The following is a 72,089-nucleotide window of genomic DNA, read 5'->3' on the forward strand; positions in this document are numbered from 1 at the left end:
ATGGAATGATCAATTGAGGGGGAGAAATAAAATTTCAGAAGGAGAGATCTTATGGAACTTAATCGCATAAATCTATAACTAAAGGAGAAAGAAAGAATACTAAATGAAAAGTGATCCTAATACTCTCCAATATATATCATCTGAAATCTAAATTTGAAAATCTTTATGATACACCTTGAGGCTTGTTATTTGGTTAATATATCTTATGCATAAATCATGAACCAAATTTCAATTCAACAGTTCATCTTAAGAGTCTCTAACTTAATGAAAAAGGGGGAGAATAATGTGTTGAATTTTCTTGAGTATCTCTTAGAAAACCTATTTTTGGAATTCACTAATGAGTTCTTATTGGCTTATTCTTTAGAACTTCAATTTTGTGCCAATTCATTATTATATGTACCAAAATGTGCTTCTTTTTAAAGGAATAAAGTCTTTAAAAGAGCTTTAAAAGAACCTTCAAAGCTTTGAATTTTATGTATACTCTAAGATACATCATAAATTGCATGAATTCATGTTTTGGTATTTATGCCACAATATTTTTACACCATAAAAGAACTTTGCAATCATACTTAATATATTGCTCTTATACTCTGAAAATTAGTTAAATTGCTCTCATGTTGCTAAAATACTTAATATATTGGGCAAAAGATCTTAAATGAACAAGCTTTCATACTTATTATTGAAGAGAGGTTAGATTTCCATTCGTGCTTTCCTTGAATATCATTTGTGGTACTTCTTGAATTAACTTAAGAAAGATTCCACTTACACTTGAGTTGAAAACTATCCTTGGAATCACATTCGATGTGCTCTCATCATAATTTGCTCTGAAATCATCTTAATTGGCTCTGATCTATGCTAATTAATCTTATTCTGACATTATTGCCTTGAGTTATATGATTCATATTCTTGCAATAATTTGACATGCATTAACTGAAAATCAGAATACTATAAAAAATATATTTGAGTACCATTATCTTTGTGCTTAATGTTTCATTATCTTACAACCTTTTTGATGTTGTCAAAAAGGGGGAGAAATATCTGAGTATATGCTCATAATGCTTTATGTGTTGATTATGTTAAGATTAAATCTAAAGCATTATCATGAAGTATATTTTAAAGATATATATTTTCTACTTCAAACAACTTAGCTATGCATTACTTCTAGAACACAATATATTTTATATTGCATATACTCCAAGTTTTGTCATCATCAAAAAGGGGGAGACTGATGATCCAAAGATTGATTTAAAGATTGATTTTGATGATCACAAAACTTTGAAGTATAATTACTAATGTTTGTGTTGCAAGGAGAAAGATATTTATTTTGCAAGGAACATAGTAAGTTGGAAGAATACAAGAAGGCCTTCAAAAGCTCTCAAAAAAAGTTGGAAGAAAGCTTCACTTCATTGGTCCAAGTTTCAAGTTCAAAGGATTCAAGTTGAAAGAGCAAATTTAAAGAAAAATTCAAAAGAATAGTCCTCGAGTCGACTCCGGAAAGTTTAGAGTCGACTCTAGCACTCTAGAGTTTCAAGAAACAGTGCTCGAGTCGACTCCGATACTCTACGAGTCGACTCCGACTGAGAACAAACAGAAAGACAGAGAGTTGATTTTCAGCGCTACAGTGATCTCGAGTCGACTCCAACTTCAGTGCTACAGTGCGGAGTCGACTCCCAGCTACAGTGCCGGCAGACTACTATTCACAGGTCGACTCCTGTTTTAGCCGAGTCGACTCCTACTTCAGCCGAGTTGACTCGAGCACGCTGGAAGGCATAACGGCTAGTTTTTTCTTGATTCCAACGACTCTATTTTTGTCTCTAATGGCTAGATTTTTGTTTCCACTCCCTCAAAAGCTATAAAATCAAGAGGAGAGCTAGGAAAGAGTGTATGGAAGTGGGAGAGAACATTTAGGGAAGAGTTCTTTCAAAGAGATTACAAGGGAAATCTCCCATAAGCACAAAAGGGCCATCCAAAGCGAAATAGAGAGAAGAAGAGCATCCAAGTGAATCCCAAAGCTTCCTCTCCATCCGTGTGCTGCCTCAATGATCCTCTACCTCGTGCCAAATCAGAAGAGGGTCAAGTAAAGAAGAAGCCGAGTTCCTTCATCTTCAAAATTCGTTTGAGAGCTTCTCTTTACTCCATTTGTTTATATTTGATATATTTGCTCAGTTAAGAAGCTTGTATTTGCTTTAAATTCTTTATCTAATATCTTGTAACTTGATTCAATCAAGGGATTGAATCAAGGGGTTAAGGTTTGTTGGTGAGCCAAAGGAAAAACCAACGGTGTTAAGGTTTGTTGGTGAGCCAAAGGAAAAACCAACGGTGTTAAGGTTTGTTGGTGAGCCAAAGGGAAAACCAACGTTGTAAGGTTGTGGTTGGTGAGCCTTTGGGGGAAAACCAACTGGGTTTATTGTGAACCCGGAAAACAATCGTTGTAAGGTTGTGGTTGGTGAGCCTTTGGGAAAACCAACTGGGTTGGATTGTGAGCCCGTGAAAACAATCGGTAGGTTCTAGTCGGTGAGCCTGTGAAAACCGACCGAGTTCGTTGTGATCTCGCAAAACAACAAGTTGGGTTGTGAGCTTGTAAAACAACCGGCTGTAATCTGAGGGATTATAGTGAAATTCCCAAGAGGTCTTGGGGAGTGGATGTAGGTGCTGGGATGCACCGAACCACTATACTTTTGTTGTGTTTGTGATGCTCTTTGTTGTCTGACTTCCTCACTCACTTACTTACTTAGATACTATGCTTGCTTAACTCTTCTCCGTGCATCCTTTAGTTGCAAGCATATTCAATTTACTTAATCAAGTCTCATTCAATTGAATTGCATACTTGGGCAAACTTAGACTAATCTTTTATTGAGTCTGCTGCTTAATAGTTGATTAGATTAGAATCATACTCTTGCTAAGTTTAAATTCCACTAAGCATCCATACAACTTAGCTTAATTAACTCTAAAAGATTAGAAGTAGTTGAAAAGTTTTTAAAAGACCTAATTCACCCCCCCCCCCTCTTGGGTTGTCACCTTGGGCAACAACCGGGATGTGACTTTCTAAATTTTTTACTAGGTCAGTTTCAAGGACTACAAAATTCACAGGGTAGTAAAACTCATTGACTTTTACAATCACATCCTCTACAATTCCTTTGGGATACTTTACAGTCCTATCTGCCAACAAAAGAGTGATATTGGTGGGTTTTAATTTTCCCAAATCCAACTCTGTGTACGCAGAATAGGGTAACAAGTTTACACTAGCTCCTAAATCTAGGAAGGCTCTCCGAATGATGGTTTCTCCTATTTTAATTTCAACGGTGGGGCAACCAGAGTCCTTGTATTTTGGGGCAATCTGTTGTTGAATGAGAGATGAGGCTTATGCCGCCATCACTTTTTGCCTACGAATACTGATTTTCCTTTTCACCGTGGTGAGGTTGTTTAAAAATTTTGTATAGGAGGGGATCTGTTTGATGGCATCTAGAAAGGGTAAATTTATTTGGACATTTTTAAAAACCTCCATGATTTCATCATACTGAGATTTTTTCTTGGAGTCTTGCAGTCTACTAGGAAAAGGAGCTTTGGGTGTGTATATCTCTATTGGTTTCTTCTCTATTCCTTGTGTTCCCTGTTCTTGTCCTTTTTTTCGAGTGGGGTTCGGTTCATGCTTTTCTTCTTTTTCTTGTACAGAAAGTTGGACTTTGTTGTCCACTTGCTTGCCATACCATAAAGTAGTAATTGCCTGGACTTCATGGGTTGGGTTTTCATTTGAGTCAATCTAAAACTGGCCTCTCGGCCCTTGATTCTGTTACCTACTAGGTTTAGGCAATGGCTGACTGGGTAATTCACCTCTCTTCCTATCCCATAGAGAGTTAGCTATTTGGCTTAGACTAACCTCAAGTTTTGCAATTGCTTGTGCATGGAATTGGTTAGTTTGGGTTTGAGCCATATTGGTTTGTTGTTGCTGTTGGATGAAGTCTTGTTGTTGCTTCATCATGTTAGCCATTATGGCTTCCAATGATGTATATTGCTGAGGGATAGGGGCACTATAAGGAGGAATAGGTGGAGCCAATGGTTGGTTCATCTGTGATGGACCTATCTTATAAAAGTTCTTCTGAAAACCTGGTGGACCACCCTGATGCTGAATAGGTTCAGTCCGCCTGTATGAGAAGTTCGGGTAAAACCTATTATCAGGGTGATAAACTGGGCTGAATGAGTTGGGAGTGGGTTTCTTAAAGACATTATATGAATTTAGAGCATTTGTCTACTCGGCCTTAGTATTGGGTAAACTAGAACAACACTCCACTAGATGCTCAGAACTGTTACATAAGATACATAAGCTCTGTGGCTCATGTTCCACTTTCATGATGGGATTTAACTCTTTTTGTAAGTTCGAATTAGTGGAAACAGTGAAAGCATCCAAATTTTTGCTCAAGTTGTTCACCCCATTCACCAGATTGGACATGACATTCTTGAGTTCTGGGTTTGTTTTTATTCCGTAGGTACTTGGTTCTCTAGACCCATAATCATCTCTATCTACCTCCTAACCATAGCTACTCCAATTTTGGGCATTTTCAGCTAAGTCCATAAGAAGCTCATAGGCTTGATTCGGGGTTTGGTTCATGAATCTACCCTTATGCATGGATTCAATCATGTTCCTGTGTGCTGGAGGTAATCCTTTGTAAAAAAAAAGTACTAGATCAGCCTTGTCAAGCCCATGGTGCGGGCACTTGACCAAAAAATCATGGAATCTTTTTCAAAGTTGGAAAAATTTCTCCTCATATTTTTCTCTAAAAGTTCTGATGACATCCTTAATTTTTTCAGTCTTTACCATGGGATAGAACTTAGCCATGAACTTCCTAGATAGTTGTTCCCATGATGTGATGGAATTTGAAGCAAGAGAATACAACCATGCAGCAGCACGATCCTTTAAAGTCATGGGAAACAACTTTAATTTAATACCCTCTTCATGTAAGTTTTGATTTCTAAACGTTTGACAGATTGTCAAAGATTTGTTTAGATGAATATACGGTTGTTCACTCTCAAACCCATGAAATTTGGGCAACATGTTTATTGTTGCAGCCCGAATCTCGAATTGGGCTGCATTATTAATTGGTAACACTATGCAAGTAGGGGGACTAGCGGATGCGGGTGCGAACAACTCATTCAAAGTTCTAATATGTTCACCCATTATAGAGATTGACGGTTCGCTTATAGTTCGCTGGTTGTGATGAAAAGTTCTGTCAATCTCAGGATCAAAATGGTGTTAACTTACCCCTTAATGACCTTCTACCATGCATACACTATCAACAATTCATTAGATTTGACTCCTAAAATGAACGAGATCCTAAGAGAAAAGAAGGGCTAGATATAGATGACCACAACCAACACCGCACAACAAATTGACTCTATTAGTCATAGAATTAAGTGACGTTTAGTAGCTTCTTAAATCTAGTTGCGTGGAGAATTACTAGGTAAAAATTTCTAAAATTCTCTCCTAAATTAGACAGCTCCTAATCTCCCTTTCAGATTAAACTTGAGCATACCAGTTAAGAAGATCTAGTAACTAGTGACCAGGTAAGTCCCAGGGTGTGTGGTAGTGCATGAGGCTCACTTAAGTACCACAATTTTCGTAACAGTTTTCACTGTTATAAAACTTGCCTAGACATCACCAATTACTAAAGTTCTCACTGGAGTGGCCTTCAGTCGCTTCTTTTCAAGAGCCTATTGAGCTCGAAAACCCTATGACCAATATCTAATTATTTTTAATATGATTAGGCTTAGGATATTTATGCACTATGATGGTTTTTGGGCTAAGGACGAGTGATGAAATTCCGATCTTATCTTTTTAGTGGATGTCAGGATCAAGCGCTACCATTATACCAAAACCAACCGGTGTTAGTGAAGGCGCAACTCTATTTCCTTAAACCCCACCAAAGGCAGCGCCACGAGTCGACTCCGACCAAGGCCTCGCCCAACCCCGGACTCCGACCTGGCCTCGCCATGGGTTCAGGGACCCTCGGTATGACCCACCTACTAACCAGGCCATCGCCGTTGGCAGGCGGCAGGACATGCTGACAGTGACCCTCCCTGTGCTGCTCAGGGACCCCGCGGGTATGGCCCGCACAGCGGCCGAGTATGTCCAACATTCCCTCCCCCCCCAACGCGATGCCTGGGTTTCGAACTCGAGACCTCTGGCTCTGATACCAATTGTCAGGATCAAGCGCTACCATTACACCAAAACCGGCCGGTGTTAGTGAAGGCGCAACTCTATTTCCTTAAACCCCACCAAAGGCAGCGCCACGAGTCGACTCCGACCAAGGCCTCGCCCAACCCCGGACTCCGACCTGGCCTCGCCATGGGTTCAGGGACCCTCGGTATGACCCACCTACTAACCAGGCCATCGCCGTTGGCAGGCGGCAGGACATGCTGATAGTGACCCTCCCTGTGCTGCTCAGGGACCCCGCGGGTATGGCCCGCACAGCGGCCGAGTATGTCCAACAGTGGATTCTGTCCTTAGAATATTTTTTGCAAATGCTTTACACTACATGCAACAATCATAAATTTTTTTTTTAAAGTTTTATGGCATGACATTAAATTTCTTTAATTAAATAATCAAGCAAATTATATATATATTATTTTTTAATTTTATATTTTTTTGGTTTATTTAAATTTTTATATAGGAATAACTTGAATGTAAACTAAAAACTAATCCTTATGCGTCAGTCAATCTCCGAATGCCCGTTGAATAAGCTCTAGAGATTACTCTATGAGGAGCCCCAATAGAGGTATGATAACCTCGGAGGATTGCACCCTATCAATTACTAGCAATTTTTTTATTAATTTTTTAACTTTTTTTAACTTTAATCTAGGAAGAATTAAATAAGGCAAGATTAAAATAATCTAAGAAAATAAATCAAGGCTAGAATTGAAAATTTCACACCTGATCTTAGTGGCGTTTGTTGGATCTTCCTTGTGACTCGCCTTGCCTCCCCGACAACGGCGCCAAAATTTGTTATCGGCTTTCTTTTGGTAGACCTGAGGATGACTTAAAAAGAATGTCATTGTCAAAATCATAACCAACAAACAATTTTTTTTTTATTACTCTTACCATCCTCTATTCGATGAATAGTGGTTGTAGGAGGTCGATCCACAAAAAGGCAATTGGAGCACACAAATAAAAAATATAAATTCCATTAAGACTCATGGCAATATATATATATATATATATAGAACAATTTCTTGAGAATATTTGATTAATCTCTAACCAACCAGAGCTAGTTTTCTATTCAAAAATAAACATAAGGGAAGAAAGAAACTTTGCAATTAAAATAAGAATTTCAGAATGCATAAAATAAATTGTAGAATATTAAATTAAAACTTAGACACGGATTGCATAAAAGAAAAATTAATAGATTGCATAAAAAAATAGAAATTAAACAAAACTTATAACACGGATTGCATAAAAGAAAATACACAGATTGCATAAAAGAAAATGATTACAAAAGTAAAAAATGGAGATCGGAAGCCTAATGCTTCTTTTCTTCTACAAATAAAATAAAAAAAAGGGAAAGAAGAAAACAAAGCATTTTTTTCTCATGGTGGAACTCTCTCTCTCTCTTCATTTTCTTTTGTTTCCTTCTTTCAAAAAAAACAGAGCATGACTCTGTTTTCTTTCTTCGGATCTCAGCTCCCTCTTTTCCTTTCAGCCTATGGCCTCTCCTCCTTTTATATGGATCTCCCCTACCCCTTCAAGCCGGTGATGGATCCCCTGATGGACGTGTAACGGATGCGCATGGGGGAGGTGATTCACGGATGGCTGAATCATGGGTGATTGCAGACGAGATTGCTGGAGGAGACGATCCGGAGGAGCTGGGATCACGGGATGCTGATGGAATCTTGGGCTGCTGGGAGGCGAACTCGGGAACGGATGCGGGAGGTTGAAGAGTGCTGTGGGATCGCTGGGAATGTTAATCACGGAAGAGGGAGCGCTGGATGTGAAACAGGAGGCTTGATTGCATGGCTGGGATTACGCATGATTCCACAGGATGAGAGACGCGGAGGCTGAAACAGAAGGAGATGGTTGGATCACGGGATCGCTGGGACTCCGAGAGCTTCATGGAATTCCTTCTTTGGACCATGAAAGGGTGGGAGTGCTGGGTCAGAGGACATCTCAAATCCGGAAGAGGGGGATGCGATGCAGCTTGGAACGGACGTGTGAGGCTGGGAGGTGAATCACGGATGCGGGGAGATGGACGCATGATCGATGGATCGGATCTCCGAGAGCTGGCTGTGGGGCTGGGAGGAAGGCGTGGATCCGGATGAAGTCGAAACGAAAGGAGTGGTTGGATCACGGGCTCGTTGGGTGGATCGCGGAGGGGAAAGATGGACGGCTGCGATGTCAAGAAACAGACATCACGCGGCTTGATGGGGAGCGTTGGGATTGAAGGCTGAAGAAGAAGATGCTGATTTGGAAGATGATCCGATGGACGGCACGGATGCTGGGATGCTGTGTCAAGATGGGCTTCGTGGAAGATAGATGGCTCGGCTTGGGTTGGCATCCTTCTGAAGTCAATTTGTACTCAATGTGCATTTTATCTCTAATGATAATCTGTGCCAAACATAAATATAATATTAATCCAGTGAATTTATCATTACATGTTAGCAGTAATACTAATTTAAGCAGCATGTGGATTGCACTTTTGTGCTCTCATCATCTAACACTAGTAAAGTTCCTCCTTTTAGGAATATCATTCAATGATTGCTTCAAAATTCTCCTTGTATCATGCTTAGTAGGAGAGAGGCCAGTAATCTCTTCTTTTCTATTCATGATATCTATATCATATGGTAGTTATTCTTTTTGAAGAAGATAAAGTTCGGAGGATGTATTGAAGCCTTCTTAGATTTTTGACCCTCTATGCTTCCAAATCAGATTTGCCATGAATTCTTTGCCCATTGCGAATCACAATATCATCTAAATTAGGTTCGTGGTCCACAAAAGCTCGAATCTGAAGACTTTGCATCCCTAGACTTGAAACTGCCATGAACTTGGTTTGCTAATTTCCACATCAAAAGCCCTTTCGAGGTTAGGTTGCTTGTAACCTATTAGGACCTATGGATATAAGACATAGTCAATGAACTACTCAAGGAAAGATTGAGAAGTAGATTGCTCTTTATAAAAAAAGAAATTAACTAGTCGATTGCTCACTATGAAGGAAAAGATTGAGCAGGGGACTGCTCTTTTTGAAATAGATTGTCTTGCAAGCAACCTTTGTAGGCTGCATGATGAAGCGACAATGAAGGCCGGATGTTGATCCTTTGATTTATGAGACTAGGGCTATGCTATATATAAGATTTTCACACATATTTATGGAGACTTGATTAACAGATCTACCATGAATCTCAACCACGACGGCACCTCGACATCGAGCAAGAAAACACCTTGGCCCTAGATTGTCAGCATTGTAGCAATGAGATGGGGCTTTTCACTTTGCATAGTTGGTTTGGATCTTTATTTATAGGAGAGGGGAGAGAGAGAGCAATCAAGGCCGATGTTCCTATGAATCTATCAGGCTACATGTTTGTTTTTGGTGATTGAGGACAGGTGAGCTAGTCCATGCAAAGATAAAAAGAAGAAAAAATGTGGTTAAATAGAGTCGAGATTCTCTACGGTGCATGTTTTATACGGTAGAGATTGGCACATTTTGGATGGGTAACATGTTGCTCATCTTAAAAAAAGATGGTAGTCTGTTATCCCTCAAACCCATGATGTTTGTCAAGTCAACCTTGTTTGGTGCCCCAACATAATCGGCTGCCCTGTTTGGCATGCTAGTGCAATAGGCATATCCACTTTCTAGATGAGTGATGTGTTGTCCATCCAAAAATGCACTAGTTACTGCGGTGCAAAATATGTATTGTAGAGGATTTGAACACAGTCAAAGATTGCTCCCAAATAGAAGATATCTGAACGGTTCTCATGAGGTTAGGATTTGCAATGGCATCAAGGGTGGAGCTTGTGAAAGACTTATTCAATCCCATAAAGTTAGGTTTAAGTTATATCTAATATAACTTTTACATGTACGTATGTATATACATATATATATATATATATATATATATATATATATATATATATATATATATATTTGAACTGAATGATGAGATTCCATATCAATAATTTGAGCTATTGAATATAGTTTAGGACCTCTAAACTATTTAAAAAAATTATATAATTTGAAGATTCATAGTTTATGTATTAAATGATGAACAATTTATAATGTGAGGGTGGATATAAAATCTAATTTGGTATTGGTTTGCTTGGTCGAGGACCTATTTTATTTCCATTTTCTTTTTATTTTAGGCTAAACGCCCTGATGACGAGACTCACATGGGCCTTTTGACTCTCCGCGAGACTTCTAATGCCCCTGCGAAATCGTATAATCTTCTTGTGCTCAACCTATGCTGCCATATCCAACGGATCATAGAACCCTCGTGACAAAAATAGGCCCCTCAATTGTGTATATATTTTATCTTCTGACGTTCCGGCGGAGCAAAGTAATAGTGGCGGCGGAGCAAGGTAATTGCGTCGCGACTCCAATGGAATTGGCTCTGTAGGGCGATTTAGTGTCGTATTCTGCCTCCCTTCCCTCTCCCGTCCTTCTCCAACTTCGTCGTATGGATCGCGAAGCAGGTGGAACTCTAAAACCCGATTACTTTCCTCTCTTTTTTTAATCTATCGAATCTTGAGAAGAATTTGATCTTTTCTGTGGATCTAGTGTTTGAGTTTCTTGGGCAAGTCCCATTGATGCAGCGGCTCCCCAGTTCTTCTCTCCGAAAGATAGCGGAGGTCGTTCAAGTGAAGCATTACGGTGAGATTCTTGGTTTCTTTAGAGCTTTTTTTTTGAAGGAATATGGAAGAAGTGAGTCACTTCCCCACTCAATTAAATCAAAAAATAGAAGCACATGATGTAAGAGAGAGACGGAAGAATAAAATGTACATAGGTGTTTGAAACTGTGGATATTCTGCGCTATTCTTCAATGCCATGGTTAAAAGGAATAAATTCTTTTGGAAAGAATTCATAAACTGGAGTAGACGGAGATTGGAAATAATGATAATGTGATGCGTTGTGTACTGCTGAAGTTGCATAATGGATTTTTTTCCCTTTTTTGATTGTGTGCAGTTTTTCCCTATTTTGATTGTTCTGGTTCAAAAGATGAGTCTTTTGTGTGCAGTTTTTTGGGATAAAGATTATTTCTCGAGGATTAGTAGAACTTTGCTTTGAGCTGGGGTCTGCTGTGCCGGTACCGGTTACCATACCAGTTGTCCGGCGGCATGAGTCGGTACGGGCCTGTGCCGTGCCTTGACGGCCCTGTATCGACACAAGAGACTGTAGGAGAGAAAAGGAGAGAGAGAGCAAGCGGGAGAGGGAGAGAGAGTTAGAGGGAGGCTGATGCTGGTACAGGTGGCGGAGGCCGCGGCTGGAACGAAACAGAGGTCCAGCTTCGAAACAGAGATCCGGCCGCGGCCTCCGCCACCTACACCAGCATCGGCCTCCGCCACCCTCTGCCGGCCTCCCTCTCTCCTCTGCTTGCACTTTCTTTTCTTCTCCTTCTCCTCCTTCGGCGGCGACGTCTCGTTTTTTTGCCGGAACCGTCTCGGTCCGCCGCCAGTACGGCTCGGGACGCCCCGAACCGGGCGGTTCGGGATGGTTCCGCCGACTTTGCTCTGAGCTTTGATATATATTGTTTATTCTATAACTTGTTGGTTTATCTGTGGTATCTTGGTCTCCATGAGAAGTGAAGCACTCGATGATACGTTAAAAATTTTAGTTTTCTTTTTTGTTGTGTAAATATGGAAAAACCATAGCCAGTTCATAAAAACCATAGATTAACATGGACATCTGATAATGGTGTCTAGCACAGTTATAAGAAGATCCATTTTGTTTGATGATTTATGGCTGAAGAAATTTATTTGATAATTCAAAAGTTGGCATCTTGTCTCCTCTGTTTTCTGGAAATGTTGCTTCTGATAAGTTGTGTGCTCAATTGATAGATTGTAGCTTGTTTTCAGCATAGTTCTTTAACCACCATAGGTTATTGTGGAGTTGCTCAAATGCTTATGAATGAAAGTTTTGAAATCATTCAGGAATATCTGTATTTTTTTTTCATTTGTAGAGTGTGGTGAGTACGTGGTTCATGAGGGAGAAACTGGAGAGGGCCTCTACTTTATCTGGGAAGGCCAGGTATGAATGTTCACTCTCTTCTTCTACCCCAAGTTTAATGTGAAAACTATTGTAACTTGGAGTCCACATTTTGAACATTTTCCTTTGTAGTCCATTCACCTCCAGTGACACTTTATAACAGCTTGTTTGTGCAGTCATATGATGCATGCAAACACCAATTAGGAAACTGCAATGTGCATAGGAGAATGAATAATGGATCAGAAGCTACATTTAGTGCTTTCTTTACCAATCAATTTTATTCTTATATTGTTTATAGTTAGAGGGCGGTCTTTGGCACAATGGTGAGGTTGCTCTATTATGACCAGAGTGTCACAAGTTTGAAACATGGAAACAACCTCTCCGCATGCAGGGTTAAGGCTTATATATTTGACTCTCCTCACAGCTGTAGAGGCAGAGCCTCGTGCCCTGGGTTGCCCTTTCTTGTCTCATTTTTAGTTAGAAATATGCCAAAATCACTTGTTTTAAGCATTTTTTTTCTTGTTGAAACAGGCATTTCATTCATCATGGGTACGAATACACCCAATAGAATCGGCAAACAAAAGGTCCCGTAATGCAACAGGCATCTCACCCTCCCTAACCCACGGGGTGCCTCCTGAGTGGCTCGCTACATATGCCGCGACTCAGTCCGCCACCCCATTAGCCTCACGATATACATGCATAGCCTGAAATGTAATGCCCTCCCTCACTATCAATCAAATATCACGGAGCAGGGGATGAACACCTCCATCCCTGCTCGTGCTCCGTTAGACCCAGCCGATCACCGTGGCCGAATCACCCTCCAAGAGGATGAAGGTCGCCTGAAGCACGTGCCGCGCATAACGCAATTCCATCTAAGCCGCCCGTAACTCTGTTTCTGAAACCGAGGTATCGAAGATCTGACACCAAGGCTTATATATTTGACTCTCCTCACAGCTGTAGTGGCAGAGCCTCGTGCCCTGGGTTGCCCTTTCTTGTCTCATTTTTAGTTAGAAATATGCCAAAATCACTTGTTTTAAGCATTTTTTTTCTTGTTGAAACAGGCATTTCATTCATCATGGGTACGAATACACCCAATAGAATCGGCAAACAAAAGGTCCCGTAATGCAACAGGCATCTCACCCTCCCTAACCCACGGGGTGCCTCCTGAGTGGCTCGCTACATATGCCGCGACTCAGTCCGCCACCCCGTTAGCCTCACGATATACATGCATAGCCTGAAATGTAATGCCCTCCCTCACTATCAATCAAATATCACGGAGCAGGGGATGAACACCTCCATCCCTGCTCGTGCTCCGTTAGACCCAGCCGATCACCGTGGCCGAATCACCCTCCAAGAGGATGAAGGTCGCCTGAAGCATGTGCCGCGCATAACGCAATTCCATCTAAGCCGCCCGTAACTCTGTTCCTAAAACCGAGATATCGAAGATCTGACACCAAGGCTTATATATTTGACTCTCCTCACAGCTGTAGTGGCAGAGCCTCGTGCCCTGGGTTGCCCTTTCTTGTCTCATTTTTAGTTAGAAATATGCCAAAATCACTTGTTTTAAGCATTTTTTTTCTTGTTGAAACAGGCATTTTATTCATCATGGGTACGAATACACCCAATAGAATCGGCAAACAAAAGGTCCCGTAATGCAACAGGCATCTCACCCTCCCTAACCCATGGGGTGCCTCCTGAGTGGCTCGCTACATATGCCGCGACTCAGTCCGCCACCCCGTTAGCCTCACGATATACATGCATAGCCTGAAATGTAATGCCCTCCCTCACTATCAATCAAATATCACGGAGCAGGGGATGAACACCTCCATCCCTGCTCGTGCTCCGTTAGACCCAGCCGATCACCGTGGCCGAATCACCCTCCAAGAGGATGAAGGTCGCCTGAAGCACGTGCCGCGCATAACGCAATTCCATCTAAGCCGCCCGTAACTCTGTTCCTGAAACCGAGGTATCGAAGATCTGACACCCCCCCCCCCCCCCCCCCCCCCCCGCTGCCACCACACTCGAACTCGGGCCCTTGATGACAAAACCGGCCGCTCCCCTCTTGCCTCCATCCAGGACAGAGCCATCAAAATTGACCTTGAGGAAACTCGGGGGTGGAGGCTCCCAGGTGAAAAAAACCGTATAAGTTAAGCATTGTTTGCATTATTTCAATTGTTGCATATATGGCACAATGAGCAACGTTCTCCCACTCACTTACCACTTCCTTTATTTTAGTTGCAGCAGCATGCTGGTTTGTTTTTAGGTCAACCAACAGATTTTCTAGATCTAGCTTAACCAAACCTGACTTGACCCACCAGTAGGTTGGCATTGACATTATAAGTATAGATCTGGCCAATGGGTTTGTTTGAAACTTTGAATGACCTAATCAGACCTGGATGTCTAACCCAAATTGTATTTACCGTGTTTGCCTCTTTGAAGAGAGAGAAAAAAAGTTAAATTAACCCTGTCTGTTTTTTAAGGAGTCCATGTGGGTGCTTTGTTGAATAGAGAAAGATGGGCCTGGTGGCTTTAATTAGGTCCTTAATATCTCCTATTTTGGTATTATATTAGTGTAAAACATGTATAGCATCATGTGAAATTTGGGAACAGAAGAAGTGGTCCCTGGGATATGAGGTAATATGTGAGAATTAAGAGGTGGCACCTGTACATGGCCATGGGCCAACACTTATCAGTTCATATGAGCCAAAAAATGATTACAAGAAAAAGGTGTACTGAGTTGTACATGTAGATGCTAGTTCGACATAGGTCAATAGTCTAATTTGGGTAGGCATTGGTGTTGACGGTTGCCCAGTGTTGGTTCTCGGTTAGTAAAACATGTATTGATTGGTATTTGCTGCTATACTTTTCTCCTTATATCAAAGTAATCCCTAAGATGTATTGCAATTAATGTAAAAGACACAATAAAGACACCACAAACAAAAAATTAATAGTGATTGAATGGAGAAGATTTTATGTTGTCAACCAAAACCAAGCTATGTTGGCAATTTGAAGATGCCAAGGAATTCATTTGAAAGTGAAAAAAAAATATGAGTGCCAAAACCTGTTACAATCTTCAATCTTTTTGAGTAAATCAGCCCACTCCTTTGGATGATCCTTTTCCTTGCCAGATATTACAATGAAAGCAACAAGAGATTTTTGCTAAAGTGATAAAAGAAATCCTAGGAAGAGCCCTATTTATTTTTATCTTGGCAGAAATCTTCTTAAAAAACCTTCTTTGAAGCTTTCTTTTTCTCTTCCTTTTTAGAAACCCTAATGTTAGACACCACTTTTACATTTGCCAATAAATCTAGAGGGATAATCATGAATGTTGGATACCTAAAGACATAGACATATGGTATTGTAAACTGATCCTAAAACATTTGAGGCCAAATCTTGTGAGTCAATTTTGAATATAGTAATACTAGAACAAAGTTTTGAACTACTAGATGTGATCTACTGTCTAAAATGCTCGAAGGTAACATAATCATTTATTTGAAAACCTCCAGATTATGGTTTGGTTCATCTAACATGGACAATATTAATACTAGGGTCTGCAATCTCGGTACCGGATCCCATATCTTGGTACAATGTCGGTATGCCCGATAAGGAGTCGGTTCGGCATACTAAGATTTCGTATACCTCGCATACCAAGTTTCAATTCAGTACCAATATAGTATGGTATGCACGAATATGACGAACCTTAATGAATAACATGATATGATTGGCTCTTCTCTAACCTTGGATACGCTAGTAGACTATTTTACGCCTATGTATTTAATTTAAAATCTTGTCTAGGTGCAAAGATGGGCCTAGACTTAAGCCAAAGCATGATAAGAGCATAAGAGATCACATAAATAGGTTATATATGAGATTCCATTCGGGGTAATAAATTTTAGCTAATGAGACCTATTACATCTTATTAATCCTTAAACCTTAGTTGTAAGTGACTTGTGAAAACAATATTACAACAAATAATCTAATATCTCAAGCAAGGTCGGTGGAACTGTCCCGAATCGGATGGTTTCGGTCGACTCGAGTAATACCAGTGGCTCATTGGTACGGTTTCGGCAACAAAAACGAGACCTGTTGTTGAAGCCGGAGAAGGAGAAGGAAAGAGAGAGCAGAGGAGGGAGGGGGAGGGAGAGGTGGCAGAGGCGGAGGCCATGGAGGGCTGGCGTAGGCCGCGATAGGCGAGACTGCGGCCGGTTCTCCTGTTTCGAATGAAACAGGGGTCCAGTCGTGGCTAAAACTTTTTGAAATTTTTAAGTGAAGTTGGCAAATCGCTTGCCGACTTCACTTAAAATTTTTGAAATTAAGCGATTTGCTGAATTCACTTAAAAATTTCAAAAATTTTTAGCTGCGGCCGGACCTCTGTTTCGTTCGAAATAGGAGAATCAGCTGTGGCTTCACCTGCTGCAGCCCTGCCGCCCCCTGCGGTCCTTCGCCAGCCTCTCTCCCTCTCTCTTCCTTCTTTTTCTCTCTTTTTCTCTTCCATGGTACCGATAATCTCTCTCTGTACAGACCCGACACGGCCCGTACCGAGTCGTCCCACCGAGGAACCGGTACGGTGTCCGATATCCGTTTCCCCAACCTTGATCTAAAGTATTGTGTATTGGTTTCCTCCCTATGATAGCTCATCCATTTGCACTTGCATCCCATATTATTTTCCATATTTCAACAACTCACTTAACTCCCGTAATATAATAACAACACTAGCAGACCATAATCACAAGATACATCTATGCACTCTAGACTTCGATTAGACAATGGATAAACTCTTTCTCTAGAAACATTTTTTCAAACTGAAAATATAATCATATTTATTTGTTGAAAAGTAAAGTTTTCAAGGCACGAAATTATTGTCTGATCAATCCTTATTACTGATGAGCTGTTCCTATGTCAGATGGTGGATCCCATGTCATATCACATATCCTTAGTATAAGCTATGAACACCTTACAATAATCTACTAGACGATATCAACCCCTATCTTGATGTATGTGGTTCTGATGTCAAAGTGATCTTGTACTAGTCCACATGTATCCCCTAGGTAAGGGGACATACAGAGATAATCATATAATAAGAATACAATCTATTTTGACTATGTCGTGTCAACTAGACATGCTCTTAGGTCAACCTGTCAATGTGTCATGTCCAATCTAAAGTGCTGATTTGGAGTCTTTGTTTAGGTGATGAAGAAAGGTTGCTGATGCAGCCTGAAAGCAGTCACTGTGGTCATTAGACACAACTCAACATTGCTGATCATTAAGGTTCGCCGTCTTGGTACCGACTGTACTGCACGGTTCGGGCCAGTATGGCGAACCTTGCTGATCATGGTATCACTCACATGACTAAGCCCTCCACTTGTTTGCAAGAGAAATCACTAACTTCGGGACCAAGAACATTCGCTGAGAATAGTTTGTAGGACTCCAAAGGATCCCTTCGTTCATTCATAGAAATGTATTTATAGCGATCACAAGGTTTACCAGTGAAGCATCATAGTAAATTAAAACAACTTCCTAGGCTGCAACTTCTTAAGCACACAAAGCATACCAAAAGATAGTCAAACCAAAATCATTAAATGACATTCAACTAGCAGCAATTAAAAGAGAATTCTGAACCAAGGTGCCCTTTTGCATTACTTAAATTTCTTCTATTTTCAGAAGTAGAAAAGTAGAAATTTTATTTCTCTTTCGTTTCTAGATTTTAAAAAATATAAACATGTTTCATATAGTCAATTATTTTAAAAAATAACATGATGATGGTAGTCAAGGCAGTGGTAGTGATGGTGAAGACAATGGAGGCGGTAGTGGTAATGATGGTGGCAGGTTGCAACAATTGTTGTTGGGACATTGACAATGTGGTAGTGGCAATGATGGTGTGGCAAAGATTGTGGTAGCAGTAATATTGTGGTGGAGGTGGTGAGGGCGGTGTAGTGGTTGTGGTGGTGGCGGCAACAGTGGAGATAGTGGCGGTGGTGAAATAATAGTTGTGATAGCGGCATAGATGATAGTAGCGATTAAACAGATACAAAAATTAATATTCATATCTATTCTAAATGAATGCAGATATGAATTGGATATTAAGCATATCCATATTTATTTTGAACGGATATGAATAAAAGTCGGATATTAGTTATATCCATATTTTTTTATCCAAACATGAGTATAGGTTCGATATTATTCAAAATTTCGAATATAAGTTGAATTTTAGCGAAATATATGATTAATTATATAATCATATGGATGGGTATAGAATTTAGTATGCAAATCGCATGTGACACATAAGTAACTAAGGATCTAAGGCATAGTTATTAAACTTAGATTGAGATTGATATGGTCATTTAGGTTACTGGTTCGATCGAGTTCGTATTAAAATATTGAAAATCATAATTATTTTTAATAATATGTGAAAATATTGATAATTTTTTTATGTCAAATTCCATCATTACTCTTTAATTTTAGCATAAATAAAATAATCATGAATTATATATTTTTTGACATCTTGTAAGAAAAATCATATATAAATGTAGGCAAACATAGAAGTTATTAGTATTTTAAATATTTTTAAAAATAAAGTTTTGACTAGTTGATATTTTATATAGAATCAAAATTTATTCTAATCTAATTTTCAGAATTAATTTTATATATTATTTTAAATATTTTATTATAGTTATCATATTATTATATAATACATTATATAATAACTAAATCCTTATTTAATATTATTCTATTATGATTTTTTATTTTTATTTACAATTTTATTATCTTTATTTATGATTGTTCTATTACTATAAATATATGTATATATATTTAGAATTAATTTAATTTAATAATAAATATTTTCATATTGAATAAGTACTTCAAATTACTTCATACTGAATAAATAATTTGAATCAATATTGAAATATTAACCAATTTGTTGATTAGTATGAATTCTCATATGCAACTCCCATGATAATGGTTGTTGAAAGAGAAATCAAAGTCTTATGGACTTTTCTCATGAATAGATTATATCGCACAAAATAAAACAAAGTATATTTAATTTTATTTTTTATCAAAGAGAAAAGGATTTATTTATAAAAATAATGATCAAAATGTAAAATATCACAATATACATCAGATTGTTATTTAATTACCTGAATTTATATGAATAAGTTTAATAAGCTACAAATATAAAGTAGAAAGCATATTGTACTTTAGTGGTTGAGGACTTTGACATATAAGTCACAGGTCACTAGTTCAAATCCGAATCTAATAAGCTAATATCCGAATTCAGATTCAGATATGGTCGGATACTAGAGTTGCTATCCGATTCTGAACTGAACCGGATTTAGAAATGGATGTGGTTGGATTATATCCAACCCGATTCTAGCTCTAGTGATGGTGGAAATGATGACGAGTATAGTGGTAGCGATGGCAGTGGTGGATATGATGGTGACAACTGTGGCAATGGTGATGGTGGCAGCCGAGGTGGTGGTGGTGGTAAAAAGCATGATTTTTTTAAAAAAATAGTGAAATTAAGAATTTCTTACTATCATTTTCTAGAAATAGTGTTTTTTTTTTGAAAAAAGAAAATAAAATCAATAGCACCAAACATATTTTTTTGCCTCGATTTTGTAATTTTATTTTCAAAAATAAAAAATAAAAAATAAAACCGATGCCAAACAGGCCCTAAAATCAGAAATTTAATTTGCAAGCTGTGCTCTTGCATAATTCTGCCAGCTTGAGAAGAACTTGACTTCAAGTTGAAAATCAGATCATCCCAAAGTAGCTCATCCATCATCTTCAAGTCTTCACTTGAAACACATGCATCTTTTGAAGTTGGTTTTCCTCTTGGCATGTAATGATAGATTGCATGTCGAAGATATCAATTGCCTCTTGTGGTTATGGCAGAAAAGTCTCCCAACTTCAGTGTACTCCTATCTGATCCTTCATAATAAGGATATATAAATCACTAACATTTAACAATGGACTGATTTATGATCTTTCTAGAAGCTCTACGCAACAAGCATTGGGTCCCAACTTTTTCAATATCTGCCATGGTCCAAATTTCATTTGCTTCAGCTTGTTACAAGTATCGGCACTTGATTTGTAAATTTGAGAAGCTTGCTTCAAGTGCTTTTGAACCTTCTTCTGATGTGGGCACCAAATTCTTCAGCTTTCATGCTCACTCGCTAGGATTTGGCATGGGTTAAAAGTCCCAAACCTGATGATGATTTTTTCAATAAACAACTTCAAATGGAGACTTAGTAGACCAATGAAAAGAAATCGAAGAACTATTGTAAGCAAATTTAGCTTGAGGAATATTAAACTTCCATTTCTTTGGATTTTCTGCCACCAAGCTTCTTAATAGATTTCTAAGAGATCTATTCATAAATTCTGTTTGGCCATCTATTTGGGGATGATAAACACCAGAACACTTCAACTTGGTGCCTAAAAGCTTGTAAATGTCCTTCAAAATGACCTATAAACTTCAAATCTCAATCTGATGTAAGGGACTTTGGAACCCCATGTAAGCGCACACTACTTCCTGAAACAATATAGTAACACAAGAAGCACCTATAGAGTTCTTGCAGAGTATAAACTGAGCTACTTCGGAAAATCTATCAGCAACAACAAAAATGCAGTCATACCCATGCTGTGTTTTTTGCAAACCAAGAACAATGTCCACAGAAATATCCTACCAAGGAGCATTTAGAATAGGAAGTGGCTGGTATCAAACTTGCGGACCTCCTTTGGCCCTTTGATGCATAAAACACATTTCACAAGGTGAGCACCATCATGTATCAAAGATGGCTAAAAGTAGCATTTCTTTACTAGTGCTTCAGTTTTGTCTTGCAAAATGTCCACCAACACCACCTCCATGCAGCTCTTTAACAACCAAAAGCTTTTGTCTGCTTTTACGTATGCATATATTATTTCGTTTAAAAAGAAAGCCATTCATGATCATGAAATCCCTGGTTCTTCCACCATTCTAGTCCTACGATACTTTAGAAAAGAAAGGATCTGTTGCGCAGTGTTCTAGTAAGGAGTTAAGGCCAACAATCTCATAAGAAATAGTAGTTAGCAAGCAGTATTTTCTATTCAAAGCATCAGCCACCTTGTTAGAAGAACCAGCCTTGTGATTTAAAATAAAAATGAATTTTCCAAGTGAGATACCCAATCAACATGACAAGAATCCAGTTTCTTCTGCGACTTTAAAAATATCGAGGCTTGATGGTCACAATAGAATATAATTTCTATTCCAACTCTCAATGCTGTAAAGCTTGGACCACTACATGTAGTTCCTTGTCACATGTAGAGTATTTTATCTTAGCATCACTAAGCTTCTCTAGGCAATCGGCCCATCTTTCTGCATGAGGACAGCACCCATACCCGCATTAGAAGCTAACATTCGACCTGAAACCCCATCATGAAATCAGGTCAAGCTAACATCAGTGCCTCAACAAGCTTCTTCTTCAATAAACTGACAACTCTACTCAGATTTGTCAGTCCATTCAAACACTTTGTTCTTCAAAACATTCAGTATAGTATCAACTATTATGCTGAAATTTCTGATAAATCACCAATGGAATGAAGCTCGGCCATGGAAACTTCTCAAGGATAGCCTGAACTTTCTTCTCATCCATGGTTATTCCTTCTACACTCACAGTATAGCCCAAAAACTCAATATTATTAGTCACAAAAGAGCACTTATAAAGATTATGTACAACTAGTTATCGTGAAGCATGTTGAACATGTTCGCCAAATGCTCTTAGTGCTTCTTTTTATCCTGGCTGTAGATCAAAATGTCAACAAAGCATACAACAACAAAATTACAAAATTCCCTATAAACTACCTCAAAATCTGATACATAAGACTCATGAAAGTACTTGGAGCACTGGAAAGACTAGATGGCATAACAAGCCACATAAAGGCCTTTTTTTAGTAAGGCTGCATCAACTGACCAGATTCAAATTTGATGATAGCGGTTGTGTAGGCCAATTTTAGACAGACATTTGAACTAGCAAGCTCATCAGACATATCATCCATGTTATTTTGTTCATAGCCTGCATTTCATTGTTATTTTGTTCATAGCCCTGCTATCAATGCTCATCCTCCATGTTCCATCTTTCTCTGGAGTTGAGGGCCGGAACTGCACAAAGACTATGAGATTTTAGTTAGACTTTTCTTGACCAAATCCTCTATTTGTCTTTGCAATCAGCATGTTCTTTAGGAGACATTCAATAATTAGGCTAGCTAAGAAGAGTAGCAGCTGGAATGAAGTCAATTTAAATATTTAATGTTGTATGCCTTCTAAGGAGTCAAACTAGTTGATAGTTCTTGAGGAGCCAGGCCATTAAATCTGTCCATCAGCTCTGAAACTTCTTTTGCGTTTGCACCTTCTTGACTTTATCCAAACAGCATATGCCATCTGTTCCTCCTTGCAAGGGTGCTTGAAAGCTTTACTAGACAGCAGTCTGAATTGGCTTTTAGGATGAGCATAAGTAGGAAGATCTCTTAAAGGACTCAAGACATATTTCATTCCATTTCTGACTAGTGTAAGTATTGTTTCCCCATCATGCTGCACTTTTTGAGCCAACTGCCATGGCCTTCCAAGAAGAGTTTGACAAGCATCCATAGACAAAAGATCAAAACAAAATTGATCCTCGTACCTGACAATGCGGAATTTAATCCACATGTTGTGGCACCATAATTTTTCTGCCCTTCTTAAATCATGATTCTTTGTATGGATTGGGATGGTTGTTTCTCCACACCTAAAATCATGGTATGCCGTACCGGCCCGAATCGGACAGTACGAGGCGTACCATACTGGTACTCGGTATGGGTGCCGTATCGACACTCGGTATAGCAAAAAAATCTCATACTGTACCGTATCGACATTGTGCTAGTGTGGCACCGGTATGGGGTTCGGTACCGAGATAGCGAACTTTGCCTGAAACATTTATCTTTTAATGAGGAATCAGATTTTCTATGCTCCTTATCTCCTCCCTCATCATGTGACACGTGACTGGATGTTCAGCAGTGGTTGCTGAATTTTTCTTTGCTTGTTGTGCTGCCATGTTCTTCATACTTTTCAAATTACTTTCACCCTTCTTGAAAGAGTTGCATTTAAGTTTCTCCTCTACCTTGAGTACCATCTAATAAGCCTCTTCAAGGGAATGAATAGAATGCATCATAAGCTCCCCTCGAAGGCTAGACTTCAAACCACTTGTATACTGAGTCATAAGCTGGTCATCATCATAATTTTAAATTTAAACAACTCAGAAATTTGTAAAATTGTTTTGTATACTACAGTTTGATCATTTCACTGGTACAGTTAGCAAAACTTCTAATAAATTGCTTGAGATCTGTCAAGAGGAAGAAATTTGTCATCAAGTTTCAATTTCATCTCAACCTGTTGGTTGACCCTTGCAATTCCTCTCCTATCTCTGTTTTGCTGATACTGCTACTGCCAAACCAGAGCACATCCCTTCAACTTTGTTGCAACACATTGTACGCTTTTTTCATCTGAAAGATCCTTTCACTCCAAGAATGCTTCCAAGGCTGCTACTTGGTCACAATACTCATCTGGATTGAGTTTTCCTTCAAAATCAGAAACACTAACTTGAATGCTTCTGTTTGCCCCTTCAAGAGCTCTAGCCAACCACTCCATAGACCACCTATCCTCTGACTTCTGAAATGCCTTAGGAACTTGAAAAATCAACTTCTTTAACCCAATTTCAGTTCCAGAGCCTTGAGAAATTGCTCCTTTGGTTTTGGGTTGAAGAAGTTGGAAATCTTCATAGCAATTCATTCATCATCTGATGAAGGGCCTCATTGGACTGACACAACTGAGCAATTTCATCCCTCAAATTAGCTTCCTCTGAGTTCCTTCGGTGCCATGGAGGCATCTGGAGACCAATAACAAAGAAACTGCTGATCTGGAATTTGCTGGAAGAGTGACACTCCTTTGATATTTCTCATATATCTCCCTGCAGAAAACTGCAATTGATGAACCATCTTTTTTGCTGGAAACTAAATTTGCACAGCTTTCCAATGATATATAGCATTCCACAAGAAGTTCTGAGAACAGGTACAGATCTGGTCAGAAACAGAGTATAAATTCTGCTTCTGCAGCAAATTCTAGTGGTAGTGAAATCTGCTTATACCAGTTCGATGCAGGATGAAAGTCTGCATGGATGGCTAGACTAAAATCTGAACCAGGGAGACAGAAGATAATCCTGGAATTCACTCATTCAGGGCAATGTCACCACTCAACTTTGCTAATCGCGGAATCACTCATACGACCAAGCCAACCAATTGTTTTGTAAGAGGAATCACTCACTCCAGAAGCAGGAACACTTGCTGAGAATAATTCACAGGAACTCAAAAAGATCATTCATCCCTACAGATGTACTTATAGTGATTACATGGCTTATTGGTCAAGCTTCATAATAAATGCAAAATAACATCCTAGTTTACAACTTCCTAAGCGCACAGAGCATACCAAAAGTCAGTGAAACCAGATTCATTAAATGACAGTCAACTACCAGCAGCTAAATTAAAATTATAGACTAAAATCAAAAATTTAATTTGCAAGCTTTGCTCCTGCATCAGTTGCCAACCTCTCATAGTCATCATGTATTTGGTAGTTGTTTTGATTAGGACTCTCGACCTTAGATATGACTATCAATAATCCATCAATTGCCTGGACTGACTGAGTTATCCATTATGTTCTAATGGATCTTAGGTACATAACACTCAAATATGTACAGAAAGAAGAATAAACTGACCTCATTAATGGGTTAAAGAGTATCATGCCATCACCTCGTTATGAAACCAACCTGAACAGGTCGTGAGTTCATGGATTCTAGAAGGGAGAAATTGTAAAGTCATAGCTCAGGTCCAAGACTTTACTCTTTGTTGCCCAGAAGTCATGTTCATAATTCTCTTGGAAGCCTAGAAAATGTCAAATGCACGTTATGACTCCATGAGACCACATCTGGCGAAAATTTGTTGGCAGTTAATCTGCGTATTGATCTTGTATGTTGTTGCACATGCATTGTCCTTTCTCTTTTGTCATATTTTAAGGTTATAGGCCAGATATTAACAATTATTCAGATTGAAGCACTTGTTTGAGGCTGTAAGAAACTAGTTTCTACAGGTTATTAACTTATCATAAATTTTTAAAGCTACCTGTATCATATTATATTTAGTGATATATGACTATCTTGTTGTTACATTAACCAACTTACATAGGCTTGCTTTTATCTTAAAACGAGGAGATTAATTCTGTTTATAAAAATTTAATTTTGTTCCAAGAATCCAATGATAATTACCCGCTATCTTATTCCAATTTACGTGATAAGGTGATGTTACATGTTTCTTTCAAGTTAGTCTTGAAGTTATTTTCAAGTTTGTACGAATGATGTACCTAGTTTTGGCATCTTATTTCATTCTTTGAGTTAGGAAAATATATATTGTCTAGGGCATGAAATGAAGTTTCTTATATTGATAATTGACATTTGTGAATTTTCTTCTGTTTGTACAGAAAGTGGCAAATGCATTTATGCAACATTATCAGTAAATATATAGCTGATATAAAGTTAGATTTTTTTTGTTCTTTTTGATAATTAACAAATTCATTTTTCTTGGTTCTCCTTCATTTTACAATTTTATCTATGCAACTACCAGTATTGTGTTGTCATTATATTTTACTCTTTGTTGAATTCTATATTCATGCTTAACAGGCTGAGGTTTCTGGATCTGTTAATGCAGAGGAAGGGCATCGGCCAGAGTTCCTACTGAAACAGTATGATTATTTTGGCTATGGTATAACTTTGACCTGTCAATGCATTTTTCGCCTATATTTAAGGCTTCTTTTCTGTCATTAAGTATTGCAGATCCTTCCATTTGAAGGAGCTGCTTTTTTTGACCCTCCTCTTGTTCCTTTTAATGAATGATTCTTCGTAAATGAGGAGAAATATTAGAGTAGGAACAAGGAGCCCTATAATACAGTCTCTTAGAAAAGGTGACTAACATGGACAATTACAGGGTAAAGGTAAACTCTGTGTTTTAGGAAAATGAAAGGGAAAGAGATGCAAACAATTGTAAGAGGGGGTGCTTGGAGATGATAAGTCTGACTTCAGATATTAAACATGGTGACTGAGAATCTAATATTACAGATAAAGGAAGTTAGTTGAATAAGTAATGAAGCTAAAAAGTGAAATAAAATTGTGAAAATCCTTTAAAATGTTTAATTGCCTCTATGTGGAGTTGACGAGGAATGAGGTAAAGTGCATGTGTTGACAAACAAAACCACTTGTTATATTTTTAATAAGCAACAATCTTGCACATACACGATACAATTGTCCAAGTGATATGGGGTATCAAGTAGGTAATGTGATGCAGAATGGATTAGGGATGGTCTACATTTTTGTACAGGTGGACCTCAAAATAGTATATGTGCAATATTTTCCACCACATGCCACTCTTGTGCTAAGAAGACTTCTACCTTGCCGGTCTCCTTTTGTGCAACAATTGATTAATTTTTTCTCACAACAATAAATCGGCCCTTGTTATAAACAATCTTAATCAAATTCTTTGGAGGTTCTGGAGATTGGAGTTTCCACCGTCAATGCTCTTGTTCTGGCTCTAGTGAAGCAATCCAATCCCAACATCTAAAGGATCTCATTCTTCATTGTTGCTCTCCTCAGAAGACACTATCACATCTAGGACATAAATCAACTTTTGCTCAAAATGACCCCTCTTAATGCACTTCTCTACATATATCCCTATTCTTCCCATCTCTCATCTCTAGATGTTTAAAGGCATTTCCTATGCAACATGAGGTTAATGCTTTCAAAAGTACCTCCTTGTCATTAACTGGCACCTTCTTTCCCAATTTTTAGTAAAACCACTCTCTCCTCCAACTCATCAATAAATGGTGACATATTATTTAATTTGTTTTTGGTGGTTAGAATGTTTGGAGGTAGCAGGATTTATGAAATAAGAGATATGTGAAATCCATTAATCTTACATATCAGAGTTTTGTGGTCAGCTTCTTTGAAGTTTTGTGAAGACTTGGTTTTTTCATAGAGTGACAGTAATATGTTGTATCCTGCTCTAAACTTGGGGTTAAGTGTTATGAAGGTTGTTAAGCTTCCTTGCTTGATTTCCAGTTTACTCTTGCTGCTCCAAGTACCTATATTCTGGTCTTGAAAGTACTGTCTAAAAGGTTTATTATGGTTCCCAACTTGCAATTGAAGAAGCAATGAGTGAATGCTTTGCACATAGTTCAGTGTTTCATGAAGTAGAGCAAGTTTTGCCATTTCGGTATTGGACCCCATACTGGTACCATTCTATTATAGTGTCGTTACGTGGTACGGTACGAGACGGCGAGGTATATCGAGTGTCGGTACAGTTCGAGAGTGCATACTGGTTTGGTACTAGTACGGTACGCTACCAACCGGTATGGTGAACCTTTGTAGAGTCTATTAAGAAGCTTCATTTTGCTTTATAGGGACTCATGGTACTTCATGTAAGTATTAGAGGTTCGCACATCTTATCGAGGACCATACAACTGTATTTACTATGTACATGGGCAAAATACCATTTATCTTATTTGGTTTTTTATATAGGATTATATCCTGTCCCTTATATAACACTATCTTCCTTGTTGGACTCATTGTATTATTGCAATATCAAATGCTTTTTAACATTATGCTAGCAATAGAACTATTGCTATTCAAAACAATGCTCCTTGAATTTTAAAGTGTTTTTCTTTAGATCATATATCTAGTGCCTAATCACATAAATTTTGGGTTGGATTTCTGAATCCTCCTTCACTTCTCATTCCTCACTTGAGATAACTACCTAATCAAACAATCCATTTTCCTATATTGTCTTGATAAAACCTATTAGATTTAGTTTTCTTGATCACATTATGTGTTGCACTTTTATTGCAGAACGATGCTAGCTTGCAACTATAGATTTCTCTTGCATGTAATAATCTATTTTTTAAACATGTTTTGGCAAATGCCCAGCAGATGTCTGTATTTTTTCTTGTCAATAGGTTATTGCATGCGACAACGTATCCACTCGGTCAATCTAATCTCCTTTATAACCATCTTTCTGTGATGCATAAACACAAATAGTCATAGATACATGCATGAGTTATATAAGTTTGAGCGTTCTGAAAATATTAAAGAGTTATTCTTGGGTGGGCTCGGTTGTCTTATCTTAGATGGCAACTAGTTTCTTGCCATGTTTTCATCCTTATGGTTGCAAGATGGGTGACCATCAAGTCATGTTATAGAGGACCACATGAAAACCAAGGTTGAAGTACATAATCTCTAGTTGGGGTGGCTTGAGTCTTGACTATCTATATATATATGGCCTGACATGCCAATCAGAAGATAGGTTGTTGCTTGCAGTGAGACAGCCAAGTCAAGCTCATTCCTTAGAAGCTCCCCTCCCTACATGCAATGAATGTTGCAACCAAGGCATGCTGAATCGGTACCGAAGCCGTACCGGTCGGCGATCGGACCAGTTCAGCGTGTTCGGTACCGGATCCGTACTGGGAGAGCCTAGCTGAAGCTGGAGAAGGAGAAGAGAAACAGCGAGCGAGCGGGGGAGGGAGGTTGAAGGAGAGGCCGCGGACTCCAGCGGAGGGCCGCCGGGGGGGGGGGGGGGGATGGCCTAGGCCGTGGCCGCATCCCCTGTTTCTTTTGAAGTAGGGGCCGTACTTAAAAATCTCCAAATTTTTTTCCGCAGCTGCGTCCTCTGTTTTTTTCGAAACAGGGAACGCGGCTGTGGCCTCGGCCACCGCTGGCCCCTCGCGGCCCTCCGCAAGCGTCCGCGGCAGCTGCTTCTCCCTCCCTCCCCCGTAATGGTAAGCCACTGGACCGGTTCGGTACGAGCTGAATTAGCTGGTACGGGCCGGATCAGCATACCATGATTGCAACTATAAAACCACTAACGAAATATGTTGGCAAATTGCATCTAGAAATATCTAGACAAGCAAAAGATATTCTAGTTGATGTTAATTTGGCTATTTATATGGCAATGATCAACAAGGAACTTCCTTGAAATTTGGTTACTAGAGCTCTCTGATATAACTCTGATCATCTTATTTGCAAAAGCTACTTGATTTCATGTATAAATACCCTTCCAAGTATATCTTGGAAGCTTTTTTCTTATTTTCTGAGCAATATTGATATTTCTTGAACATTGTTTTATAGTTGGACCTACATAACTTTAGATGAGAGTGTTCCCTTTGGTAGCATGATATCTCTATGGCTGGCAATCTTTGCTAATGCTAGTGGTCATGACTTCATAGGTACCAGTGGTTCCATTCATCAAGTTAATGTGATTGCATCATCTAAGGTAATTTTTTTTAGTTCACCATTCAAAGATAAGTACATGCTAGTTGACACAAAATTGGTTGGGTTGTGGCATGCTGATAAATCCAATTTTACAGCTGACCTGCTTAGTTCTGCCAGATGGATATAGCAGTTTACTGCAGCCAAAGTCAATTTGGAATGCAGATGAAACACCTGAAAACTTCTCTCTTGTGGAGCATATATTGCACTTGGAACCATTAGAAGTAAGGCTTTTTTTTTCATCTTTACACTCTTTTGCTAGAACCTTAAACTCTGTTGTTATTTTTCTATCATTCTCCCTTTTTTCTGTTGTGCTCTCTGAGAGTAAAGTTGGGTTCCTCGTTGAGATGCATGAATATTTACTTACTTACAATGAGATTTATAATTTCGTAATGCCTGAAATATATGTGAATTTTATACAGACACACACTACATAATTAGCCTAGTTCTGTATATAAAATAAATGAGTCACGGGTTAAGGGGTCATTATGGTATCTCCACTTGCTGAACTGATATGCAATAATAATAGTACATAGTTAAATAATTGTTAATACTATTACAAGAGTCAAAGTAGTGCGTTGGAGGTTTACTAAGAGTCTGTCTAGTCCAGGTGTATTTCCACTATTTTGGTTTCCTAGTTTTGGTCGAGGTCTTTGTAGTGTCCTACTTTCATGCGAAAACAAGTTTGCAAGGCCAAGGGTTCAGCAGCATGTTAGTCTGCATTTGAGTCTTGGATTGAAGGAGCCAAGGTAGTTTGCACATGACAAGGTGAGGGAGTCTTAGTAGGAGTTAGTTTCGGCTGATATTTGTTATCTTGCAGTTGCTATTTCTTAGCTTTTTTTTACCCATTTTCTATTGAAGTTTTGTGTATAAATGGGGACAATTGCATGGAATAAAAGGTATGTGGATAAAAACCAAAAGACAAATTATTAGCTTGTCTAACTTGGATGTTGTGGTTTCCCTCGAAGTAAATCCATCCCTTAGTTTTTCTAATTCTTCTTTCTCTCCCTTTATTCATTCATAATAGTGAAAGCTAAGAAAAACCACTCCACCAAAACAGCCCACTACCAGGTCATAGACCCATTGCACGAGATGTTACTTTAGCTTTTATTATGGGTCTGTGGCCTGGTAGCGGGCTGTTTTATGAGCTAAAGTAACAGCTCGCATAATGGGTCTGTGACCTGGTAGTTGGCTGTTTTGGTGCGGTGCTTGCTTTTTAGCTTTCCCTATTTTGAATGAACAAAAACAGAGAAAGAAGAAGGAAAAAATTGAGGGATGGGTTGAAAAAACTGAGGGATGGGTTACTTAGAGGGAAATCACAACCTCAAAGTTAGACAAGCTGACAGTTTGTCTTTTAGTTTTTATCCACACTCTCTTTATTCCATGCAATTGCCCCCATTTATGCACATGACTTCAACAGAAAAAGGGTAAAAATAAGCTAAGAAATACCAACTACATGATACCAAAAATATGCTGAACCTAACTCATACTAAGACTTCTTGATCTTGTCACATGCTAACTACCTTGACTCCTTCAATCCATCACTCAAACATGGACTAACATGGACTCCTTCACCGAGGCAGGATATTTGAACTCTCCCCTTGCTCATGTACTGTGTTGTTAGCAAGTTGGTCAAACTAGTACTCATGACAGTGAGCATTTCTGTTCATACTCGTCACTGCCCAGCAGCCAAAGATCCCACTTCATTCACCAGGTGAGCCAAACATTGCTCCTCCATGTTAGGCTCTGATACCAAAGTGTTACGAGATAAGGTAATAGCCTGTCTAATAGGTCTGTGACCTGGTAGCGGGCTGGTTTGGTGGAGTGCTTTCTTCCTAGATTTTCCTATTTCAAATGAGTAAAATGAGAGAAAGAAGAATAGAAAAAAAAACTAAGGGATGGGTTTACTTCGAGGGAAACCACAACCTCCAAGTAAGACAAGCTAACAATTTGTCTTTTGGTTTTTATACACACATCCTTTGTTTCATGCAATTGTCTCCATTTATACACATTGCTTTAACAGAAAATAGCTAAAAACAAGTTAATAAATAGCAACCACATGATAACATCAGTAGAAATTAACTCCTACTAGGACTCCTTGGCTTGTCATGTGCTAACTACCTTAACTCCTTCAATCCATGACTCGAACTTGGACTAACATGCTGCTGAACCCTTGGCCTTGAAAACATGTTTTGCATGAAAGTAGGACAAGTAACAGTCTTGGGACAAATTTTGGGTCATTTTGGTCCTTTAGTCTTATCTATAAAGATAGTTATGTTTGGGACATGGTATGCTGAACCGGCCCATACCGGCCGGTTTAGCTTGGACCGGTCCGATTCGGCTGTGGAAAACGGTTCCAGCTCTATAGATAAATAGCTTGAACCGATTCGGTCATTAATAGCTTGAACCGGACCGATTCGCACCAGCTCGTGCGTGGGGCAGCACGCTGGAAACTGTGCTGCGAGCTGGGAACCCGCTTGCGCGTGGCCCCGCGTGAGAGATATTTAATGCCACAGAGTGGCATTATCTATGGCATTTAACGTGGGGTGCGTGCGGACTGTGGCATTTAACGTGGGGCGCGCACGCGCGTCCGCTCGCGCAGAAAAAATTCGCGCGTGCTTTTACCTTTCTTCCGATTTTGTACTGGTTTAAATCGGTCCAAACCAGAACCACACTGGTCCGGTAGGCGATCGGTACACTTACCAGTACTGGTACGGCGTACCCTAGTTTGGAGGTGGGGGGAGAGTGGGTTTGTGAAAGAGACATGAGGTGTTAGGTGGGGTTAGGCGAGAGGTTTGAATTTTGAGGCAAGAAGCTTGTTTAAAAGGCACCGAGCTTTAGAAGGGGATTTGAAGGGTCTTTCAAGAGACCTTTTCAATTATTCTATCTTCAAATCTATTACTGACGCAACAAGAATTTCGAGCATTGGAAGTGAGGCTTCAACCACATAACACTTTTTGATCCCTCTAGCATTCCATCATGCATGAGAGCTTGGTTGGCCGTACCGCCTCGAGTTGTCTAGTTTGGGGCATACTGAACTGAACTAACGAGTATGGGTAACTGGGATGGTTTGCTCTATTGACTTGGGAAATAGGTTGGTTCCATCAAAAACCCTCCACCGGTTCAATTAAAAACCCTCTAGTTCAATTAAGAAAATTATCTTGGCTCAGTAAATAGGATAGTTCAATTAAAAACCCCACCGGTTCAATTAACCCCCCCTCTCAGGTCACATGTAAGCATTCTCTCCTCTTCCTCTCTCTGTTGCTCTGCTAGGGTTAGGGTTTTCCTTGGTCCCCCCTCCCTCCCTCCCTCCCTCGCTCTCTCTCATTCCCCCTCCCCCCACAGGGTTAGGGTTAGGATTTAACGCTTGGCCCTCCCCCTCCCTCCCTCTTCCTCTTCCCTTTTTTCCCACTCTCCATTCCTTGTCTTCGGTATGCCCTGGAACGAGCACATACTGTAATGAACTAGTCTCCAGCTGATATGACCTTCAATAATGGTTTGGTGTATCTTGCATGAGAGGCTAACATTTTGCCACTATATCCTTTTCTATTCTAAGTTATGAAATACAATGTTTCCGATTTGCTTCAAAATTCACTCGATGTAAAAGGAAAACTTCTACTCATTAATCACATCGAAAATATTATGTAATAAATGCAGTGAGAGCCCATGTTTCGATGCTGCCAGCTAGCCTGCTTTTCTATCTGCTATTGAATAAGCTGTTGACCTACCATCTCTTCTAGGCTTCTAGCCTCACTCGATTTGCTGGAAAGGGGGATCTGATGAGGCAACTAGATGGTTCGTTGAGTCAGGGAATGCTGTAATCCGATTTTGGTTGGACTAAAAATCCATCCTCGCATGGCTGTGTTCATTTCTAATTCTGATCTCCCCCCAATCTGATATTATAGTACTGATATAGACAGAAATTCAGAACGATCAAATGATGGCAGCGTGCTACCTCGTGGTCGCCAGTAGTTCCTTTGGAGAGGCAAAAATGAAGCAGTTTGGAGAGCAGTTCCATGTAGTCTGCACTGGTGAATGGAAGACCCCACTGCAAAAAAAGAAGTAGCTCTTCCCATGGCTCCATCACCATTGACTCTGTTTATTATTATGGTAAATCAGTGTATCAAGATGTCAATCTTAGATCTTACCATGGTCCAAAGAGTTTAAGTATCTATTGAAAACAAAATTTTTAAACTGAACACAAAAACAAATCATCAATGAAAAGCTTGAGGATAGATCACTGAAATCTTTTTATAATGAAATCTAGAAATCAAATTATTTGATGAGCAATAAGACATTATCAAAATTCAAAGCCCATAGGTTTAGGGAAGAGTTCAATAGTGCATGTAAACCATAAATTGAATTGTCTAATTCAGAAGAATACATTGTAAAATGACCATGATACATTTTTTATATTTCATAAAAACTTTGATAATTTATATAGTTTCACCTTTTTTTTGAACATTTCGTTTATACTCTTGAAGAAACTCTTATCGTTATTGCAATGCAAGCAAGGCCATTTATATCCTTGCTGATAATTTGGATGGGGCCATTCACAGGTAATTTGGGATCACCTATTTGACCCCAACCTAATATCTTTTGTGGCTCAATTCCTAATGAACCTAGCCTATCAAATCCAACATATTCAGTTTTTACTAGTTCATTTTCTAAAATAATTTAAACAACTATTGTGAAAAAAGGACTAGCCACTTAAAAAAAAAAATTCTTGCTTAAGATCATGACTCAACTTGATCTATGTTGTTTCAACACAAATAAAAGTCCAGTGTCATGGCTCAAGTTGGGTCAAAGCTTTGACCAAAGGTTAGTAATCTTGGTATCAGCTATCATATACCTTACCGTTTCGATATGATACGTGTTGGTATGTGTGGTACGAACCCCATACCAAAAGACACATCAAACCATTTTTCTCATTTTTTATTTCGGTAAATCTCAGTACGGGTCGGTGCACCTTAGTACGTCTCGGTATTGGGCGGCACAGGGCAATATGGGATCTATATTGACTTGAACATGAGTTCATACCTGTTCCGACCTGGTATGGCACAATACACTTTATACCGAGAGATTCGAGGTGGTACAACAATTCATGTTTTGACCCATACTTTGACCCTAACTGAAAAACCCTTGACCCAGGCCCAGCTCAAACCAAGTTGAATCAGGTCAAGTTTTTGCCTTGGATCATTGTTTGCCACCCAAATAGCAAGGAATGTGCATGTTTCTTGCCCTGGATATTTTTGGAGGCATATAATTGATTATTTTCCTTTGAGATGGACTGTATATAGGTTGAGTCTAAATTTTAAGCAAGCGATTCTGATATAATGAAATGAGAATGGTCATGGCATCATGCCTAAACCATCATTTTCCCTTTAGACTAGCTTGTCGAATTTTTGCCATAGCAATATTTCCTATAAAAGGCTGAATACTCTGTTGAAGTGAATTGAGTTACTATTATTGCTGGTGAATGTTTGACCATTTAACCCAAGGTATGCTGAACCAGCCTGTACCGGCCGGTTCAGCCTGTATTGAACCGGTTCGGTTCGGTCTTAAAAAATAGTTCCGGCCCCATAGCGATACTGGGCCGGAACTGGCCTGAACTAGCTGATACTAGATGCGTACCGGACGGAATCAGACGGTTCTGTTCGGTACGGCTAGAACTGGTGCGAACCGGTCGATTCGCACCGGTTTGCCATAGCTCGCCGCGCGCGCGTTGTGGGCAGATCGGTTCGACACCAGTCCGATAGGCGACAGGTACGCCTACCGGTACTGGTTCAGCATACCTTGATTTAACCTCTATGTAATTACTTGTTTATTATGATTTATATATTCATGTTCAAGTCTTCTTAGGAAATGTGCTCTGTGCGCGCGTTGTGTTATGCAGACCAGTTCGGCACCGGTCCGAACTGGTGTTAAACTGGTCCGGTAGGCATACCAGTGCCGGTTCAGCATACCTTGATTTAACCTCTATGTAATTACTTGCTTATTATGATTTATATATTTTATGTTCTAAGTCTTCTCAGAAAATGTGCTCTGTTTATGATGAACTGTAAATATTGCAGAAAGCACTTGTATGGTCCTAATTTCAAATAAATATGCATCTTCATGTTTAAGAGTGCACTAGTGACCTCAGTAATGAACAAACAGCATGTCAGTGCTGCAGCTGCTGCTAAATTGAAACAACTATTATGTAGGACAAATCAGTATGATGGATATCATATAATTCTTATGTTTGGATAGCTAAAAGCTCAAATTTCTTGCTTTCCGAACTTTTAGTGGAGTTTGCATCCTTTTCTATCATTATATTTTCTAAAATTGAGGTTACGTCACAAGACTTCTGATCCATTATTATTTAGTTTAGCATGTTTAAGTCTTTCTAAAATTCTGCTCATTGTTTTCTGTTTTCTGGAAGGTGGATATATTTCGTGGGTTTACTTTGCCAGATGCTCCATCTTTTAAACAAGTTTTTGGTGGACAGTTAATTGGACAGGCATGGTTTAACTCTTCCATTATATGTTTTCCTATACATCAGCATTTTTTGTTTAAATTTTATGTTCACGTAATGTAGTATTACGTGGATGTCAAATTATGAAATTGATATCCAATAGAACATTCTTGTCCATAAGTATTACTTAGAGATTTAACATCTATGAATTCAAAAATCCGCTACACTAGCAACCATATCCATGAGTACAGTCAATAAATTTTGTCTTAGTACTGACCAGGCCATGATTTTTGTCCCTAGATATTATCTCTTAGTATTTGCTCTGGATAGAGTTAAGTACATACGTTATGGAGGTAGATTTGTATCTTATTTAGCTAACTAGGATACTCAGACATTATTTGACTGACAGCGGTGGTGATGCAGCACAAGGTATCATCTCCTATAAAGATGTATGTAAAAACATTGTAAGGGATAATCTTTGAGATATTAATAAAATTCTTTTCCAGAAAATTTCTTTCACCAAGTGAAGAATTCTTCAATCCAGTTTGCTTCTAGTTGCTTGTTGATCTTTGAAGCATAACCTCATTGATCAAATCGCCCCCCTCAGGTGGGGGGATTTAATTTCTATTCCTTTCCCCTCTTAATGCATACAACTAAAATCTGAATGATACATTAGTTGAAGACTTCACTTCAGTAGCACATAATTGCTAACTTGCTATGGTATATATATACTTATAGAATTACTGTTGTTGGTAATGTATTAAAAACAATATCTGAGTTGAGGATTATAAATCTGTTTTAAAATATGACTGCAATAACTGCTGATTGATCATCTGTCATCTCAGATAGTCATAGAGATAATGTTAGAAATGATGTATTGTTCATGTCAACATAATGTTTGGAAAACCAGTCTGTGCGGGACACGCCGTACCATCCCTAAAGCAGTATGCAGGGATTTCATTCTAGGAAATACTACACATACCATTCAAACTGACCCTAGTTTAAGCTGCTCCAGCTGGATCAAGTAGTTTGAGGCAGATCAAAGTCGGTTTACCCCATGCAAATGCCAAATTGATGCCCAAATTGAGTGTTAATGTTTCGTACTGCTTGGCAAGGTTTTTAGTGGGGGAAAAGACTATTTCTCCATCATTTATAGGTGGAATCAAGGAAAGGGAGATCCTAGGGGTATGCCAATCTTCACAGGATTCAACCTTGGCTTTTCAAATTAGGTAGAAATCGGCCTCTATTTAGATGTTGAACTCAATGCAACAGAAGAATCATTCTAATATAAGGATTCTCACCAATTGTTCATTCAAGAAGAAGAGAAAACTCGAATCTTTACAGCCTCTCATAAATTTATCTTATATGCAATATCTCCTCAGAAAACCTTAATGCTATTCCTAATTGCTCAAATAAATCCTCTAATGTAAAAGAATAGTTCTGTCTTGAGCCTTCCTGCTGATTAGAATGCATAATGGGAAAGGAAAAAAAAGAAAAGAAAACCCAATTGGCTTCTCATAACTTGAGATGATTGTTAGGATTAAGCAAGGAATATGGAACCATCCTGAATCGGACGGTTCCGTCCGTTCCGAACCGTATCGGTGGCTTACCAGTACGGTTTCGGCATAGAAAATGGTTCACCGCTAGAGATGGAGAAGAAGAAGAGAAAGAGAGCGAGCGGGGGAGGGAGGAAGGAGTAGCGGCGGACGCCGGCAGAGGGCCGCGGGGGTCCAACGGAGGCCGCGTGGGGGGGGGGGGGGGGGGGGGCGGGGTAGAGGCACGGCCACCCCCCCGCAGCCTTCACAGCCCCCTGTGGTCCTCCGCCGACGTCTGCCGCCGCTCCTTCTCCCTCCCTCCCTCCCCTGCTTGCTCTCTCTTTCTCTTCTTCTTTTCCAGCTCCGACAGGTTTTCTCTCTCGGTACAGGCCTAACACGGTCCATACCGACTCGTACAATCGGGCAACCAGTATGGTACCCGATACCGGCACAGTAGGCCTTAGAATTAAGGTATGCCATACCGTCCCGAATTGGGCAGTACGGGACATGCCATACCATACCAGTTCGGTACCGGTACCGATACTCGATACGGATGGCGTACCGACACTCGGCACGTCAAAAAAATTTCATACCGTACTGACACTGTGCTATTGTGGCACTGATACGGGGTTTGGTACCGAGACGGTGAACCTTGGTTAGGATAAACTTTATTGTGAATGACTGCTTCGATGACATCCAAAATGGCCAACCTCTAAGCTCTCTTCCTCTATTATGATTACAAAATAAAAGACCATAGGGTTGTCCGATGACATGGTAAACTTTAATTTTGTCTTTCACTGAATAATTGTTATAGTAAGTGTATGTCTCCATCATTGTTATGCGCCTCTATGACTGAACATATAAAAGAAACTTTCCAAAGGCTTTGTTAGCAAGTTAGGACCCTTGGCTAATTCTCACAAAGAGGACCACATACGTGACTGACTACTTTTCTCCTCTTTTTAATGCTTATTTGAGTTTTATTTTTGAAATCTCGTGTTAGTCAACAAAGGAAGGAAACTAATTTAAAAGATACGTATGGTGGTCCTTTTCTATCTATTATTCCTGATATTAATTAAATTTGCATTATCTTGAATATGAAACATTGGTAATTATGAGATTATATGTCCTGCCAAAGAAATTAAAAATAAAATTCCTGGTTTCTTTCTAGTAAAATCATATCTAGGATTTTAACCAAGTTCAGAACTTCGAAACCTAAAATAAAGAGATTCAAATAACGGATTTCAGTTATATTAAGTCTATATGTGAATATGTCACTTGTAATATTTATATATATTGATTCATCAAAATCCAATTATTATCAGTAACCTGATTATATTTTGATTATTAATTTGACACATATGTTATAAATGTATTTTTGACTCCTAATTATGTGATTTTATGTGAATATCATAAAATCAATATCATAAAACACACAACCTTTTCAACCATTAGGAAGAAAAATATTCACTATTACTTTTAATGACTGATGAATTTTATAGGGTCATGCTGTTTGCTGATTTTGCATGTCTTCTTGTGATTGCTGAAATTTTATATATTTTTTTTGGAGAATTATCACTTTCTACTTCTAGTACTTTATTTTTAGCGTGACAAAATGGATGAAATTTGTAGTATGAAGCAAATATTCCTTTTTTCATGAGATTTATACAACCTTCTCAAACACTTGGTTCATGCAGGCATTAGCAGCAGCAGCAAAGACTGTGGATTGCCTTAAATTTGTGCATAGTTTGCATGTGTATTTTCTTGTGGCTGGAGATAATAACTGTATGGACTTTTTGTTATGTTATATCTACTGCCTATTATGATTTAACCATTCATATGTCTTGTCCTTTATATAGCTTGTGATACACTAGTCTCAAGTTCTATATTGTGATTATGCAAGTTGTCTGTTTTTCTGTATATGTTGCTGACATTTGTTTCTGTATATGTTGCTGGTATCTGTTTCTTCTTTCTGTGTATCGAGACTTATTCATTCAAATATATATTTGGTCTGGGATATTTAACTCATTGAAACTATGACTTTCAATTTTATAGATAGCTTTTGATTTTTCATAGATGGCCATCATAATGATGCAGCTTAGTTCTATCTTTTTGCTCCAGGAACCTCAGCTCTTTATGTATCTGCTGTAGTTATTAGACACAGGACTCTACAGAGGGTAAGATCTGCATATGAGTGATGGCAGGCAAAATAGGAGGAAGGATCTGAAACCTTTTCTGGATCAGAAGGAGAGTAGAAATGGTTGTCCAAGAGTCTCTGGGCCGATGTATGATAGTTGGGTTCTAGAGCTAGAGGACTGGGAAAAGGATATCTGGTACTACAGGAATTCAGATCAGGTTACTAGGCATAAATTCTAAAAGAAGTCTATATATTTATGTTAAATAAAAGAAAGATCAAGGAATTAGGGGGATATTATTGTGCATTAGGATGTTACATTCAGACTAGGAACTTCCAGAGTTCTTATTGATTTGTGTAGAAGATTGGGCTTAAGATCATATCCAACTCAGTTTTTGCTTTGCAGTGAATCCAACGGTCAATGAGAAAACTAGAGGTAGGTGACCAAAAATATAGAGATGACTGTACAGAGATATGGCACAGGAAGAAAATAGAAAGAAGTGGGAAATAACTGTAGCAGGCATTCAGCTTTATTACTGATTTTAAATTAAGCCAAAATCAGTTGTGATGGTCTGCTGCACTACTCACTTTCATTACCCAACTGGCTTCTTTTTAATTTTTATTTCCGATAAGGAGTAATGGAGCATATAATAAGAGAAACTAAACTTTATCTTTGATGCCCAAAACAGCTCTCTATAAAAATCCAAAATTTTTCCCAGCAAAGGAAAGAACATAGAAAGAAACGCCCCCAAAAACTTTCTCGATAACTTCGAGGAGTATATAAACTTCACTAATCCCCAACCCCCCACCCTGCACAAAAAAAACTGGGGAAAAGAGTAGTGGAGATTCCTAGTAGTTTTGGGCTATTTAAGAATCATTTTAAGAGAATAAATTTGAAAGTACTTGAAATATTAAAACTGAAACTTATTTTTCCTATCATAAGTAAAATGCAAGCTTGGTATCAAGTTTGTGATCTCCTAAGAGTACACCAGCATCAAGAAACTGCAATTATATTTAGAATAAATACAATGAAACAAAAGAAAGAGATTAGTTTATTCCAAGATTTAAACTCTTACTTACATGTATGAAGATCATAGGCTGGACAATAGAGTATCTTACCCTGCCATGCAGTCAAGTGCCAACAGTTGTAAGATAGAAAATGGGTCCGTGCAGTGCATGTGGAACAGGCATGCATTGATGTAGACTGGCATGGACTAATAGTCATCCAGTGGTATGGCATTTTATTCTGTCAATACCTGTCCAATAGAATACACTCCTAATTTTATGGACTAGCAGGGTACTTACATCATTGACTCCTGAAAACTTAAATTTATCCCCTTCTACATGATCTACTCAAAAGGCTGCAGCAGTGTCATGACAATTAACTATTCCGCTGGCTTCAGGAAATATTCAAAGAAATTTGGCTTTGAATTTAGCTTCCAAGGCTAAATGTTAGCAAAGATAAAAATAGTTGGATGCCTCATACCCTATGCAAGGATCAACAATTTTACTTTTTCTAAGACTTTCAAGACCAAACATTAGCACAAAATTCAAGTTGTAGATTACTCGTGCCTTCAAAAGAATATGATAGCGGTTATTTCGATCAACCGATCAAGATCTCCTTTCATGTTTTAGTAAAGTTTATGATTGTTTTTTTAAAAAAGAAAATCTTGATAGCCTGTATTTTTCATTAGACATGATGCAGTTGCTTAATCTCTATGGGACCCCGATAATTTAGGTTGGTAGCATGCTTGGTACTGCAGGCAGCAAAACCCTAGCATTGATCTCACGACTCACAATGACTCGAAATGAAGATGTTGCTCAAAGTCAGATCAGGCAGAAAATGATCTTGTATAGCGGCCTTGTAGGATGGCTGTATTGGCTGTCCATGATCCAGGAAACAGACCTACTTTCTGTAATGAAATAGCCTGAAATTATTGCCATACTCATGTAAATTGGCTGATCCAAGGAAGTTTCAACTGAAACATTCAGTCTTGATTAGATCGAGCTAAAACTGTTCCATGAAACTCTATTTTAGTGGAAAATTGATGAATTTTGATCTGTTCCATTGAGACTGACAAAACTTATAGCAACTCCATAAAACAAGAGGCTGCATGAAATTTCAACCTACTTTCAGCCATTATTTGTCACATGTTTACCTTGCTTATTTTTTCACATGCAGAAGCCATATTTATTTCTTACTCAACTCTTCCAAGACTTAAGGGGGTATGGGCAAAATCTCTTGTTGCATTGATCAAAAACTGAAATATGTCAGGAAAAACCTTTTTAGTTGATCAAAGGGTAGAAACTATATATTTTGGATTAACTAAAAACTTAAATGTAATTTTCTTTTGTACTTTTAATTGGATTTATGTGCATTTTCATAAATTTGCAAATAAGAAAAGTATTCTGGGCAGACCCATGATTTCTTGCCCACAGTTTTGATAAATTTAAAGAATAAGTGAAACAAATTTTTATCCCTTTTGATGTATTAGGAGATAATCTACATGCACCCCTAATGAATAATCTAAAACAACAAGTTTATTTTTTATGTTTAAGAGAAATGATAAAAGGAGCTTTTAGAAAAATATGATGATTTTACTATCTGTTGATTTTCTAATAATTCATGCATCAATATATGTGGAACTTCACAATAGTTATATGCATTTCTTAAAATGAGTGTGTGAGAGCACCTTTTTAAAATATTCTTCTCATTTAGCTGTTGATCATTATTCTAGTTGGTCATTTATCTGTGGATTTATAAGCATTATGGCAACTCACTGTGTCAGTCAACAACTTCTCTACATATTAAATATTAACCATCAGATCACAAGTTTTTAAGGGGAGGGTTTTAGATGTGCATATGTATTATTCATGTATAGTCTTTATATGAATTGTGTTCGTTTGTTCACTTGTTCTCTGTGTGGTTACATATGTACTTTGTATACATACAAGATTATTCTTTCTATCACCGAGCTGTACTACACATTGAATTATTGCTTCCCAGTTTATTACCTTTAGATCATTATCCTAAACTTCGACATGTATCACGTATCATGGTCTATTTCATGTTTAATCTTGGTTTAAGGTACAATGTTTTCCTTTTTATTGATGCTATGTGAGTACGATAACTGCATGAATTTTTTTCATATGTCTTGTTTTTTTTCCGTTCTTTCTTACATTTTTCAAGTCACTTTTTGTAGCTTTGGTACAAATCATCTCTCTAATTGTCTATGTTATTGTAGTGCCAATTATTTATCGGGTCCATCGTGCACGTGATGGAAATAGTTTTGCTACTAGATTGGTAGATGCAACACAACATGGTGTTGTCATATTTACTTTGTTCGCTTCATTCCAGGTGATGGCCCTTTGTAATCATCTCCTTAATCTCAATCTGATATGCTGATGGATCATGTTGTTGTTTCTTTTATATAACTTCCTAATTTAACGAGTTCGTATCCAGTCGGTTTAATGTGGTGAACTTGACTGCTCTTTTATTTAGCTTTGTGTAATTAGATTATATAAGTGTGAAACAGTGAAGTATTGTCAAAGTTAAGGACTTCTATTATGTGTTGCTGCTGTGTCATTTGCAGTGTTACTTGGAGACTCTAAATTTTGCATTTTTTGACATTTCGGACATTGGGACACTTGGGACATTCGGAACACTTAATGACACTTATGGATACTTTATACCATCAACATATGTGTATATTTTTAACCAAGGTAGGCTGGTATGGAGCTGGCTCGGTGGGGGACTGGGTCGGTTTGCCTATTAAATTCGGGACTGGTCCTGTATCTGCCAGAACTGGTTGGAAAGGGTCGGAACCGGACCCTACCAACTGGAACCGGTCGTGAACTAGATGGAACCTTTTAGAACTGGCCGTTTCCATTTGAAATCAGTGCAAACCGGACTCACGCTGGTTTGAAACTGGCCCCCTTTCCCCTTTTCTTCTTTTGTTATAAGAAGATGTTGGGAAACATTTATTCTATTCTAAACTTCTCCCCCTTCCCCCCATAGCGAAAATCACACCAATTCAACACGATAGAAGGAAGATCCACGCCTAAATAAGGTGTACTGACCCGTGTCGCCGGGCAACCGGTCCGAGCCCCAGTTTCGGCATTGCAGACCTTGGTCAAAAAGCATGTTATTGTTGGGTTCATTGCTAAACTGAATTCATGTCTGGATGACGTAGGTGGTTAGGAGATAACAAATAAGTTGAAACAAAAAAGGAGTATATTTAGGAAAAATAGGATCTTAGTTAACCACTGATGGCAAGTTTTTGTTATCTTGGGTTTCATATATAAAAAAATGGGGAAATGGATAAAAACAAGTATTTGATTGCTGATGCCGGTAGGCATGTTGGCACACTTGCCACAACAATGCTGAAATTAAAAGAAATCAAGGAAAGGACTCAATACCCTTTTTAAATTTTAAATATTTTAAAAAGAAAATTAACAAGTTCCTGGCTAGCTTGGATTGGTACATTTCAGCCAGTCTGGACTGATATGGGCTAGCATTTAAAACTTGGATGAGGATGCTTCTCCATAGAATTAAAGCATGCTGATGAAATGATTAGGCCAAGAAGAATTGAAGGATGGTAAATAGCAAATGATGTTGCAAGGACATGGATTGAGGTATTTGTCATTAAAACAAATGAATACATGAGGTTTGATAGTAACAAAGATAACTAAGGCTAATGCAAAGGAAAAGATTGGATGGACAGTTTAACTTTGATGAAAGAAAAATCAGCTTGAAAATTGTGCTAATACAGGATAAGATTCTAGATCACAAATTTTAGATGGTTTGATCGTGTACACAAAAGAGAGGAGAGGAGGCCTATATAATGTAGATTTTAGCAATTAGTAAGGGGACCAGGAGGCAGGCCCCATAGTTCATTGTGCACTTTATCTATAAGTTTTTCAAGTATGGTTAAAGGGCATATATCAAATCATGCATTCCTATCCTTTCTTCTTGTGTCGCACTTTATTACAGCTCTTTTCCCCTACATACATTAATGGAATAGTTTGTGTTCAGCCATATCATATACTTAATTTTTCTTGCTATCTTCTTTGATCCTACATTTCCACATTGCTAAAGAAAGACATGACTTTTAACTAGAGGTTTACCTAATTTATCCTACTACTTTCATGGTTTCTAGAGGTGTTTCACAAGTCAATTAGCAGCCATCCTCCCATTTCTAATCTGTATATCTATTTTTTTCTTCCTAATATTAATTGTCTTCTTGTTATGCAATCTCAAACATATGAGAAATCAACCATATGACCCTTTGATTAGACAAACTATAAATGTCTTGTGGTGTCATTGACTCTAAGCAAATCTACTATATTTGATACAGTCTTGAGGATTTGAATATCAAAAATATGATAATTTAGACAATTATAAGCTTTTATGGTTTACTGTTGCCCACGGGTTTAGGCCTATTTAAAAAGCCCATTTGCTTGCTGTTTTGTTCTTCCAACACAGCTATATATCCATGCATATCATTTTATGCCCTAGTTTTCATCATCTACATCTTTCTTTCAACTGTTACCTTCTTCTTGAACTCTTGCTTTTGACTTTTGTTATCCTCCCCTAACTCTACTGTTTTTCCCTTCATCTCATAAATTTACATAGTCTATATTATCACGCTATATAGATGGTCATGGCACCCAAGGTCTAGTTACTGTTTTGCTCTTATGCTTAAGGTTGCACCTCTCTGTATCTCTCAAATTGTCCCTATCTGATTTACGACCAGCATCTATTCAAGAGGCATTATTCTAACCAAATAGGCTTAGTGTTTTCTTAAGCTTTCATTTTGTTTATGCAACCGTTGTTCCCATCAAGAGTTATTACATTATAGGAGGATTCTAATATTCCTAAATGACAAAAGGCTATGGTTAAGGTGCATTTGTTTCTTCAACATACTAATTTATGAGAGCTTGCCTTCTCCATTTACTATTCATGGAAAGTATTTTTATTTGTTGATGGTTCAATTAACCAACACAAAGCTCAGATGGTGGTGAACTGTTTTACTTAAGGGTGTGGCATAGGTTATGAAAAAGATTATTAATGGTAGGCAAGAATTTTATTCAAATATTAGATGTTCTAGTTATGCATATTCAATAGTCCCTCTTCTAGATGAACTGAATAAAGCCTTTTTCATGTCGACCTATACGAGATCTATGTGCCCTAGCCTTTGTCATTGTCTCTAGATTTGGAAATTGATAATGATTAAGAACGTGTCCCTTTCAATGCCTTTTAATTGGGGCAAGGATTTTAAATTTTTATTATGAACTTAATCTTGTAGTAGAATATGCAAGTTGTCATGTTGTATACATAAAATACAAATTAGAGACAAACTAGATTGCTTTTTGATGGAAGGGAAGGGCCAAAGCCCACCCAATTTTGACAAACTAGATATGCTAATCATGTCTAGAATGACAATTTCTGGCTTATGGTTGCCATAAGTCAACTTAAGGTGTACTTCTGGTCAGTAGAGTAGTGGTAAACAATATAGGTCTTGCACTTGCTGTCAATGCCATGGAACCACACAAAATCAAAGGGGCTTGCAGTCTAGGAGGAAGAGATGGGGGTTACAGGGAAGGTGGAGGAAGATGTGGCAATGGCTGCATGGAGGTGGATGGTGTTAGTGTTGTGAGCAAAAAGACAGTGATGATGAATCCACGATGGAGGTAGAGGCACGGTGCTCAGCATCAAATGTAGAGAGCAGTAAGGAGGTACTTTTTCGTTAGGGGATAGCGGAAAGAGAAGGGGAAAGTATAGTGGGAAAAATAAAATAATGGAGCCTGACCAGCTGATGGAAGCAAGAGAGACTGGGATAGAATTGATTTTCTAATATATGTTTGGCCAAATAGAGAATGAAAAGAAGTTCAGAGAATATGAAGAAATGGAATCTATGGAATTCTGTTATTTGTTGGAAATTAAGACTTCTATATGTAGTAAGATGTGTTGTATTTACCATTTTGTGTAATATGCACTTACCTTCATGACGAGCAAGTCACTTTCATATGCTGTACACACATGCGTCTGTGCGCACACATACACATCCAAGCACATGCACATGCACTTGCATATGTGTGTGTATATCAGGAAGAATAATGAATTACGTTCCTTTTTTCTAAACAATTCAATTATTTAGGTAAAAGTTTGAAGGCCGCATGTATTAAATCTGCTCAAAAAATTGTACTTGAGTGTTCACATAACTTTGCAATATTTTATTTTGTTGTAGAAAGATGAAGTAGGGTTTGAACACCAGGAAGCTTTAATGCCTCATGTGCCAGATCCGGAGATGGTAAGTACCTTATGCATCACCTTACATATTCTTGGATACTAATTGAAAATGTGACTCAATTGTTATCAATTGCAGCTCCAATCAATGGAAGAGTTACGAGAGAGGCATCTTACAGATCCACGCTTTCCCATGTAAAATTCGTGACCATACCAAAGTAGTCTGTTTTAGTGATAATATGCTTCCTTGTTATCATAGCTTAATATATCACGAAGATATCTATGCTTTTTTTCTTTTCACAAAGTTATAGTAAGTGTGATGCCTAATGATCATCAGTTCGTCAAAATGTTGAAAAAGATTCTATAAAGTCATAAAATACATACATGTTGTCTACGGCTGTGGATGGAGGCATATATCTTGCTTGTAAGGTAATGCATACCGGAGACTTCACTTTTCCTACTTCTAGCTATTAAATGTCGATTGTTGTTTTGAGAGACAAATAAAATATTTAACTGTACCATTCACTATGTTGTGTATACATATGTAGGTACCTACCTACTTTTTCACCTTCTTACATGCATGCCTATGTATACTGTTAGAAGTATGCTCTAGAAGCCAATTTGGCTGACACATTATTTAGTCTGGGACATAAATTTGTACTTGACCTAATTATGAATTTATTAAGCTGGGCATTCTTTTCATTTATGTTCTTATATGTCCATGAATCGTTCAAGAAATTAATAAGATGATGACGCGTATTCTCAAGAGTTGAGAATTTGAGGCATGTGTCATTGGTGATTAATTTCTGAATTGCTTCTGATCGATTGATCATCACGAGGACGATGATCGATCCGCTGAGATTAGTGCACAGATTACTTAATTTTGATGGACGAGTCTTGAGTCCACAGTGTGGGGACACTGGAGTAATTGTGCAAGTGCTTGTTGGAGAACAAGGGTACTGAGCGTGACCATAGCAAGTAGTCACTTTGATGTCTATCCACTCGTCAGTAACTTGATGCTGCAATTGTATGACCAATCCTTCGACCTGCGATGCCTCGGCTATTCACAGTGAGGTTGCTGTAGTTTGACGAACACATAAACATGGGCCCTATCCATTTGGGTCCTTGTGGTGCAAATTGACTGCAGTATGTTCATTGTAGGAGTAAAGATGCATCTAGATGGAATCTATCGACCTTGATAGATTAGAAGAGATCCTATGTGATTTATGAGACTGAGTTCGTAATTAATCTCGAATTAGAGTCGAATAAATCTTGGCATATGACAGATGATGGGGTTTGACAAGTTATCCATGACCTCTATCCTATCGGAATCCACGATAGAGGGACTGTATCATACGCTAACTCCACCTAGAGATTTATCTATTCTATTATGCTGGGTAGCCACTACATGCTGCTAGGTGTCACTGGTGGATTGTGAGACTCAAAGGCATTCACTTGATGATCAGTGAATCCGAATGAGAAGAGTTGGAATTGTTCCAACCAATTGAAAAGAGTTTCAATGATATTGTGATAGGGATCACAATATATCTCACTACTAGTTAGAATAGAACCTATGGGGTCACACACAATAGAGGATCTGATCGATCTGATGGTTGGATTGCGATTTGGAATCACAATAGTTTGTAATTGTCAATTTAATTGATAATTGGTTTAACCTACTAAGAGTTAGTGAGTTGAAAAAGAAATTAATTGCAATTGGATTACAATTTGATTGAATCAATTGGACTTAATTAATTGGACTCGATATTATTTGATAAGGTTCAAGAGTCCTACTTGGAGTAGGACTCCTAGAGTTCTAATTGGATTAGGACTTCAAATTATTAGAGTCCTTGGAGTAGGATTTCTAAAGTCCTAATTGGATTAGTACTAAAATTATATGAGTCCTAATTGGATTAGGACTCTTAGAGTCCTAATTAATTATTGGTCTAATAGATGAAGATGACTTCTAATTGGATTAGGATTGAAGAGTTCAATTGAGTCATGATCCAATTGGGTCCTAATTAGATTAGTACTCTAAGAGTCATAATTGATTTAATCTTACGGATAAGGATCTTGAATCAAATAGGGAGACTAATTGGATCCTAATTAGATTAGAATTCAATGAACCAAGGGCCACCTAAATCCTAATTTGATTAGGATTAGAAGGGAGGGGCAAGAGCCCCTCCTTTCCTTGGATACTCCCAAGATCCGCATCCCAGTTGGCCGGGACGCGAAACCCATTTTGGGGCGTGGTTCCTCCTAATTTTAAGGAGGAGGCCACGCCTAGGGCTTCATGAAAAGAGGAAATAAAAGGGGGCCGACCCCCCTTGGGTTTTATGGTTCTTTTCTTGGTGTTGGCGGCCTCCATCCCTCTCTTCCTTCATCCATCCGCAAGGAAAAAAAAAGGGCAGCAAGTTATAGTCTTCTTCCTCTTCTTCATTAGCTGCATTGAAGAAAACATAGAGAGGAAGGTGTTCCTCTCTTCCCTCCTTCCTTCCTCCAAGAAAAGGAGAAAGCGTTTCTCCTTCTCCTTCTTACTTCTCTTGGAAGCAATCAAGAGTTGATTGCTTAGAAAAATTCTAACCATCAAAAGTGATCTCTACAAGGGAGCTAGAACCCCGATGAGATCACGACCTTGATCGATCTAGATCTTCATGTGAAAATCCGAAGAGGCCCTACACTTGTGCGGCTTCAAGCGAACCCGATTTTTACGATCATTAGATAGCGGTGAAGATCTACCCGCTTAAAGGTAAAGATTTGATCTTTACAATTTTAATTGTAGATCTGAAATTAATCAAGCAATTAATTTTAATATTTCCTTAGATTTAATAATTTTTTAAGTTAGAGAACTCAGAATTTTTTTTGAAGTCTACATTCCTTAGGACGTTCATGTAATGAACGACCCCGCGCGTGTATTTCCGCTGCGATCGTCGCAACGCGTGCGGAGGTAATCCGACAGTGATATCAGAGCTGCGGTTTTTGAAATTTAGATTAAGATTAATAGGCTTGATTAGGACTCTATTAGATCTGAATTTTAATATTTATGCTTGCTGAAATTTTCTGCGTGCTGAAATTTCAGATTTCAGAAATTTCAGCATGCTGATTTTTATTCTTGTGATCTTGCATGTTGATTTTAGTTGCAATAAGATTGAAATAATTAAAATCATGTCTTGCATGATCTAAGATTCAGTTGGTAGCATGATTAAAATTAAAATTTTCAGATCTGAAATTTTATTAAGCACAAGATGCATTTGGTGATGATCATGTTAATATTTGATATTTTCTGAGTTGCAATCTGTGATTGCATATCATTGGTTGATCGATGTCAATGCATGAGATGCGTGACACGATTTGAGCGTTTGATTGACGATTGATCAAGGGGTTGATCATGATCGAATCAAGAGTTGAAGACGATCTAGCCAATTGATGTGCTTGTGCATGTGACTTATGACCCAATCATGGATCCATGATCATCATAAGTTATATACTTGTTTTTGCTTATGCTTATGATTAGCATGTAAATTGATATATGCATGAGATGCATATTGATGTTTAGCAATAATTTTATTTACATGAGATGTGAATAAAAACCTAAATAGGTTAGGTCATTTATATAAGATGTAAATTGAAACAAATATGTCATTTACATAAGATGTAAACATATAACAAAAGTTTCATATTCACATAAGATGTGAACAAGGGCTAAACAAATATAACATTTACATAAGATGTAAACCATAATCGAGGCCTAAATTAAATCTCCTAAATCAGTCGAGAGTGAACGATACATTAAGCTAGCCATATTTGATTAAATGATCTAATGGTTGTCTAGGAAAGCATTAAAGATGGTTATTTAATTAGGATCTTACTCTCTAAGTGAGGGGGGCCTTCCACCTACTTATCTGGTCAATTGATCGATTACCTCTTATGAAAAGCTCAAAGTTAGAATTACTAAGACTAGATTACCTAATATTAAGTCTAGAGGCCTTCCACCGTAGTAGAGCTGCTAAAGTCTTTCTGACGTTGATTTGTCTTGGCTGGATACAGTGGCCAAATTGCATCGGGGGACTGGACCTCTCTATTGACATGAGATGTAGTAGGGATAAAGGTGGGGTTGGGCGCCAATAACTGTTAGGTGAGGACCCAATGACGACTTTACTTCTGCGGAAAATATGGTGGGTCTGACTTAATAAAGGAACAGGACCAATAACTGTTACGTGAGGTCTTTATGACTTGGAGACCAAGTTAGCTACAACTTGCTTAAGAAGCATTGTACAAGGAATTGTACACTCATCGTTTATGTGTCACCAATAACTGTTAGGTGGGGTGGCATGTAAATTGGTGGGACCGTAGTATCCCACTTGAAACCTAGAGTCGTAGGTTTCCGATTCTCTACCAGAGGAGTGTAAGAGATTCGAAGAAATAGTGGAAGGTGTTTGTTTTAAAAGGCCCTAAAACAAATAGAGTTCAAGTACAAAATTCTAATTAGAATTTTTACTCTCTGAGGATTATAAAGTCAGCTTCTAAACTCTTAAGTCATATCCTAGAGAGCAATCGTTTGACCAAACCTAATTATAAAGACTGGTTCTGCAATTTCAAAATAGTTTTGAATTGTGAAGAATTAGGGTATATGCTGGACCATAAAATTTTCGTATTACCAATCCGTCCGATCACTGATCAGTGTAAGACGCATGACAAGTGGACGGACGATGACAATAAAGTTAGGTGCTAGATAATGACATCCATGTCCAATAAACTACAATGTCAGTATGAGAACATGAAGACTGCCAGATGAAGTAATTGGTGAGACAAAATGGTTTCTTGATAGTTATTCATAGTTGTTTCCTAATAACTGACAATTACATACTGCTGTTGTGTTTTGCACAAAGAGGTATGCATGTAATTAATAACGAACAACACATCACTTGGTCAAAATATTCATCTTTTATTGACTTTTCCTGAGTATTTCGATCAGTCTATCAATGTAAGTTTCAGTTCCATTTGACCTTTTTAAACTGCGTTATGAAGATTTTATCAGATTTTATTTTGAGGCCACCTACTTGCCAAAACATTTTTGTAAAAAATAATAAAACAACAGCAGTAAAGCTTATGCTTTCCTTTAGGGGATCAATTGAATACTTGTACATATACATATATCAGTGTGTTAGTACTAGCTATTTGGGTTAAGGTTATGCATACTATATTTCTTGCATATTGCTTCATTCCAGGCAAGCATGGTGTACTGTGTAATACCATGCTGACTGTACGCGTTGATCAGTAGAAAAGATTAGTAAACTTACAGAAACTTTTTTTCTTAATCTAAACTGCAGTTTTAAGAGAATTTGAAGGTATAATGTATGAGGAGGCAACTTTCCAAGTAAACCTGATTATGTATTTCTACCACCACTTCTACTACTGTTGCCACCGCCTCAGTTGCCACCAAGTCCAACTACGACTTCTGCTAGCATTATGATTACCATCATGAACCCCAACCAGTATTGCCACCATCACTATAGGCTACCACTGTTTGCATCTTTTTGCTAGCATTACCATATAAGGCTGCAAGTGGTATAGGGCTGCAAGTGGGTTGGGTTTGATCGGGATTTGCCACATCCCGAATCCAATCATATTTGAACTCTCTAGGATCTGAATTACAAGTCAAATCCATTTGCATTTGGGTTTTGCTGGATTTCATTTTATTGATCCATCAGTTTTTCTCAGGTTAATTATGTAAAGAATAATCTAAACCCAAACCCATAAAAACCTTGTACAAATTAGCCAATTATATGCTGTACATATTATGAAATAGAGTAACAATTAAACAACCTGGAGACGTTATCAACCATCCATTTTAAATAAGATGATTGACAATCAGATAAATTTATCAGGTCATTTCTGGTTTAGAAGTCAATCCAATCTGCTTGCAGCCCTACCCCCATCATTGGAGCATTGTCTTGAGCCTTGGTAAGGAGAAATTTGGCAGAACCAGAATTTTTTTCTCTCTCTATTTTTTTGTTTGGGCCGGGGGGGGGGGGGGGGGGGGGGGGGAGGTTTTAGTCGAAGCCCTTTTTTAAAGGAAAAGTTGGACAACTGCTTCCATTTCTAGCCATTATGAATTGCAAGTCTCCCTTTAGGCTCATATCGGGCACTTCTTTCATATCTCTTCCCTTTTAATTTTTTGCTTTCTGGGCATCTCAATTTTGTGGCTAGTTTCGTTCCAATATAATGCAGTACAACTTAAAATAGTCCCTTTTTCCTTCCCCTCCAGTAAATCCACTTTTATCTTCTTTTTCTTACCCATCATTTTCCTTCTGCTGTTTTCCCTCTACCTCAAGTCACTTTTTCTCTGGATTTGGTTCGAATCTGATCAGTTTGTGCTCAAAGTCTCAAATTCAATTGATCTAAGGCTGACGAACATTTCAAATTTTCTTTTCCTAATTTTGACTTGATATTAAGGATAAGAATTTTGTCCTTAAGTTGCCATTGAGTAATAACTTCTAAATTGTATTCCTACTTCCATTATGTTAAGAATGAAGCTCTTGTTGCACCTTTTAAATACGCTTTGATTTATCATTCTTTTTGTTGTGCTTTGAGATATTTGTTCTTTATGTAAAATCTAATGGCACCAGATATTGACAGGCATTATCGCAACACAATTGCCAGAAAAAAATTTGTTCCATGGCCAATAGAAATAAGGTTTTGTGAAACAAGCAATTCTAGGCAACAATCTCAACCAAGGTATTCCACTTTCATTTTCTTGTGCTAATTCTTTTATATGCTATTGTTTTTGACATGTTGATTCATGATAGTATGGCTTTCCTTTTACTATAGATACTTTTTATGTTAGAAGCCTGATTTCTATTTCAGCTTGAAGTATTGGTTTAGAGCAAGAGGAAAACTTTCAGATGACCCAGCTTTGCATAGGTATGTAATTGTATCTTGGAAATGTCATCTTGTTGAACTCTTATAAATTGTTGCACATGCCTTCCTGCGATACATGGAAATGTTTCCATTCATATGGTGGATATGAGCACTTTACCATATGCGAATTATCAGACATCTCTGACTAAGATTCTTATCATTAACATATAGCTCGTAATCATCAACGGATCTCACCCTCATATGAATCATCTAAATGTCCTCTATTACTTTCATGATATTTGGATGCCTTCTGGAAGACTATGACACCTGATGTCACTTATGAATACTTTCTTAGACTTCTGTTCGACAATTCGGAGAAATAATGCAAGAAAAATATAATTTATTTGGTTACTTCCGAAGGAAACCCAAAAGAAGATAAATTACAAACAGTGGTGCCAAAGTTTTAACTTTTGATCTGTGTAGCGTATTAATTTTGCATCATTGATTCATAGATGACGCCTGTACATCTTCAATGAAGCTAATAAAATATTAACAGAAGAACCGGTTGGTCCAAAAGAGAAACTAGGCTTTTTAGGAAGGTCAAGCACAGATTTGAAAGAGGGAAACAGGCTGTAGCCTCTCTCATTTAGTATAAGTTTATTGTTTTTACATATGTAAGACCAAATCAAGTTATCTTTACTAAGTTCTAGCCACTAATTAATTGGTTTACAGAGGAATGGCCTTAAGTTAAGGATCATTTTCCTGGAAATGATTAAAACCAGTCCTTAAAGCTGTCAGAAGCAGAAACTTACAGGCAGTTATGTTAATAAACAAATCTCTATAAAGCCTAATTAGCTATCCTATTTATGACTGTACCAAATATATAGACCAAATGTGAAATTCTTGTGATGACAGAATATTTTTGTAACCAGGCACCTGTCTTATGTTAGTGATGATGACTTAGCACCTGCTTTGCTTCTTTGAAGCTTCAGAATATCTTTGCCCAAAAACTTTTTTGTAGTCTCCCTGCTCTACTCAACCACCTCTCTGCCTTTTTTCCTTTATCCTGTCATTCTCTTCTATTTATTTATTACCTTTCTTTCATTTACTAAATGAAAGCAGTTAGACCTAGCCTAACTTTTCCGTCAAGAAAAACGGGCATCTTTCTCTGTTTGGTGATAAAATAAGTTAATTTTTTTTCCTGAGCCTAAGAATCCTGTTATATTTTCGGTTTAGGCTGTCAGTTTCTGTTCATTTTATTACATGAGTGTGAACAACTACCTATTTGATTGTGTTGCAGATGTGTTGTAGCATATGCTTCAGATCTTATCTTTGCTGGTGTTAGCCTAAATCCTCACAAGAAGAAGGGCTTAAAAACAACATCACTCAGCCTGGATCACTCGTATGTCTCCTGAACTTCTTGACTTCTTGAATTGTATATGAGCCTTGTAGAGTTCTCTATAACAAATTTTACCTTGTCTGTACACATTAACAAATTGTCTGCTGATGTTCAAACTTCCAATTTTCTAATTTTGTTATTCACATTTCCACCTTGTTATGATTAATTTAAATTTCCAAGTGCCTACTGTTTTCCTAGCTTAAGAACTTTGCTATGGACCTTTCAAAAGCTTGCCATGCTTGTTATGACCTATACTTTCTTCTTGCTATAGTGCAGACTTGGATAAACTGGTGTTACTCCTTGAGCTCCTATATGACATGAGATATGGTCTAAGAATACAGTCTATTGAAATGCAATACCCCTGCAAATGACAAGTATATAGTTTGGTCTTCTAATTCATCAAAAATGCAATGCTCTGCAAAGAGTGAAGTTTCTTTAGACAAGTTATCCACTTTTAGAAGCTACTTTCCAGAGAAGTTGAAATGCATGTACATTAGATAATGAATTCCAATATTCATTGTGCTGATAGCTTTCCTTTGTCAATTAATGGATGATCAAAATATAACTGTAGCCTGAGTTATTTGATGAAAAATACTGAGAAAGATGCTCCAGTTACTTGTGATTTCCTGCATGATTAATGGTATAATGAAAAAAACTGGTGGCTTCTCAGTTTTCGAGTGGCACAATCAAATAAAGCCATCCCCTTGAATTTAGAAACTCTCTAAGGATAAACTTGAAAGTCTGGCGGATCTGGCTTGCTAATAGTTCTCAAATTCTAATTGGCGTGGGTAATTAGAAATTTGCAATCAGCATGATTAAGAATTTCAGGGCTACGAACAATTCAATGGAGAGTATTTTTTCGGCTGATTTCTTGCGGAAAGATGCTTCATCTAGTCCTCTTGCTTGGGATCTAATGCAGTTCCCTATTCATTCCCTTGTGTGTAATGAGTTTTATATCTTGGAGGAAGATAGAAACCGTAAGTGTATTACAGGGTTTATTGCATGGTCCACCATATTAACTTTTTGAATAATGCAAACCTTTTATCACATTCCATGAAAAAACAGAAGTTCCAGATTGCCAAAAAGGTTTAATCCTGAATTTCCTGTAGAATACTGTAGGCAAGTTTTGGATTTTGAAAGATTATATAAATTTGATAATAACCATTAAAGACAACTTCCTTTAAACTGAATTTTTTCTATTGATGACTGAGTCTTACTTTTGCGATTGAATGAAGCAATCAAGAAATTTGCTGACTTTTCAGCTATGCAGTGTTGTTGAATGTGTATTGCTTATCTACCTAAATAGATGAATGTAAATGACCTGATGGACATTAGTCCGTTGGGAGTGCTATCGTGTTCTACTTAAATGAGTGGTAGAGATGGAACAAAGCATTCGTTATGTATCTTGTATATGTAAAGCCTGAAGATAACTGTATTTTGTCAACCTGATAACCTTTCCTCAACTGTACTTAAGTGCAATGATGTTTCCTCAGTCTCTGAAATTTCTTTTATCAACAAGGTAGAATATGATTCTGGGGCTTAAATTTACACTGATTCTATAACCTGAGAGAAACTGACATCTTTCAATGGTATTCATGACAAGTAGAGTTTACTCCCAAGTCCCTTACATCTAATGATAAAATGTTTGATGCTTTAAGCTTGTTTGTATCATTAAGTAAAAGGCTTGCTTATAAAGCATAGTAGATTAAAATAGTAGATTAAGCTAATTTAAATGGAACTTGGTACAACTCATTAATATTGCTTTTCCTTCATTAGGATATGGTTCCATAGGCCTGTGAGAGCTGATGATTGGCTATTATATGTGGTAAGTATTGGTAAGATTGGATATTTTTATCCTGAAACTCTTGCAAATGTATTATCTAACATGCTATGGTTTTATTTCTGTAGATTGAGAGCCCAACTGCCTGTGGTGGCCGTGGGTTCTGTACTGGTCGCATGTTTAACAGGAAAGGAGAGGTATTTTAGTTTTCCTTCTTTTTCTTAATTATAGGATTTTATACTGTCTCCAACTGTCTCCATGGATACTAATCCTGTCTGTGTCCATATGCAGCTCATCATGTCATTGACCCAGGAAGCATTAATTAGGAGGGCAAAATCAGCAAATCAAATTGGCAAAGCGAAGCTCTAAGGACTTTTTTTAAAGCATTTATGTTTCTTCCTGAGCATCAACTTGTGTATCTTATATTACTACACCAATGCAGCCAACGTGACATGTTCAGCTGCTTAGCACCTTTCTCATCAGCACTTGGACTGGGAAGTGGTTCCAAATTCAACTTTGAACAGTGTTCCAAAATTCAGTACTCAATACGTAGTATATTTAATGTGCTATATTTTCTTTTGTTGCTTATATCATATGCCTGAGCTTACAGTCTCCATATGACAGCTTCTCAAATTGTGGTGGGCAGTCCATTTTTGCAATATACTAATTGCATTTGGTAAGTTAGAAAGCTATAATTGGTTCTGGAAGGAGGATTGGTGATTGTGGAGCAGAAAAGCTCCTATTCGGATGAATTTGCAAATTGTCAGTGGTTTAGAAGGAATTCTCAACACCCAATGATCATAGTTACTTTATGTAAGATCAGTATAGACTTTGATGAGGAAACTGCAAATAAACAATTTCAATTTTAAATATTTATGATGAGGAAAGCTGCAATGATTATTTAAATAAAACTGTCCAAATATGAGAGGTTTCAATAAAGAAATCATGGTATTCCATTTTGTTGCATGAATATAATATCTGGGAAAGATTTGAAAATGTTTTTTTTTCATTTTTTTCTTTGTCCTTTTATTTTTCATGTGTGTGTTGAACTGTAGATCTATGTCAAATATGCTTTCCTTTGGTTCTACCAAGAGCCTAACTAAATAAAATAAGGGTACCTATTCATCTTATAAAAAATCAAATGAGTTAATGTCTCTGTTCCTAAACTTTTTTTCACTCTGAAAACTTGGAATTTGATGGAGGTTCGCATCACAAATTGACAAGTTCAAGATCATAGAAATTTATATTAAGCATTATATTGAAGCTTGCTATTCCAGAAAATACAACTATTAGCTATGGTACTTAACCCCTATCAGCATTCACTTTTATCCTACAATCAAGAAGGAATGCCTACTCTTAAGCATGACCACTTCTAATTTCTAATTATCATAGTCCAAGGTAATTTTTTAGTCATGATATGTTGGGGGAAAATTATTTTTCGGATAAAATAGTTCATAGCTCTTCAAGCATGTTAGATCATATGGAGAGGATCTAGATTTCATTTTTTAAATTAATTTTTGATCATCCACGTAAACTTCAGGGTCTTGATATTTTCTTTATCAGTAATCATATTGCACTTTTACGCTTCATCATTTAGCTAAGAAAATGAAGCGGAGAAAATTAGTTAGGCAAATATGTTATTACCATTAATTGGCAATCAAAAACAAAATTCATGAAGCGAAAGACAAAAAAATAATGGAGCATTTATTTTTCATGTGAGGGTTAATTAGTCTTAGCAGGTAGCCAGTATGTTTGATAGAAAATTCTTTCATGTTTAACTTACTGTTCTGGTTAATACTGTTGGTTTATTTTTCTTCCTTTATTTTCTTGACTAATAATTAAAGCCTAAAAAATATAGCAAGAAAGGCACTATTTATATACATGTTTTACCCCACCAATAACTGAGGGTATTTCTTTTAGATAATTTACCTAATCAAGTTATTTGTAGAAAAGAGTATTATTTTTTTCAGAAAAAGAGTAGAATAGTTTCATCAAACTCCACCATTTGCTATATCATTAACTTTATAATATTGTTGTCTTTTGAGAACTAGGTAAAAGAAAGACTGGATGAATTTCAGTGCGAGGATGCAATTGAAACCAAGTTTATCATCCTCATGAAAAATACTATTTGACCGACGATATTGGAAAGATAAAAGAGGAAAAGATCTAATGAATACGTCATAATTCTTATCATAACCTCACCAGCACTTCAGAATTACTAAGCATTTTTTTTCTAGATAATAAAGTCATAAACTAAGTAAGATTTCAATCAACATTAGTAATTTCGGGTAAAATATAGTTCATGAATAAAATCACCTACACACCTTATGTTACCCAAAAAGGGGAAGAAAAAACAAAACCGAAATATATAAAGGTTTGTTGAAAGTGTAAGATAGTTATTGTAAAATGACATGCATCTTATAATAGATATTCAATTGCCTCCAATCTGGTAGAACTTGTTATGTCAATTTAATTTATAAGAATCACATGTCCCATAAAGTTTTGTAGATGTGCCATATCAAGACAGGAGTTGATTGTGTCATGTGGTGTATATTTGACAAAATTTTCACTATTCTTGAAATACAATATAGTAATATAATAAATTATAATAAATAGAAAGCTTTAACATCTAAATTTATATTATATATTAAGTAATGAACTTTAATAATTGTCGAGCATCATGGATCATATTTATTATAGGAATCATTTCAGAAATTAATTAAGTCATTAACCATATAAAATTTGAAAAATAAAATAATTACGCAAGCATGCAATCTCAACATCTCAAATATTCGTTTTTTAGCTAAGGTTTTAAATCTCATGAGACGAGGGTGTCCTAATTTCTCTATGGGACAGGACGCACTGCTGTCCTACCCCATCCCGGTGGATATGAGCTTTCTAACCGAGCAAGAATTCCCAACCACCATACCAATATAAATAAAATAAATTAATGATGCATCCTTAAGTTTATTTCTTTTTCATCTTTTTTTTTTTTTCCTCCTTCTTTCTTCATGGATGAATTTTAGAGTCCCAACTCTATCCTGATCCAATTTTCTCACAAAAACAGGATGAAACTGCTCGGATGCCCCCGAGTCTGCTGGGACTTAAAAAACTTAGTTCTAGTATATATGGGTCGCAGCCTCCCTAGTATCAGATGGAACAATCTGTACGGTTGATCATTCATTTGGTTGCAGTGTTTTGGATGGATACGCCACTCCGGCTAGAGGCAAGCTCTACGGAAATTATTCTGTAAATTGGGGCAGCCCTTCATCCCGTTGGTGAGTACTGTTGCCTTCTTTTGACAATTCAATGAAGCTCCCACTAGTTTCATAGGGTCCTTGACTATTCAATCACTGCGTATATTTATTAGCTGCCAACAATCAGGTCAAAGAAGTAACTAAGATATTACAAAAAAAACAAAGTAAAAATTTGATCCCTCTCTTTATGTCATGAATTAATTCTTTGAAGCATATGTCTTTGTTCATTATTTATTTATCTTTTTGGGCAGTCATTTGATTGCCAAGTCACCTGCAGAAGACCAATCAAATCAAGTTGTTATGAGGCTAATGCTTCCTCTCCATCATTCTCAAGTTGTACATGTCTTCGAATTACTTATAGTTGATTAGGTAAGATAATACTTCTCATTTCTACATTTTCTTCATCCCAATTTCCAATGGCATTCTCATCGAATTCTACATCACGACTGATTTGCAGCTTCTTTGTCTTTATATTATATGCTTGATATACTTTTGATTGTCTCGTGTCTCGCACTCGTCATCTGGGTCAACCATGTACACGATCATATAAACCCTACAGCGATCCTTGAGAGGTCATGCAAGACCTGATGAACAATTTCCAATGGCTCCAAAAATTTAAATCAATAGTTAATGGCTAAATGATTTAACTAAATATATCCACCATGATCAAATAACCAATTTGTTTAATTATCAAATTTTTAAATATTTATTGGTATCAAAAAATAAACTATCCAACCATCCATGCCCAACTCATCCGAAACCATGAGCCCTCTGACTCTGAAAAAAATACATAGATAGATATGAGCTTTCTAACCTAGTAAGAAATCTCAACCACCACACCAATATAAATAAAATAAATTAATGATAAAGATAATCAAATAAACAATATCAGATGAAATAAATACTATGACATATTCGGAAAGCTTATTCAAAACAACATATACATATGTCATCAATATCCACCTTATCAAAAAATATATATATCTTAAATACTAGTAAATTTAACCATTTGTTTAGCAACAATGTCATATGTCATGTCATCCATTTCTTATTATTTTTTATAGCAATTTATTTTCCAGCTTTGGACAAACCAAGAGCATATATAAGTGCATGACAGATAAATAGATTCCCATAGGTAACCCCGTAGAGGCGCATAAGCTCATGGAGGCTATCCTACACATAAGTCCATTAAGGTCATCTCATATATAAGCTCGTAGAGGCTATCCCACGTATAAGCTTGTGAAAACTATCCCATAATAAGATCAGTCCAAACTACTTTTTATCTATTTGATTATTATATATTATTTTTATCAAATCAATTCAAATTGAACAGTGTATTCTTTACAATTTCAAGTTAATTAGAATCATAGTTCATATTGTCATATCTTTAATAGTTGATATCCATATTTAATAAACACATAAATATGTTCATTTCGAAAATTATATAAAACCATGTCATCTCATGCAAAACCAAATCTATCGATGCAAATCTTATAATACAAATCCAAAAACACAAATCAAAATATGTATATATACTAGTGATCATGTATAGAGATTCTTACTTCTATTGGTGATAGATTTAAATACAACAATACTGACTCGCTTCCCGATCTATCAATAGGGATGCAGGGTACCTGGCTCAACATCTTCTTGCCCAAACTATGGCTTACCTATAGGACCAAGTTCAATCATCGGACATATTATGATACCCCAACACCTAACTAGGGTCGAATCGAGGTTAATGAAGTAGCAACCTTAGACTGCTCACTGAGTCTCCCACAGGCTAACTAGAGAGAGGGAAAAGAAAAGAAGAGAGAGAGTGGAAAGAGTGAGAGAAGAGAGAAATAAGAGAGAGGAGACTTTCTTCTTCTTCCTCAAAACAGAGGAGATCTCATCTCTCCCTTTTTCTAAAGACATAGGAAAAGGCCTCGGACTAGAGGCGACGGCGGCCTAGAGCGGCGCTTGGCCATGGCAAGGAAAGCAGCAGCAACAGACGATGGCTGGCGGCGGTCAGAAAAAACAAAGAAAGAAAAGTAAAACAGAGGATACCCTGTTCCATGTTCATCCAGCAACTCGTTGGCTCCAAACAAAAGAAAACGACGGCCCAAGAATTGGAAGAAAGGCAGGGAAGAAGGTTTAGAACACTTGCCTTGCCGGCGGCAAGATCTCACGGGCCAAATGATGATAAAGTGCTCCATGGGAAGCTTAAAAATGCTCCATGTTAGAAAATGAAGGGTCGGAAAATTGTAATTGTAAGAAAACTAGACGGTATTTTAGTGGGGACAGAGTTTGGGAAATAGAAGAAAAGTAGAGAAGAATTTTTTTCTTGGAGCACTTCTCTCCGATTTCTTGTAAAATAGATTGGTTTTTCTCTTGGATGATAGACACCACCTATGTAGGATATTTATAGGTGGATTTTATATGAATCTAGAAAACCCACTCTTAAACAAATATTAATCTCCACATCTTTGTAGGGTGTCTCCACATCTTCCAAGAGTGTGTCCACATCTTTCTAGGTAGACTAATACAATATAGTCTAGGTACGTGATAAGATACAAACATTCATATATTTAGTACATTCTAGAATTCTTGGAAAAATTCATCAACTTTAACACTCCTCCTTGATGCATATTTCGGAGACTTCAATCATGCTTCTCAAATGTTGAAACCTTTGGGTCAATATTATTCATATCAACTTAATTTGAGTACGTAGATAATTGGTAAATCATGTGGTTTCAAGATGCAATTGGAAATGGGATTACCGTGTATACGTATAACGAAGTTATTAAATTGTCTAGTAACTTAAAATGAAGTATTATTACTGGTCAAAACCGTTTCTAACTGGTTACAACACTAACTTTTAGCAGCGGCCGAAAGTGCAGCAGAAAGCATTAAAAAGATTTGAATGGAGTTGACTGCTAAATTTTTTTTGCAGAGGTTATGACCACTGGATAAAGTTTCTATAGCGGTGGAAAAATATAGCTAAATTCTAATGAAAACCATTGGAGAACTTTCTCCAGGGGTTATATAATGTGTCGACTGTCGAGGTTGAAACAACAATGCCATATTTAGTGACGGCTAAGCCGAGCTCGGAAAATTGCTGATTTTGTTTTTCCAATTGGTAAAACATATTTTCCAGCACTTTTTTGTTGTTCTACTAGCGGTTTTGATTATTGCTAAATCTTCTTTTTCTAGTAGTGACTAACTACTCTCTTAGCAAACTATATATGAACCTCAGAAAGCCTAATTTTAATGTTTATTCATTTACACCCCTTAACCTCTTATGTTCCAGAGATTGCACCGGAAATGGGACAGCTAAAGATGTTTTTGGAGTCGTAATGTATATAATATCCTCTATGGTTAGTGGGGGAAAAAAAAGGAAAGGCAAAAAAAAACACTCAGTTTAGACCATATTAGGGTCTATTTTTTAGATACATATAACATCATTTCTGCTAACTTCTTGTCCAACTAAGAGAGAGTTCCAAATGCAAGCAAGTTATAACTCATTGGGCAGGTTCACTTTAGACCATATTAGGGTCTATTTTTTAGATACATATAACATCATTTCTGCTAACTTCTTGTCCAACTAAGAGAGAGTTCCAAATGCAAGCAAGTTATAACTCATTGGGCAGGTTCACTTATTCTGCAAAGGTATGGATCCCGTTCTATGATGCCGTTTGATTGAGATGTGAGATATTAATTTGAAATTAAAGAATTAAACTGATCAAGGCAAATGATGCCTAGACGTGGCTGGCGGGGCATCTTCATATATATTAATGCATAGGTTGAGGGATATTCTCCCGAGGTTGATTAGTCCGGAGGAGGAGGCTTTTGTGGGAGGGCGGAGTATTACAAACAACATGCTTATTGCTCAGGAGTTTATGTTTGATCTTCGTAGGGCCCCGAGGAGGAGGAGCTTGATGGGGATCAAGTTTGATATGGAGAGAACCTACGACAGGATGAGATGAGACTTTGTACAGCAGTCTTTGTAGGGGTTTGGTTTTTCCTGAGAGATGGATCAGCTGGGTCATGGGTTGTGTTCGGAGCCCCTCTTTTGCCATTTTGGTGAATAGAACGCCATCCCGTTTCTTTGAGTCTTCTAGAGGGTTGCGCCAGGGATTTCCCCTCTCCCCCCTACTCTTCATTATCTGCACAGACGCACTCTCGAGAGCTCTTAGACAGATTGTGTCCCTGCATGTGTTAGAGGTTTACAGGCCAGTGGAGGGGGCTACTCCAATTTCTCATATGCTCTTCGCCAATGATTGTTTATTGCTAGCTCGGTCATCTCGGCAGGCCACAGGAGCCATTAGTAGGATCCTCCGGGACTATTGTGCTGTATCGGGTCAATGTGTCAATTTGTCTAAATCAGCTATATGCTTCATCCCGAAGACTACATTGGCAGTGAAGAATTCTATTCTGGAGATTTTGGGAGTGAGTGAGTGGGAGGGCACATTGAGATACCTGAGGATTCTAGTCTCAGGTCAGCAGCTACGTAGCAGGGATTGTTCCTCTCTAGAGCTTAGTATCAGGCATAGATTGGAGGGATGGCAGATGTACACATTATCGATGATGGAGAGGATTACCTTGGTTCGGTCAGTTCTTTCTTTGATCCCTACTTACTTTCTCTCCAATTCTTTCATTCTAGTGGTGTTTATGAGGACTCTTGAGTAGCTCTTTAGGAATTTCATCTGGGGGAGGAGTAGTGGTAGAGACGGTATCCACTTGTTGGCATAGGAGGTTGTGTGTCAACTGACTAGATTGGGAGGTTTGGGGGTACAGTCACTGGTGGTGAGGCAGGAGGCTCTAGCAGCACGTCACGTAGCCAGATTTATGCTAGAGCCTGACAGTATGTGGTCCTTGTTGATGAGGGCCAAGTATGGTCCTTTGTTGCCTGGGACACGGGCTGGCTGTTACCACTCACCGGTCTAGAGGGAGATGTGTGCCAGAGCCATGTTGGTACTTCCGAAGATCAGATGGGCCATTGGGGACAAGCGATCTATTGATATTTTGGAGGACAGCTAGGTGACTAAGCAGCCGATCAGTCGCTTGCCGACCATGATGGATTCGGTTAGGTTGAGTGGACACAGAGTTTGTGACTTGTTGGACCCTGTTCGGGGACAATGGAGGGCTGGGTTGATTCGGGAGGTTCTTGGGGAGCAGTTGGCAGAGTTGGCTCTGGCTCTTCCAGTACCAGTCCGGGAGGAGCCTGATAGGTTAGTATGGATGCCATCAGGCCGGACCAGGTACGAGCTAGGGATTTGCATGCTTTGTGCAGTAGGGAGCCAGCCCAATAAATTGAGGGAAATGGATCTGGAGGATGCGGGTTCACCTGCAAGTAGCGCTCTTTATCTGGAAGGTGGCATGGGGGTGCCTACCGACCAGAAGCTTGCTAGCTCAGCGAGGAGTGCGGGTTACCCAGTTTTGTGAGGTGTGCACGAAGCTCGAGGAGACTATTGATCATGCTCCTTTGCAGTGCCTCAGGACGAGGGAGATATGGAGTAGATCACCGGCACTCTCTCCCCAAGTGGGGTCGACATAGGATTTGATCCACTTGCTGAGAGTTTCTATGCGGAGCCCCAGATACCGAGAGGGGCTATCATATACAAAGAGGTCCCTTGGAGCCGAGAGGATGTATCTCGAGGGAGATTTTAGGGTGGTGATTGACTAGATCCGAGGTGTGGATAGATATGGTGATGGCCATCTCTCATCAGAGAGACTCGTGGACTAGTTCAGGAGATGGGTGGCTTGCAGGCAGCATATGTATTTCAGAAGGCAAATAGGGCAATAGACTAGGTCGCCTCATTCGTCGCCCGGCACTCCGGAGATTTTCTATGGATATCTACAGGAGATATTCCTTCTCCTTTGTACTCTTTACTTTCTCGTAATTTGGCAGAATGTACTCAAATTAGAGCTTTATAAATTAACGATTTTACTCTATATATATATATAGGGGATTGATAACCTACTCTCTATTATGGTAGGTTATCAATCTACCCATTTTTCATTGGACAAAAATACCCTTACTTTTTAAAACTCTTAAGGGTATTTATGTCTTTTTACAATCCCACATTAATTCACCCTCTCAACCCCCTAATTAATACTCTCTCCCTCTCTCTCTCTCATACATATATATATATATAAACATACATACAAACATACATACATACATACAAATATATATATATATATACATATATATATATATGTATCTATGTATATATATACATGTATATATATAGATGTATTTATATATATAGATTGATATATGTATGTATATATACATACGTATATGCATATATATATATATATATATATACACACACACACATATATGCACATGTATACATATACATATATGTGTGTGTGTGTATGCATACATATACATATATGTATACATGTATATATATGTATACATATATATACATATATGTATACCGGAGAGAGAGAGAGGGAGAGAGTTAAGAGTATTAATTGGGGGTTGAGAGGGTGAGTTAATGTGGGAGTGTAAAAAGATATAAAATACCCTTAAGAGTTATAAAAACTAAGAATATTTTTGTCTACGGAAAAATGGGTAGATTGGTAACCTATCATAATAGAGAGTAGGTTATCAACGATATATATATATATATATATATATATATATATATATATATATATATATATATATATATATATATATATATATATATATATATATATATATATATATATATATATATATATATATATATTAATGCAGGAAATTTGACTTTGTTTCGCATCGAGTGCGGGGCCTTTTCGTGGTACAGGCCACGGGAATTTTGGAAGTCGCGAGCTTTCACAATATCGAGCGACAAGCACAAAAAAAGCACAAAGTTTTTCCTTGAAAAAACTTCTATAGAATCCGATGCAAACACAATTGCAATCAAGTTCCGCCTAGGTGCCCACTTATTTTTCTTGCTCCAGTCAACAGCTTGGCCACATAAACCAACACTTGCATCGCGGCCTTTCACAGACTAGGTTCCACTACTCATGGGTGATAGAAATGGGGCTCCTAACCACGTAGTGGCCGCCACCTACCCAACTCAGCTGCCCCTCAGCCACGCCCGATTCTTGGGGACCGGAGCTGATGGTCACCGTGAAGCTCAGTTCCTGGTTGAGACGATGGAAAGCAAGCATCTTGGGCTCCACGCACACCGAAACATGCTTGGGGACTTCAACCTTTGCCCGGTAGACCGAGTTCGCCGCCAGCCCGACGTTCCTCACCGTCCGCTTCACCGTCACGTTGCCGCCTTTCGTCCCTAACGAAACAGAGATCGAAGGGTAGTTCAGATCTTTCCCAGCGATGCTCCCAGCCTTGGAGCAGTCGGTCGGACGTCCAACGACGAGCCCCACCTGCTTGCTGGTGTAGTTCAAGCCACAGAGGTAGGAGATATAGTCATTGGCATGAAGATCATAGACTAGGCCGGGGTCGACTGCCCTGACCGGATTAACATGACCGGCACCCATCGCGAAGAAATCAGCTGGGAGGAGAGTCTCGTCGACAATTCGTTTCCTGCTTTGGGAGAATACGCTGGCCGTCGTCATGATCGCTGATTTGATCGCGGCCGGGGACCAATCGGGATGTTTTCTCTTTATCAGTGCAACAATCCCACTCAGGTGAGGGGTGGACATGGAGGTGCCGGATTTTACATTGAAGAACGGACCGGTGCTGCCGGCTGCCGAGGGCGGCCCGATCGCGGACGCCCATGCAGCAATAATACTGACACCGGGGCCGGTGATGTCCGGCTTCAGGATCCCCCGGCTCACAGTACTGGGGCCTCGAGAAGAGAATGATGCCATGGCCGGCGCGGGCGAGGTCCCGACTATTGTTCCCTGGAATAGAATGGTCGCGGTCGGTTTGGATGAGGAAGCGATGTAGGCCCGGATCTTAAGCCCGTCGGCGTAAGTGACGTGCGATGCTGGGAGGACGTGGGCTTCGACGAGGGTGCTGAACTCACTGGGCTTGTCATTCATCAGTATCATGGCTGCTCCTCCGGCTGCCTTCACGACTTCTCCCTTGGCAACCTGAATAATGCCTGCCCCGCGCTCGCATAGCACCACCTTGCCCTTGACGTCGAGGCCGTTCAATGAGCCATTGCCGCAGAAGGCGGCGCCGCTCTCTCCACCGGCCCCAGCGTCCACCAGAGGCAACGGAGTCGACGGGAAGTCTTTGGGCTGGTAGAGTGATTCTCCCACGATCGGTGCTGTGCCATTTCCGAGCTTAACCGTCGCCCTTATGTTCCGGTCGATGGTGCTCGCCCCCACCGTAAGCATCCACGGGGCGTCGTTCGAGAGAGTGCTGCTGCCTGGGCCATCATTCCCAGCGGCGCAGCTCACGAACACTCCCTTCTCCATCGCACGGAATGTACCGACGGCGACTTCATCCTGGAAGAAAGGAACGCCATGATGGCCGAGAGAGATCGAGATCACGTCGACTCCGTCCGCCACCGCGGTGTCGTATCCTGCTAAAACGTCGCTGACCGCGCAGCCCTTTCCCGTGCACACCTTGTATATTGCAAGGTGAGCTTTGGGTGCCATGCCGACAGCCGTCCCTCCTGCTTGCCCGAGCACGCTGGCGTTCTTCACGGCCGCTCCTGCTGCGGTGCCCGCTATGTGGGTGCCATGCCCGTTGTCATCCAGAGGAGACATCGGCACTGCCCCTGCTCCTTCCATGGCCATTGCACCGGACAGAAAAGCTCTCGCCCCGATGAGCTTGTTGTTGCATTCAGAAGCTTGGAACTCGCACCGCCCTTTCCATTTGGCAGGCGGGGGGGCCATCCCCTCGCCACTAAATGATGGATGGCTGGGGACGACACCAGTGTCGAGCACCCCGATGACGACCCCCTCGCCATGGTTTTTCCGAACCCAGGCCTTTGGTTGGGGTTGCAGCCCCAAGAAGCTCGGCGTTCGTGTGGTCAGGAGCTGAAGTAATCGATCTGGGTTTGCAGAAATGAACCCATCCTTTTTCTCCATGTCCTTCACTTCCTCCTTGGTTAGCCTTGCAGCGAAGCCACTAGCCAAATTCTCATAAGAGTATATCATCCGGGATCCATCATCCCCGCTTGCGCTGGTCGTTGGTAAGAATGATCTATACCAACTCTTCCGGTCACCATCGGAGGCGAACACGGTGCTTTCAGGAGGATGGACATGGACTATATAAGTTTGTAGTTGGGAATTCCCACCCTTGGCAACCGAACACAAGCAAAGCAAGAATGCAAGAAAGGAGATGGCAAGAGCCTTGTGGCTACCCATTTGAGGACGGGATAGTTTGAGTGATGGTTTGAGGAGGATTGAGCTCCATTTTATAGAGGATGGTGAGGAAACGGGTAGGAGAGAAATCTGCCTTTGGGCTGGTTCGCGGAGAGTCCAAATCAGCGTAACCCCATTAAAATCTGGCAAAAAAATAATAATGACTCCGTTACAAATATAATCAACAATTATCTAAGTTCATTGCATAATATATAGTAAAAATTTAATTATTAATATTCTTTATCTATTGTAGTATTACATTGCATTAATTTCAAAAAAAATAGAAAAGGAAGAAAATATCCATATCTTGCATATTGCCAATTTTATTGGTGCCGGCATTAATGGGGGGAAGTTTATGTAAAAAAAAAATATGTGAGCAAAATTTTTTTGATGTGTGTACCAGATAAGACCATCTTGGACCCTTATTTTTTGCCACATAACTAAATTGCATGGATCTTGTAGCGGTGGCTAAAGAGATGGAGAGGAAAGGGTTTTTTTTTTGCATTAAAGATCTGTCTAGATTCATTGGCATGCAAAGTATATGGAAAAAATTCTAATGATCCGATATACACCTCTAGCGGTATTAAGATACATACTTTCCAAATATTCACTACTACATAGTTTGTGGCCAGCTAATATACATATATACTTGGTAAATTAATAATCCGATGACCCAATATATGCCTCCAGTAGAATCGATATACAGTTTTTAGAACACGACGTTCATCAATACATAGTTCATAGCTAGTTGATTATCGAAGAGAATCCTTAAACTTGATGTGGATCACTTTTGCCACTATGAGTAGAGTTGAATAGGATCCAAGTGCAACATCCGGCGCATTGGTTTCCTCTTGAAGTAAGGTTTTCTTCTCTTCATAAATTTCTTGAATTTCCTTGCTAGAACTGCCATATCATCATCATCTTCAGCACTATTACTGTTGTCCTCATTCTCCTTTTGAGTGGCAGCCTTAAGGCAATGGTTTTCTTTCTTTTGAGATCTTCCTCAAAGTGTTGCTTTATTGTGAGCTCATGAGTCATCAAGGATCTAAGAAGTTCTTCAAGTGATAGTGCACTCAGTTCCTTAGCTTCCTGAATTGTTGTCACCTTGACTTCCTATGACCTTGGAAGTGATCTTAAAATTTTTCGAACAAGTTCAATGTCAGCATAAGATTTTTAAAGATATTTCAAACTATTCACTATATCAGTAAATCTGGTGAACATTTCAGTGAAGGATTCACTTGGTTCCATCTTGAAAAGCTCATATCTATGAACTAACATTTATTTTAGATTCTTTCACTTGACTGATACCCTTATGGGTAATCTCAAGTGTATCCCATATTTTCTTATCAGAAATATAGGTAGAAATTCTGTTAAATTCGTTGGCATCTAATGAGCAATATAGCACATTCATAGCCTTTGCATTTAATTGTGCCAATTTTTTATCATTTTCATCCCAATCTCTTTCGGATTTAAGAAGGACCATATTTTCTACTATGTGTGTGGAAATATGTGGTCCATTTACTATTATGTTCTATAAGTCATAATCTAAAGCTTGAATGAATATTCTTATCTTAGTTTTCCAATATATGTAGTTTGTTCCGTTGAACAAAGAGGATCTATTTGTTGATTGTCTTTCAGAAAATGAATAACTGGATTGAGTTGCCATCTGATCTTTTGCTCTTGATGGTTAGGTCAAATTTAAAAGATAAGAACTAGATGAGCACTTGCTCTGGTACCACTTGTTGCCCAGAGACAACCCAAAAGAGGAGGTGAATTAGGTATTTCAAAACTTTTCTTCTAAGTGCAACGAATAAAACAATTTTTAAGTAAATGACTGAAATATAAATGCAATAAACAAAGTAAGCAATGCACACACATAAATATAAAGATTTTATAGTGGTTCAGTGCCAATCCTACACCTACGTCCACTCTCCAAGACTCTTGAAAATTTTACTATAACCTTTTTGATTACAGTGTGGTTGTTTTCCGAGTTCATAATCCAACTCGTTGTTTTTTGAGGATCACAACGAATTTAGTTGGTTTCTTTCCAAAGGCTCACTAACTAAAATCTTTTACCCAATCCAATTCAAGTTTGGACTAAACCTCCCCCAAGTTTCAATACTTGAAACTTGTTACAAGAATAATATGAAAGGGTTAGAACACAGAAATTATTGCTTGAAAAATTAAATGCACAAACTTAGAGAAAAATGAGCAATAAATTGGTTGCTGGCGCTTTGAACAAAGTCGATGGAGATCCGCCAACTTTCAGAGCTAAAAACTTGATCTTGATTGCTGAAATGAATACTTTGTATGCTTCAAACTTGAATGCACACTTCTTACTCTGTTTTAGGTAGCTCTCTTAATGATTTAGATTTGTGGTTGTTGAGCTTTCGTCGATATTTCCAAAATCCTCTATTTCATTCCAAGTTAGTTCCATTGTATTTATGGCTTCTAAGAACAAGAGAACACTCTCCTAGCCGTTAGATTCCAAAAACTAGCCGTTAAAAAAGATTTGGCTTCGTTCTGACATTATGCAAAACTAGTCGTTGAGCTTTCAGTAGAATTTGAGTCGGCTCATACAGACCTTGAGTCGGCTCATGCA

General features: G+C 38.3%; 1 protein-coding gene and 1 pseudogene across 1 annotated transcript; one reads left to right on the forward strand and one right to left on the reverse strand.

Moving 5' to 3' along the window:
• Nucleotides 1–10,408: 10,408 nt before the first annotated feature.
• Nucleotides 10,409–57,548, forward strand: LOC103722362 (acyl-CoA thioesterase II). Its single transcript, XM_008812894.5, has 17 exons — nt 10,409–10,672; nt 10,758–10,850; nt 12,157–12,224; nt 25,916–25,997; nt 29,506–29,552; nt 29,647–29,772; nt 35,973–36,050; nt 39,235–39,322; nt 42,917–43,029; nt 46,922–46,984; nt 47,060–47,115; nt 53,560–53,658; nt 53,788–53,844; nt 55,082–55,183; nt 56,957–57,005; nt 57,089–57,157; nt 57,252–57,548. Exons 1-17 carry the CDS (start codon nt 10,657–10,659, stop codon nt 57,327–57,329), a joined length of 1,284 nt encoding a protein of 427 aa, XP_008811116.1. The 5' UTR covers nt 10,409–10,656; the 3' UTR covers nt 57,330–57,548.
• Nucleotides 57,549–67,083: 9,535 nt separating this feature from the next.
• On the reverse strand, nt 67,084–69,513 carry LOC103722364 (subtilisin-like protease 4 pseudogene; annotated as a pseudogene).
• Nucleotides 69,514–72,089: the final 2,576 nt, after the last annotated feature.

The sequence above is a fragment of the Phoenix dactylifera genome, chromosome 6, assembly GCF_051530095.1.
Source record: "Phoenix dactylifera cultivar Ajwa chromosome 6, Ajwa_hap1_PhDact_Kaust_v1.1, whole genome shotgun sequence".
Classification (NCBI taxonomy): Eukaryota; Viridiplantae; Streptophyta; class Magnoliopsida; order Arecales; family Arecaceae; genus Phoenix; species Phoenix dactylifera.

Coding starts and splice junctions, on each gene's coding strand:
- LOC103722362 (XM_008812894.5), top strand. Junction 47,116..53,559: donor ACAGATCCACGCTTTCCCAT/GTAAAATTCGTG, acceptor AGATATTGACAG/GCATTATCGCAACACAATTG. Junction 53,845..55,081: donor GATGACCCAGCTTTGCATAG/GTATGTAATTGT, acceptor ATTGTGTTGCAG/ATGTGTTGTAGCATATGCTT.